Source organism: Dermacentor andersoni, chromosome 7, assembly GCF_023375885.2.
Source record: "Dermacentor andersoni chromosome 7, qqDerAnde1_hic_scaffold, whole genome shotgun sequence".
NCBI classification, from domain to species: domain Eukaryota; kingdom Metazoa; phylum Arthropoda; class Arachnida; order Ixodida; family Ixodidae; genus Dermacentor; species Dermacentor andersoni.
The window spans coordinates 96,050,455-96,122,543 of record NC_092820.1 but is presented as its reverse complement, the minus strand read 5'-3'; the positions used below and the strand labels follow the sequence as shown (position 1 = coordinate 96,122,543).

At 43.9% G+C, this 72,089-nt stretch overlaps 1 long non-coding RNA gene across 1 annotated transcript; it reads left to right on the top strand.

Annotated features, from left to right (window-relative positions):
- The first annotated feature begins 17,788 nt into the window (after positions 1-17,788).
- Positions 17,789-66,831, top strand: LOC126534083 (uncharacterized). The gene is made up of 4 exons (XR_007600227.3): positions 17,789-17,984; positions 61,507-61,598; positions 65,494-65,544; positions 66,562-66,831. It is a non-coding gene; the product is annotated as an uncharacterized lncRNA (long non-coding RNA).
- Positions 66,832-72,089: the final 5,258 nt, after the last annotated feature.

The following is a 72,089-nucleotide window of genomic DNA, read 5'->3' as shown; positions in this document are numbered from 1 at the left end:
ACAGACGTCCCCGGTGAACTACGTCACTGGGCCTATTCATCCATCTGCGTACCACCGGCATCGCAGACGCAAAACTGTTGATGTCGACCGACTGAAGCCGTACTAAGACCCACCAATGGTCCCTGTTTCATAGGTCGCGAGGATGGCTTCTTTCACGGCGAGGAGCGATTGTAGTGTTACGTGTGTGTGTGTGTGTGTGTGTGTGTGTGCGTGCGTGCGTGCGTGCGTGCGTGCGTGCGTGCGCGTGCGTGCGTGTGTGTGTGCGTGCGTGCGTGTGCGTGCGTGCGTGCGTGCGTGCGTGCGTGCGTGCGTGTGTGTGTGTGTGTGTGCGTGCGTGCGTGCGTGCGTGCGTGCGTGCGTGCGTGCGTGCGTGCGTGTGTGTGTGTGTGTGTGTGTGTGCGTGTGTGTGTGTGTGTGTGTGTGTGTGTGTGTGTGTGTGTGTGTGTGTGTGTGTGTGTGTGTGTGTGTGTGTGTGTGTGTGTGTGTGTGTGTGTGTGTGTGTGTGTGTGTGTGTGTGTGTGTGTGTGTGTGTGTGTGTGTGTGTGTGTGTGTGTGTGTGTGTGTGTGTGTGTGTGTGTGTGTGTGTGTGTGTGTGTGTGTGTGTGTGTGTGTGTGTGTGTGTGTGTGTGTGTGTGTGTGTGTGTGTGTGTGTGTGTGTGTGTGTGTGTGTGTGTGTGTGTGTGTGTGTGTGTGTGTGTGTGTGTGTGTGTGTGTGTGTGTGTGTGTGTGTGTGTGTGTGTGTGTGTGTGTGTGTGTGTGTGTGTGTGTGTGTGTGTGTGTGTGTGTGTGTGTGTGTGTGTGTGTGTGTGTGTGTGTGTGTGTGTGTGTGTGTGTGTGTGTGTGTGTGTGTGTGTGTGTGTGTGTGTGTGTGTGTGTGTGTGTGTGTGTGTGTGTGTGTGTGTGTGTGTGTGTGTGTGTGTGTGTGTGTGTGTGTGTGTGTGTGTGTGTGTGTGTGTGTGTGTGTGTGTGTGTGTGTGTGTGTGTGTGTGTGTGTGTGTGTGTGTGTGTGTGTGTGTGTGTGTGTGTGTGTGTGTGTGTGTGTGTGTGTGTGTGTGTGTGTGTGTGTGTGTGTGTGTGTGTGTGTGTGTGTGTGTGTGTGTGTGTGTGTGTGTGTGTGTGTGTGTGTGTGTGTGTGTGTGTGTGTGTGTGTGTGTGTGTGTGTGTGTGTGTGTGTGTGTGTGTGTGTGTGTGTGTGTGTGTGTGTGTGTGTGTGTGTGTGTGTGTGTGTGTGTGTGTGTGTGTGTGTGTGTACTGCAACGCGGCCAACGATGTCCGTCGCTGTGGTGAGCACCGGCGTTTTTGTCCTCAAGGATGATGCTCTGATGCCCCTTGGTCCGGACCTCATCAGGTTTTGCTTACACGTTACCCGTCTTTCTTGTTCTTACAGCAAGTGCTATATGGCTAGGATCTGCGAAAGAATGTGTCCGAGATTTTGGCAAAAGCAAATCAAGTGGCCCAATCCTGTTGATATTGCAGAAAGGATCCAAACTCAATGTTATATACTCCTGTAGGGTGGGGGACCTGTAACGCGCCCTTGAACTACTCTTGTCACACATGGGACCCAGGCACAAAGGTAAGAAAAGATGTTTTGAAAAAAGAAATGTTTTGTACAACTTTACCAAAATGAAGTGTTAAACATTTTTTGCGCCAACCACTGCGGGCGCGGTTTTTGTAATTCGTGACGGGCGGAAACTTCAGCGCTTATGAATGAAAAAACAAAGTAATAAAATAAAAAAACGACAGAAGCAAAAGAATAGGAAAGGAATAAAAATAAAAAGACAAACTTTAAAACCAATGAAAACGAAGAGAAAAAATTAGACGAAACAAACAACGAAGTTATGTGTGTTTGTGCCTTTATTCAACCAGTAAGCGTAACCACCATATAGAACGTAATATAGCTATTGAGCAATACAGCTTCGCTGGTCTTCCATCTTCACATAGTGGAAGAGCTCTGAATTTTTTTCTTATACCATTGATTGAAAGTGGTGGTTATCGATAAGGCGATCTTTGTCTCACCTCCGTGCCAGAACGCTGCCCTCTTGTTTGCTTCCATTCCCACCGAGGATCTACCAGTGGAATAGTTTTTTTTTTTTTTCAAATCGAACCGATAACGTTCCTGTGGCTTTGATACCTACCAGTAGAGGAGTTACTCGTATATAGGACGCCAAGGCAACTAAATCAGAGCTTCAGGCAATCTCGTCGCACTTCCAGCAAATAACCAAGGTCCAATAGTTTGGACGTGAGGGGATCCTGTGTTGTTCACTAGACCATGCCTGTGTACAGGACCTGCTGAAATGTACTAACTTTGCCACACAGCCTGTGGGCTCATTCATACCTCTTCATCTGCAAAGTTTTAGTCCGCGGTGGTGACATAAGCTTATGTCCGTCATGAATCCTAGATATATTTTCTGCAGCAGGTGTAGTTTCTGTGTGCCGTTGTACTGAGTTTTGTAGAATATAATGGGGTTCCCTACAGAAACGATCACTGTAACATTTGCATGCCCGGTTCACCCATCAGAGATAAGAGCATGACCATTTTTTGCAGAGTAAAATCCTTAGATCCACGACCACTACAGTGCCTCACGTGCTGGCGGTACGGACACAGCCCTAATGGTTGTCGCTCCAGTGTGGGAAAATGTGTGCGAAATAATCTCTTGATAGTGTATCTATCTCTATCGCTGACGGCGTAACGGACGCATCTGCTTCGTACCAAGACCAAAACTTGCTCTAACAAATAATTATTCCAATAAATTACTTGGTGCTTTTTAATGCGTTCTGGTTCTTTTTTAATTGTTTCTTCAAGCATGTATTGGAACGAACAGCCAAGTCGGAAATGATATGTCAATATTTTTTTTTACCGAGCATAATAAACGCTTCAGTCGTGCTTTCTTTGCTCGTAAGAGTTAGTAAAGCTACAAATGCCACAATGAGCGCCCTTTAGGACTAGTACTACTGTGAGCGATTTTACAGCGATACTCTTTTGCCCAATGCTCTTTCCTTCTTCCTTTGATATAACAGTATGCATCTCTCCTGCGCTTACAAAATTATTCGCACATCAAATATTAAGGGCTCCGTTGTTAGCCATGTGGAGGCATTAGGACGGGGCCACGGGAGAAGTACTTGATCAAAATATAATAGGTATTACAGCTGCAGAAACTTTTTTTATATATATCTCTGCATATGTTGGTTGCTAGCCAGTGAAGGCTCCGAAACATTACCGTAGCCGCCACGTGGCGGCCCTGTTTATAACACACTTTTAAACATAACACACTTTTAAAACAAACACATCGAATATTAAGCAGCAAGCGAGCCACGTCACTGTGATTTATCTTTATAACTTATATGAAACAGTCTTGCGAACGGCACATCATTAGGACTGGAACATTGCAACGTATAAAAATATATGTCAACAGTTCATGGAAGGTAGAGGAGGCCTGGGGGGGAGGGGGGAGAATGAGAGCAATTCACACAATGTGCTCCTGTAAAAATAACTTTCAGTACAATGGTTACATCTACACCAGCGCCTTCATAATATACGTGGCAAGTTTTAGTTGACAGAGAGACCGAAACAAGGCAGGAGCTCAAGCACCACACTACAAGCCTCATTAATGCACGAGAAAGACCCACGCAGTGCGGGTGTCACGCAAACGCCCGAACACGTGGACGGCCGTACCGTCTTAGGAAGGTTTAGCTTGAGGATTCCTATATAAATACATAGGAAAGAAGAAATCGTTTTTCCCGATAACCGCTGAACGTAATTTGACGGAGGTTTGGTACATTGAAAACGAAAAGGTGAAATCTAGTTTCCGCACGAAATGAATTTTGTATTTATCCCGTTGATATTTCTCAAAATTGTTGAATATTTAAATTCAAAACAACATCGAAACCATCGAGTTAACTCTAGCTCAAAAGGCCTAAGAACAATTTCAGAATTCTATAAACTGCACATAGTATATCTAACACTAACAAAACTTATGTAATATGCACCTTTTCGAAGTATATTACTAATTTCCGAATTTAACGTTTGCGGCAGTCTTGTATACATTGTAAACATTCACGTAAGCTGTAAATTATAGAACAAAATATTCCGCTTTAGATGCTCTCACAGATGCACTTTAAAGAAAACTGATATCTGTTTTCGTGCAGAGCTACGAATTTGTAAACTTCGTGCGTCTATACATAAAAAAAACAATTTATACGTTTTGGTAATCGTCCCGTCCTTGATGTCGGTGTATTTTGTGCCCCGCCATCTTAATTCGAACTATGTTCTTGCCTAGAAAGAAGCTTTAATAACTTTTCGGCAATATCTTTAAAAATGTTCAGGCCTTAAATTAGGATTTCGCTTCATACAGTCACGAAAATTTACCTTTCTCTCTCCAAGCAACAAATTTAAATAAGATTAGTTTAGGGAACAATACATTGCTCAATAAATTGGGCCTGAAAAACATTTCTGCATTTTACATATATTTGAATAGGCGGCATGGAAGTTGGGTACGAGCTACCGCCTTCACCTAAGAGACGCCAGCACGAGCCAAAACTGTAGCTTTCGAGCCCGCGTTGGATTTGTTCCTTTAAGGGAAGAGTTATTTAAGCGGAACGTGGTGATTCATAACGTGAAAAAAAATGGCAACCCGTTTAATACGCCAACTCAGTATGGAATAGTATTAGGCCAAAAGCTTGTGACAACTGTTCTTTCTGACAGCTGGCTTGTGAGTGTGTTCTTTCACTCTATCTCACCCGCTTTCAGCTAAAGCTGAAACCGAATAGATAGAGAGAAAGAACACGCAAGACAAGCCACTACTTGTTGTATTTGTATATGTTCGTGGCACTCCAAAAGTAAAGGTTCCCAGCGCGTTTGCTGAACACGATCGGTACATGCAGCGCACGCAATACTTTGATAAGGCTCCTCTTATGAACTTTGTGCTGGTCGTGGACTGTCAACGGCGGCGCGTCTACGAGGCGCTGATAGATCGGTAACCATGGCAGCTTGCACAGCTGCCAGCATCAGCTCTTACCCTTGCTGTTGTTTTCTGCAATAGCCCGTCGTGCGAAGACCGCAAGCACTGTTTTCGTTGGGCACTCAAAGAAAGGGGCCAAATTTAAACCAAAGCAGCCAAAAGTAGACAAGCTTTTTATCTTGAGCCAGATTTATCATCATCATAAAAAACGCTAAGTACTTTAAAAAATGAGTGGGCAATTTTCATAATTGTGCAGGAATGTTGGCGCATTGTGCGTAATTACCAAAAATTTTTTTCATGAGCTCAGTGGGAGCATCGAAGCTTGACGTAGTTCCTCCTTGCAACCGCAGCGCGGAATGTCTTCTGAGCATCCCTGTTGCCAGGTGCAGCTTCATCATGTTTCTAAGCATTGAAACTTTTGAAAACATTTGCAACGCAACCGGTGCACATAAGGCATTCAACATAAGGAGGACGCCGTGCGTGATGCCGGTGACTGCTTAGTAACCAGCGGCCGCGTGCTAAAAGCCTAATAAGCCTGTCTGACCAAACATGCTTACAATCATTAGTAGATGTTCAATGTCCAACTATAACACCAGAGGGGCGCAGTGAAAGAAATTACTGGTAGCGCAATTAGCTAGCGCAGCCTTTTGAGCATCCTATAGTTTCTTAGTTCATACAATTCTTCCGGCGAAGTGCCCATGAAGCATTAGGCAGCCTTAGCTGCAGTTATATCATTTTCTTCAGACAATGGAGACAACGTTCTCGCATGCATTTTTCATCTTCATCAGGAAGACAGATGACGCGCTCGCTGAAGACGTCTCCAATGTCAGCTGCTTTATAGCCTAAGAAGTTTATTACTTCTTGCATTTGCGCCACACGTCGCAGAACCTTCGCTTTAAACTTCAGTATTTCCAATGATTACTGCCGCGCTTAAAATGTGCTACACCAGTCCGCTTGCATTCATGTGGCTCATCACTTCTCTTCGGGATTGTAACGAAGTGATTAACGCTTAACAATACAGTGGCAATGACAAAGTGACGCTTCAGTTTTGTGCTTTATAGTTCTACGTTTTCACAATAGACCAATTAGGCACTGAATACCAATGCCTGTAGCAAGGCAGCATTCACAGCGTAAGGTGGATGAGCGGCTCCATGGGAGCGCCATTTTCGGCAGCACACTATAGAGTGTCTTCGCGCCACTAGAACAATCAGAACTGTCCACTAGGCGTAGACGGTGAGCTGCAGCTTGTGCTGCTCTCTGCACAGCGGTCTTCTGGGCTCGACGTTGTCTAGTTGGGGCCACGCGCACCAGTCTACGATACGCTTTATCAGCACCGGTTTGAACCTTGGGAGGAGGCACCGTAACGCGTAACGAATAATAAACACAGGTATTCAGACTTTCGCGGCGTATATATCGGACCCACTGTGGAATGCGACACAGCTGGTTCGACATATGCAGCAAAAGTGAGCATATTTTTTTTCAATTGGTGCCATGTGCTTTTGGAATAGGTAGCTCATACTCATTATAGTAACTGTGACTACCTTGTTTAGTCAGTTATGACACTAAGTTTACCGTTAACAACTTGCGTTATACTAAAGCAGCAAATGCTGTGACACTCAGTAGCAACTACTACGACCATTTTTTAAAGAGTGCAGTGGCACTGGCGTTGCGCGGTTTAGATGATAGACACTTGCTGAGACCTCTTCCGCGGCGGCCGCATTTCGATGTATTCCGTTGAAATACACTAAGCTTCCAGTTACGTTTGTGCTTCAATGCATAAGACAGTAGTTTCTTTAAACATTTTCTGTACCGCCAATACATTTCGTCGGACAATTTGAAAATTAATATCTCGGAACTGGTGCTGTCGAGATAATTCGTTCCAATTCGATATGCCGTGCGAACTCAATGGCATATAACAGAAATCTATACCGAACAGAGAAGTCAGTTCTTATTTTACAAGAGCGTGAGAAGGTTTTTTTTTTTTGCTTTTTGCATTCTCTTCGTATCAGTATGCGAGAAAGTACATTTTACGAAGAACGAAGAAAACTAACAATCACTTGTTAGACCTTGTGATAACAGAGCACAAGCTTCTGTAAGTGATATTTAGTGAATGTGATTCATGTAGAAAGGAACCCTAACGTTCAGGTTTTTTTTTCGAATTTTCGAAGCGATAAATTAGGCGGTAGAATTGTTCCAGGTTATAGAGCATTCTCACTAATAGAATTAAAGCTTCAACAAGAAATTGCAAGGTGTGATTCTTGCTAATAAAGGTAGCTAAACAAAAGCAGATATTTCGCAATTTGTAACACCGTAAAAAATGAAAACGTAGAATAAAGTCTGTCTGGTTCTTTCAGTACTTCATTTACCGCTTGTTTGTTTGTATAAACTCATGTCTATTTGAAATTATATGCAAGAGTAGTTGAACGAAATATATGTACACACGGTAAACGCGAGAGCCACGTATACTCATGGAAGGTTTTTGAGCGGCCACGTCTGGTATTTTCTCCAAAAGTGGTTGGTAACGTTGATTATCTATTCGGCGGCAAATACGTGCCTCTCTCCTCATGTCGTGGCATATTCCTTGTCACATATCGCAAACCATGCCCATTTTCATGTTAGTTTAGCCTTGCCTATACGATAGTTTCTATGAATTGTGCAGCTGGTCTTAGTCACGTCTGCAATTTGCTGTGATCGACTATGCAGGTACAATGCCTGCAGGAACAATCTGCATCGTGGTGAACCGTACTTTAAATTTTGCCTTCAGTAGCTTTGACGCGGAGGCGCCACTTTCATAGCGTTCGACCCTTATTGTTTTGAGTGCACTGCAGGGCTTCTTACACCACGGGGCTGGATAATTCATCGCCGTCTCTGATGGATGGATCTTGGGAATGTTGCTTGTGGGGAGCAGTGCGACAGTCGTAGGGTCTAGGAACTTGAAAAGACGTTTCATCGAAATGAAGCACTGAAATGAAAAAGGAAGATCACCGAGAGAAAGTGAAATCAAATTTTAGATTTTTTTTTCGGCACCGCTTCCATGAACAGTGTATTTCACTCGATAAAAGATTTATTCTCGCTATTGCAAAAAAAAAAGAAGTCTCCTAGATAGCAGTAACAGCTTTATAATTGAAATTTGTGCAATACTGTGGCGACGAAAGTGCCAAAATTATGAGTGGCCGAACGGCATGCCGTATGTAAAGGGTATTCCAGAATCAACATTGAGAATTGAGATGTGAGAAGCCTGCCTATCATAACACTCAGCCGAATTCCTTCAATATTACATCAAGCCTAGTGCACCAGGTCATTGTTTATTTCGTCGGCCACAGCATCTTTCGCCACGTGATATGCGTTTTGTACCTTATTTTTTGCTTGAACTGCGGCTAATAATATGTATTTTTGAAGCGGCACGGAATTCCTCGGATATTGTTGCATAAGTTATTAGTCTACCATGGAGCACGTAGCTAACAACTCGAATTAAAGACGATAGAAGGAATTCGATGCTTGACGAAATGTTCATACGGTTGCTCAACGATCCCCAATTTCTAAGCATTAAAAGAAATTCCCGAAAGTAGGCAGTTTTTCTGAATGTGATGCTGGGGATGTGGGGCTCTCTCACGAGCCTCTTTTGCGTTGAAATAGGTTACTTATTATGTGTTAATAGTTATATGCGACTCTTCAATGACCCTACTTCACGCCATGTTAGGTCACTTGGTATGTGCCACTGGGTATGTTCTACCACCCAATGACATGAAATCAATATTAGAATATTCTGGTACTGAGCGGAGTCAAACCTGCGTCGCATGTACTCTGACAGTATGACCTAAATATATATTTACATACGCGTCACGTGCGGACTACGTGGCGGCCTGTTCGCAGCGCGTTCAGAGGGAATCGCGAGAGATGAACCTGGCTACATAGAAGCCTGATAAATAACGTGTGTCTGCAGCTGCAACCTGGTCTGCCGCTGCACTGCTTCAATGAAAGTCGCTTTAACGTCAACATTAATTGAGATATGCGATATGTCAAATTTCTATCCACACAAAATAAACAAAATATCTAAAACGAACTCTAAAGCTGGGCTCGAAGCTCTTGGAGACTGATTTGACAAAAGCTCTTGATAAAACAACGTGCAAAAAATTTTCCTCAGCGGAAGCACGACTCCGCATGCGGCCGCCGTAGAGGTCACCCTTCAAAAATGATTAAAAGCTAGCATTATCCAAGCACGACTGTAGGACTGCTGTCTGTCGCAGAGGTCGCCCTCTGAATAACTGCGTAGTTTGATATGCGTCATCGCTGTCACTGTCCAGCTATCGAGAACTTCTTATTCGTCTAAGCTCAATGGAACACTGTATTCACGCTGCACGACGCAGCCGAAGGAAGAGAAAGCAGAGGCATGCGCGAGTAGCTGGCTGCTGCCTTTTGGCCTTGCATGACCTTCCTATCCCTTGCTCTACGCTTACCATCTTTCATCTTGTAAATAAATCCATTCTATCCGTAAGAATGTCATAAATCACAGGCAAAGATCTAGCGAAGCAGAACTGTCGCACGAAACAACTTGACGCATGAGTTGAGTGAGGTGCACTTGTGTGAGTGCTTTCTTTTTCTTCTTTCTTTGTGTTGCCGCTGAATTCCTCTCCATAATTTGTACAACCGTTTGATATATATCAATGTACGGAAAGAATATCCACTGTAGCTTTCTATGGTTTTCAAGAGGGAACAGTGCCAGTGTTTGTGAATGTGCTCTCGTCTTAAGAAAACCTTTAAAGATAGCAACACACTTTTACTAAAAGAGTTCTCTTCCGACCATTGTCACAAGACCTCACGCAAAATGCAAAATATTGCAATAAAAATCAGCCAGTGGTTTCGTTCGACCTATTGGCGATACGTTTCGTCATATGCAGGGCAAGATAAATTAAATTCTGGGGCTTTACGTGCAAAAATGACAACATGATTTTGAAGCCCTCTGTAGTGTGTAACTCCGGAATAATTATGACCGCCCGGGGTTTTTTACTTTACACCTACTGCACCATACGCGGGCGTTTTTGCATATCGAACCCATCGAAGTGCTAGCGCCGCGTCTGGGATTCGATACTGCGCGTTCGGGCTCAGGAGCGAAACGCCGCAGCCAATACGCCATCGTTGCGGGTCTGCTTATGTAGATGAAAGTTACTCTGAATATGTAGGGAAGGCGCTTGTTGCATTTGCGCTCGCTGATAATTTCTTGTTTTGTTGTGATTTGACATACACACAATACGGCTTGCATTACATGAGAAATATTGAAAATCTTAGCTAACGCAGTGCAACTTTGCATTGGAAAGGCAAAGCCAAACTCTTGTTACCAGAATTTTTGAGCTCTAAACATAAAACATTCGTGGCCCAGCGCTACAATTATTTGAATAATGTAGATTACAATTAATAATAAATGGTGGTGCTACAACATTTCTTTGTTTCATAGTAACTGCATAGTGTTTCACTTTTCTGAAAATATTTTACTGATTCTTCTAACCTTCAATATACGTCACTAAAGTATCTTCTTTCATTCTCGAAACTCTGCGTGTAATATACAGCTCCGATAAGAATGAAGCTATTGAACTATGGAATGTAAAGTGTGTTGGTAAATCCCGAATAATAGCTTATATTCCGGGGAAATTTATTTGCTTATATTGTCTTCTTTCGACTCTTGGCGTACCTGCGATGGGGCCTGGCTGTGTCACATGGCATTTACTTTTACGCAAGCTCGGTCGCAGCCTGCGTGTACAGCACTGGACCCTGCTTTTTACCGATGTCATCGAGAGTACACAATGGCAATCGGCGCCACCTTTTGACCAAGCGTTAGCAGTGAAAATAATGAGTGCGTCTTCTAAGTGGATGAAGTAAACCATCAGGGCTCCGAAAACTCACAGCTACGGGTGATGTAAAATTCTGTTGCACCCAGGACATAAGGGTGATCAATTTTTATAATTCTCTCAGAGGGGACGTTCTCATTGCATTGACGAGATTGAAGTGACTGCTCTAGTTCGTATTGCTTAACGCTTACCCAAAAGTTGGAATCTCGCAGACTACCTAAGAATAGTGAAGACACAATAGACTGGGTGGAACATTAGTAGAATGTGTACAGTTTGTGGATATATAATGGACAGTAGGTGCATTAGGGTGCATTGAGCTTTTTGACAAGCCTGCAATATTTCGAAGTTATGAGAAGAATTGCAGCATTTGCAAGTAACGAATATGAACCCCTTCATTGGCCTCTTTCTCCTCACTTGTACTATGAGTCTATATTTTAAATGAGTCCTCTACCACATGATGACATTTTAAGTGAACCCAGGTGAAATTTACCTGAAACACATCACAGGCCGCTTCCATATCGCCTATGAAGCCACGCCGACCACTCTGCTGCAGCTTTGTATTTATAGTCCACTGTGGCAGCTTGTGCAGACCGACTAAGTAGCAAGAAACATCATAGCACTGGCACAGCATACAAGCGCGTCCGAAGCTGCGGTTTAAACGTGGCGGATATGGCATATATACTTTTGCTGACAAATTTCAGAAATGATAGATTACGTGTTACAGGACGTTTCTTTGTTTGTATTAGTCCCCTTCTGATGCAATACTGCCGTTAGAAACACCTCATAGCTTCTTTTGGAGCATGCTGTACAACCGGATTGTGTCCCCGTTACGAGCAGCCCTCCAATGGTGTGTGCCTCATAATACACAGGGCAATATTTTTTTCTTACTTTGCGCACTTAACCTTGTTTGGTTTTTTGAATGTCTGACACCCTTACCTGAAAGGGACACAGTCGCACGCTAAAAGCTAAAAAACATTATGTGAACATTGCTGTAGGCCCTAAACTTCACAACTATTTTTCTTCTGATGAGAAAAGCTTGACACATTATTCGTGCATACAAATGGTGCCACTGTTGTCTAACGCATGGCTCAAGCGCAGTCAAATTTAGCATAACTCTAGGCGTTAAGAGGCACAGCTCGTTAGTATTCTTTTCGATAAAAATGGGAGTTTCTTCTTTTGAGAGAGCACACTGAGTCATATTCGGTGCATTCAATCAAACTGGAATCTCTGTTTAAAAGTAGTTATGGCGACCACACGTGTGCAGTTTCGACGCCGCAATTCCACGCTTGCTCGGGTATGGTGGCCTGGCATTGCACATCCATGGTCCAGAAATCACGTGAAGCAACTCGGGTCAGCGCGACAGAAGGATTTGCACCCGCCACCTTTGAGCTCAGCGGGCTCACTACAAACAAGGAGCCAGTCCAATTGCGAGATGAGATACCTATCTGCATCATAACTTAAGCTTCTGAGCTTTCTCATACATAAATAAATGTGTCACTATGTTTTGGTATTGTTGCGTAGAGTAAAAAAGCCACTACCCAATCATGCATATGCGGCATGCGTAGATGGCACCATTCGCGCCAGCATGACGAAATTCGTGGTAAATGTAGCCCTGTGGATGACATTCAGAAAACCCTATATGACCAGTACGTTTTCCACTGTCGTTTGAGACAGCTCACGATGCAACAGTATTTATAAGTTATCAAACCCCATCTGGTGATTAACAAGCGATAAGGCCTACAAGTCTGCAATTGGTAGCAGGAATTTCACATTTTCTCGGTTCCTCTGCGTTCAAGGCTTATTGTCTATAAATCCATTGAATAGGCTCAGTCAACCACGCAGAAGGATATCCCACCCCCTTGAAGCTTCATTGTGATTGCGAGCGCGGGATCTTGAGCCAAGCGCAGGAGCCCGAAACAAGGAGGAGTGCGGCGCGCCCGAGCTGTGCAGGGCAGTCTCCGGCCTCAGCAGTAGGATATCATGTATTAATTTTAGCGCTGAAACACACTTCGCAAAAGGAACAGGCCGAGAACCTCGAGGACAAACAGCAAAAGGAGCGAGACGATAGAAAATTTAGACTGTCTTCCTATAATAGTGTTCTTTTTTTTTCTGGTGCTTAATTTAAAGCTCCAGCGGATCCACGTATATCTATTACGTAGCATCGGCTAGGTGACATACCGACACAGACTTGCCGTCTTTTTTCTTCATTGCGGATGGTACTTTCAGAAAGACGAGTACACATGCTTTCTTAGAGCTTGTGATATAGTTACCGTTTAGTTTCGGCAACTTCGTGTGGCGGTCTTCCATCCACTGAATAGTTGCTTGTTACGACAAATAAGGAACACCGTAGTTTTTATTTGCGAGATTACAACCTTAATTTTTGTTTTCCTAGCACGTGTGATGTTAAAAACATGTTAAAGCGAGGTTGACAGAAATAAAAGACTACATAAATGGGAAAATGGGCCCTCCTGTTTGGCATGTTTAAACAGAAGGAACGATTTGAGCTTCCTGCTGTGTATAAGTTGCCATCACATTTCACAAACAGGAAAAGCGATTTCTCGTTCGCATATAAACCAATTGAATGCTGAATTTCATGAACTCAAAAAAGTTGACACGACACTTTGGTTACGGCTAATGCTTAACCGAAAGGAATTCGCTGGCCAATTTAACCACTTTAAAGCGTTCAGTGTTCTTTGTCGTGGTCTGACTAGAAAACAAGGGCGAAGCTCGGCATCCGGAAATTTTCGTACGCTCTCTGATATCGAAAACCATGGCGCAACTGCCTGTTACACCAGCACTTATGTCGTATTATCTTGAAACTATAGTGGCAGGCATAGCGTGTGAAGAGAATAAGGGGTTCCTGGTAATAGATCACTATGGTAATGGTTATGACATGTGGGAAGGCTAACGGTCTTTGAGACAATTTCCGGGTACCTTGGGCCCGACATATTTCTACTCTGAGTTTGGCTCTCCTAATCGATTTCTAGGCCAAATTCTGAGGCACTTGCTTTGGCAGATGAATATACTTCACAGAGCATCACGCCGGTAAAATATTAACCTGCTAGCAAACATTTATTTGGGACCATCTTTTTATCCTCTGCATTTTAGTTCATGTGTGGCCTGCTATTTCTAAAAAAAACGACGTTGTGCTGTTTCTTTTTCGGTGGGGGGAGGAGGGGAAGGGTGTTGTTTCTCTTCCAGTGTTTGTTCCAACCTGTGGTAACATAAACACCTTTTACATCGAAAGGGAACTGCTTCGATAGCCCAAATTCTCTGATGAAAATCTAAAGTGAAAACAAATGCTCAATCGCAACAAGAACGAGGACAATGTCCAACACCATGCATCAGCGCTTCGTGACTTAAGGGCCACTTGCTGAGCAGCGCTTATTCCACGACTAGCAAAAGAGGTAGAGGCCGACTCGGCGGATATAAATTTTCTTCAATGTTTATTCGTTTATCACGACATGCCTTGTATTTTGCTACCACGTGTTTTTTGAGTGAATAAAAACAAAAAGCAACCAGCAAATTTTATATTGACTGAAATGTTCAAATCTTTCTCTAGCCTGAGTAAAGTATTTGCATATTTTACGGTGTGTATCAGTAAAGACGCCCTTATTGTAACGCCCCAAATTCACTTAGATTTCTTGAATTCGGGTACTAAATGCGACTTGACGCAACATCCCAAAGGAAGACAAATGAAAATGATATTAGCTTCAGGTGAAAAGGTTACTATTGCACTTTGTTTTCACGGGAACACACCAGATGCATCCAGTCGTCTTTATTTTTTTTTCGACCCTCCTTCTGAAACTCATCGCAGCACAGCAGCAAACCGAAGCTAATTAACTTTCGACTGCTTTAGAAATAAATTTTGCCCTTCGCACACGGCTATGGAATATAGCGAATTTCTTTATATGGATGCATAAAACGCATTTCATTTTCTTTGGGCCTAACCTATTCGCCATAATAAATGCTTAACAGATGTACTTAGGAAATCGCTAAAAGACAGTTACATTCTTTATGCAGTAGACAACCGTGTCAATATTGCACAATGACAAACTTTGGTCTCCAGGATTTATTCTAACATTACATTTACCAAAAAGGACAAACTTTCTAACCAAGCCCCACAGCCCTGTCACGAGAAAAGTGTAATGCCTTGTATGTGCACAAAAATGCATAATTCACAGACATTTAATTTTCATCAAGGTGATCGTAGGCATTGATAGGCAATAATCGATAAGAAAGAATTTAAAGCAAACAGTGAGAACACAACGAATAGAATACCAATATAGATACAAAGGGATCCTCAAAACATGCACGGGAAAGCTTATAGTTCGGGTGCGCCAATTGAAATTTGGGGTGCATAGACTTGAAATTTGGTGTCGGGTCTACTTCAAGTTTGAAGATGGGTCAACTTGAAATTTTGGCGTGGGCTAAATTCAAATTTAGGGGTGGGCCAACTGAATTTTGCATGTGGGCCAACCTAAATAAGGGGGTAAGCCAACTTAAATCAAGGGGGTAAGACAAATTGAAGTTTGTGGGCGGCGCAACCTAAATTTGGGAGCGAAATTATATCGGGGATGAGCCAACTAAAATTTGGGGGTGGGCCAATTTGCAATTTTTGGGTGGGTAAAGGTAAACTTACGCGTGGGCCAACTTGATTTCCGGGTAGAGCCAAGTTAATTTTTGGGGTGGGCAGCTTAAATATTGTGAAGGGCGAAGTTGATATCTGGAGTTGGGCCAAATTATTTTAGGGGTGGGCCTACTCAAATTTGGGGATAACACAACTTGAAATCTTTGTGTACGAAAACTTCAGGTTTCGGGCTGGCGCAAGTCCAATTGAATGCTGCTGAGCGTCCTTTGAGCGATCAACAGTTTGTGGGCAAGCGAACGCATGGAGACGCTTGGCGTGTTTCCAGTGGGCCTTATCGAGGCACAATCCAAGCGAGAGCTTGCATGGACAAAGAACGCGTGTTTAACACAAGCTTGAGGGAGATATGGCGTCGCAGCGATGCCCTCTCCCCTCACACTATGTCTCACGCAATACCGCAGCAGCAGTTCTCTTTAAACCGCTGTGCTCCTTCGACGCGCTCGTGCCTGTCGCTCCTGTTCAATTGGTACGATTGCATTGAAGGGTGGTGAAGTACTTCTATTGCTCTCAATAGAGAAGCACATTGAGGTATGCATGAGTTGGTTCTTATTGGCTTGGGCCTTAACGATGCCCATTTTCATGTTAGTTTAGCCTTGCCTATACGATAGTTTCTACGAATTGTGCAGCTGGTCTTAGTCACGCCTGCAAATTGCTGTGATCGACTATGCAGGTACAATGCCTGCAGGAACAATCTGCATCATGGTGAACCGTACTTTAAATTTTGCCTTCCGTAGCTTTGACGCGGAGGCGCCACTTTCATAGCGTTCGACCCTTATTGTTTTGAGTGCACTGCAGGGCTTCTTACACCACGGGGCTGGATAATTCATCGCCGTCTCTGATGGATGGATCTTGGGAATGTTGCCGGTGGGGAGCAGTGCGACAGTCGTAGGGTCTAGGAACTTGAAAAGACGTTTCATCGAAATGAAGCACTGAAATGAAAAAGAAAGATCACCGAGAGAAAGTGAAATCAAATTTTACATTTTTTTTCGGCACCGCTTCCATGAACAGTGTGTTTCACTCGATAAAAGATGTATTCTCGCTATTGCAAAAATAAAAAAGCAGTCTCCTAGATAACAGTAACAGCTTTATAATTGAAATTTGTGCAATACTGTGGCGACGAAAGTGCCAAAATTATGAGTGGCCGAACGGCATGCCGTATGTAAAGGGTATTCCAGAATCAACATTGAGAATTGAGATGTGAGAAGCCTGCCTATCATAACACTCAGCCGAATTCCTTCAATATTACATCAAGCCTAGTGCGCCAGGTCAATGTTTATTTCGTCGGCCACAGCATCTTTAGCCACGTGATATGCGTTTTGTACCATATGTTTTGCCTAAACTGCAGCTAATAATATGTATTTTTGAAGCGGCACGGAATTCCCTGCATATTGTTGCATAAGTTATTAGTCTACCATGGCGCACGTAGCTAGCAACTCGAATTAAAGACGATAGAAGCAATTCGATGCTTGACGAAATGCTCATACGGTTGTTCAACGAACCCCAATTCCTAAGCATTAAAAGAAATTCCCGAAAATAGGCAGTTTTTCTGAATGTGATGCTGGGGATGTGGAGCTCTCTCATTAACCTTTTTTGCGTTGAAATAGGTTACTTATTATGTGTTAATAGTTATATGCGACTGTTCAATGACCCTGCCTCACGCCATCTTAGGTCACTTGGTATGTGCCACTGGGTATGTTCTACCGCCAAATGACATGAAATCGATACTAGAATATTCTGGTACTGAGCGGAATCAAACCTGCGTCGCATGTACTCTGACAATCTGACCTAAATATTTATTTACATACGCGTCACGTGAGGACTACGTGGCGGCTTGTTCGCAGCGCGTTCAGAGGGAATCGCGAGAGATGAACCTGGCTACATAGAAGCCTGATACATAACGTGTGTCTGCAGCTGCAACAGGGTCTGTCGCTACACTGCTTCGATGAAAGTCGCTTTAACGGCAACATTCATAGAGATATGCGTTCTGTCGCATTTCTATCCACACCAAATAAACAAATGGATCAAAAAGGAACTTTAAAGCTGGGATTGGAGCTCTTGGAGACTGATTTGACAAAAGCTCCTGATAAAACAACGTGCAAAAATTTTCCTGAACGGAAGCACGACTTGGCATCCGGCTGCCGTAGAGGTGACCCTTCAAAATTATTAAAAGCTAGCATTATCCAGGCAAGACTGTAGGACTGCTGTCTGTCGCAGAGGTCGCCCTCTGAATAACTGCGTAGTTTGACATGCGTCATCGCTGTCACTGTCCAGCTATCGAGAGCTTCTTATTCTTTTTTCTAGGCTCAATGAAACAATACATTCACGCTGTACGACACAGCCGAAGGAAGAGAAAGCAGAGGCATGCGCGAGGAGCTGACTGCAACCTGTTGGCCTCGCATGACCGTCCTGTTTCTTGCTCTACGCTAACCATCTATCATCTTGCAAATAAACCCGTCCTATCAGTAACGATATCATAAATCACAGGTAAAGATGTAGCGAAGCAGAACTGTCGCACGAAACACGATGACGCATGAGGTGAGTATGACGCACTTGTGTGAGTGCTTTTTTTCTTCTTTCTTTATGTGCCGCCGAATTCCTCTCCATAATTTGTACAGCCGTTTGATATATATCAATGTACGGAAAGAATATCAACTGTAGCTTTCGATTGTTTTCAAGAGGGAACAGCGCCAGTGTTTCTGAATGTGCTCTCGTCTTAAGAAAACGATTAAAAATAACAAGACACTTGTACTAAAAGAGCTGTCTTCCGAGCATTGTCACAAGATCTCACGCAAAATTCAATATATTGCAATTGAAATGAGCCAGCGGTTTCCTTCGACCTATTGGCGATACGTGTCGTCATATGCAGGGTAAGATAAATTAAATTCTGGGGCTTTACGTGCAAAAATGACTACATGATTTTGAAGCACTCTGTAGTGTGTAACTCCGGAATAATTATGACCACCCGGGGTTTTTTACTTTACACCTACTGCACCGTACACGGGCGTTTTTGCATCTCGAACCCATCGAACTGCTAGCGCCGCGTCTGGGATTCGATTCTGCGCCTTCGCGCTTAAGAGCGCAACGCCGCAGCCAATACGCCATCGTTGCGGGTCTGCTTATACAGATGAAAGTTACTCTTAATATGTAGGAAAGGCGCTTGTTGCATTTGCGCTTGCTGATAATTTCTCGTTTTGTTGTTATTTGACATATACACAATACGGCTTGCAATACATGAGAAATATTGAAAATCTTAGCTAACGCAGTGCAACTTTGCATTGGAAAGGCAAAGCCAAACTCTTCTTACTAGAATTTTTGAGCTTTGAACATAAAACATTCGTGGCTCAGCGCTACAATGTACCTGAATAACGTAGATTACAATTAATAATAAATCGCGGTGCAACAGGATTTCTTTGTTTCATAGTAACTGCATAGCGTTTCACTTTTCTGAAAATATTTTACTGATTCTTCTAGCCTTCAGTAAACGTCACTAAAGCGCCTTCTTTCAGTCTCGAAATTCTGCGAATAATATACAGCCTCTATAAGAATGAAGCTATTGAACTATGGAATGTAAAGTGTGTGGCGAAATCCCGAATAATAGCTTATATTCCGGTGAAATTTATTTGCTTATATTGTCTTCTTTCGACTCTTGGCGTGCCTGCGATGGGGCCTGGTTGTGTCACAGGGCATGTAATTTTACGCAAGCTCGATCGCAGCCTGCGTGTGCTGCACTGCACCCTGCTTTTTACCGATGTCATCGAGAGTACACAATGGCAATCGGCGGCACCTTTTGACCAAGCTTTAGCTGTGAAAATAAGGAGTTTGTCTTCTAAGTGGATGAATAAAGCATCAGGGCTCCGGAAACTCACAGCTACGGGTGATGTAAAATTATGTTGCACTTAAGACGTAAGGGTGAGAAATTTTCAAAATTCTCTCAGAGGTGACATCTTTGCATTGACGAGACTGAAGTGACTGCTCTAGTGCGTATTGCTTAACGCTTATCCAAAAGTTGGAATCTCGCAGACTATCTAAGAATAGTGAAGACACAATAGACTGCGTGGAACATTAGTACAATGTGTACAGCTTGTTGATATATAAGCTAAAGTAGGTGCATTAGGGTGCATTGCGCTTTTTGAAAAGCCTACAATATTTCTATTTTATGAGAAGAATTGCAGCATTTGCAAGTAACCGATATGAACCCCTTCATTGGCCTCATTCTCCTCACTCATACTATGAGTATTTTTTAAAGGAGTCCTCTGTGACGCGTCCTGTTAAAGGAGACTGTGACGCGTCCCTGCCCTCGTGGCAAGCCCGGACTCGCGCATTCGTTAACCTCATGCAAGCCCTGTGTGTGTTCCTTGCCGCAATGTCTGCTTGAGTGTTTAATTTAGGCATGCTTTCTATTTCCTTCTATTTACTTTATGCCTCTTTTTACTTTGATTAAAAGTCTCTGTGTGTGTGTTCAAACCAATGGCTTTGTCCTCAATTGGGTTCTCGGAGGCTCCGCCTAAGAGAACTGTTAAATCATTTGAGTACACGAACCTTTGTCCCCATATTAGGGTCATCACAAATTGGCGTCCGCGACAGGACAAAGCCGTTCGTTTGGACCTGTTTTCTAAAGGCTAGGAACTATGGCTGCTAGCACACGAGATCTGTTAGCCCTAGCCAAACGCATGGGGCTAGAAGGTGCGGAGTTGAGGGCATGGTTGAACAAGGAGGAAGCGCGTGCGCGAGAAGAGCAGGCAGAGGAGCGCAAGGCTAGGAGAGAGGAACTTGCACTGGAGGAGAGAAATTTACAATTACGGCTTAAAGTCGCGGAAGCTGAGGGCGCATATCTGGGCAAGAAACAGCCAGAAATTAGTTTGTTTGACTTAGCCACCGTCGCCCAGCGATTGGGTTTGCATGGGGCAGACTTGCACAGATGCGTTCAAGACAGATGGTTGTTAATATGCGCGAAAGCTCGGAGGGAGTGCGACAGGCGTGTGGCAGAACAGGCACCTGAGAGGGCACGTCTGGAGGAGGTGCTTCGCGGGGTACGCCTTAGTATCCAATGCCTAGATTCATCACTCACGGATGCTTGCCCCGAAGGGACAAGATCCGTGGTTGAGGACGCAGCACAGCAGTGCAGCGGCGACCCGAGGGTTCCCCTCGAGATGGCCTCAGGCCTCGGCGAGCAAAAAGTGTCTCAAGAAGAGACAAATTGTGATCATGCCATTGTAGGCAAACATACTGATGTTAGGTCACAAGACAAGAAGCAGATTGCTTCCGTACCTCAACCCGTGCTGCGTGGGCCCGGCGCAGGCGATGACTGGTTTGTACAAGGTTCAGAGCTACCATTCATAAGCATGCTTGAGAAAACTAACGTTAGAACTGAGAAGCTCCCACAGGCTAAATATAGTACGTCGGAGTGTTTGCGCCAGGATCAAGATGGACCTGAAGATATCAGGGCTCCCGAGGAACCAGGTTTGGTTTCCATAAAAAGTATTGAGTTGTCCTTACTGCGTTCCCTGAATTCAACAAAGACAACTGCGTGTGACCCTATGCGCACCTGGGAGTGCTCGGGCCTGTGTACCCAACCAACACATAGCTTTGAGGATTCAGTACATCCTTTGTCTTCTCATGCACTCGTGTGCGGTTCGACCATTGGCACTGATGCTGCAACCACACATTACAGTGTTGACTACCTTAGAACGCAGACAGTGACTTGGTCGACACCATACAGAGGCATTATTGCCTGGAGCAATATTATCGCGAACTGGCCAGTGCAGTCTGACTGAGAAGATAAAGGTCTAGTTCGCTTGATATGGGAAAGGGTCACCTAAAGGAGCCTATGGTTCGCTTATGGCTTTTCTCGGACTTGTGACCCCGGACATGGTGACCTTGGACTTTATTGGGTTTTTTTCTTCATTAGGGTATTGTGATAGCCTTTGACGCTACCATTTTTTTTCACTTGCTGTGCATTCTTCGAATTGTGCTTTCCTTTAAAGGTTTTATCTGCGTTCTCAGTGAACTATGCGTTGGAACCGTACCGTGCGTTCTGGTGAACGGACCATGACTGTAGAGTTCCGAGAACGCGTGAACTATGTCGCGCACTAAGCGGCAGTTTTTCTTCTGAAAAACTTGTTTAAAAAAGGGGCTTATGTGATGTGTGTTATGCGCCATGGTGCGGTGATCGGGACGGTCAGGAGCAGACGACAATGAGTGCACGCGCGCCGAGGCGGATTCCATGCTTTAAGAAGGAAAACAACGACACCGAAGAGCGTCCGGCACGAGAACGCGCGGCGCATGAAAAACAAAAAGAAGAAAAGCAAACCAATTAGGTAGAACCACGGGGCAACAGGCAGCCAATCGGAGAATGCCTAATCAGCCAGAAAGAAGAAAAAGCGTGGGGCGCTGGCAGGGGAGACGCAGAGGACACGCAAGGAGACGCAGGGGAGACGCCAGAGTTCCAGGAAGCGACGGCAGGGGGAGGTCAACCACCGGAGCGGGCGTTGAAGACGGGCCGTCGGGTTCCGGATCCGAGCCACCAGGACTTCACCCGACCGGGGCCTCCTGCCAACCTGTTCCTGTGCGTCGCCCGTCTACCTGAGCGGGCCGCCAGCTCCTGAAGGCCGGTGAGCTTCTGCGCCCGTGGGCGAGACGAGAACAGTCGGGCTTAGGGCCCAAGTTCTACGCCAGCTGCCCGGCCAGAACGCCACCCCCGTCTGCCGTGCCGCCTGCTGCCCGAGGCCGGCGTTCGAGCTTCTGCGCCCGGGGGCAGGACAAGAGCAGTCTGGCTACGGGCCCGAACTCTACACCCAGCTGCCCAGCCAGAACGCCGACGCCGTCTACTCGCGCCACCAAACCGCCTGCTTTTCCTCGCCTAGCCAGAGCTGGCGCGCTCCGGTCGCCCGGTCGGTCAGCTTACACCGCGACCTATGGTGAGACCGATGCCACTCCTTTCGCCAGCTTTTCGCAGCGCCGCCGCGTCGAGACTGTGACGCGTCCCTGCACTCGTGGCAAGCCCGGACTCGCGCACTCGTTAACCTCATGCAAGCCCTATGTGTGTTCCTTGCCGCAATGTCTGCTTGAGTGTTTATTTTAGACGTGCTTTCTATTTCCTTCTATTTACTCTATGCCTCTTTTTAGTTTGATTAAAAGTCTTTGTGTGTGCGTTCAAACCAACGGCTTTGTCCTCAATTGGGTTCTCGGAGGCTCCGCCTAAGAGAACCGTTAAATCATTTGAGTACACGAACCTTTGTCCCCATATTAGGGTCATCACAACCACATGATGACATTTTACGTGAACCCGGTTGAAATTTACCTGAAACACATCACAGACCGTTTCCATATAGTCTATGAAACCATGCTTACCCCTCTGCTGCAGCTTTGTATTTGTCCACTCTGGCAGCTTGTGAAGAGCGACTAAGTAGCAAGAAACATCATAGCATTGGCACAGCCTAAAAGCACGTCGGAAGCTGAAGTTTAAACATGGCGGATATGGCATACTCTTGCTAACAAATTTCAGAAATGATAGATTATACAATTAATTATTTTTCTTTGTTTATATTAGTCCCCTTCTAATGCAATACTGCCGTTAGAAGCCCCTAATAACATCTTTTCGAGCAAGCTGTGCAACTGGATTGTGTCCCCTTTACGAGCAGCCCTCCAATATTGTGTGCCTCATAATACACAAGGCTATATATATTTTGCCCACTTGAGCTTCTTGAGTTTTTTTAGTGTCTGACACCCTCACCTGAAAGGGACACACTCGCACGCTAAAACTAAAAAAAAAAACATTATATGAACATTGCTGGAGGCCCTAAACTTCACAACTATTTTTGTTCTGATGCGAAAAGGCTGACACATTATTGGTGCATACAGATAGTGCCGCTGTTCTATAACGCATAGCTCAAACGAAGTCAAATTTAGCCTAACTCTCGGCGTTAAGAGGCATAGCTCGACAGTATCCTTTTCTATAAAAATGGGAGTTTCTCCTTTTGAGAGAGCGCAATGAGTCATATTCGGTGCTTTCCATCAAACTGGAATCTCTGTTTCAAAGTAGTCATGACGACCACCCGTATGCAGCTTTGTCGAAGCAACTCCACGCTTGCTCGGTTATGCTGGCCTGGTGTTGGTCATCCATGGTCCAGAAATCACGTCAAGAGACTCGGGTCAACCCGACAGAGGGATTTGCACCCACCACCTTTGAGCACGGCGGGCTCACTACGGACCAGGAGCCAGTCCGATTGCGAGATTAGATACCTATCTGTATCATAACTTAAGCTTGTGAGCTTCCTCATACATAAATAAATGTGTCACTTTGTTTTGGTATTGTTGTGTAAAGTAAAGAAGCCACTACCCAATCATGCGTATGAGGCATGCGCAGATGGCCCCATTCGGACCAGCATGGCGCAATTAGTGGTAAGTTTAGCCTTGTGGTTGACATTCAGAAAACTCTAGCTGAACAGTACGTTTTCCACTTGAGCAGCAATGGCGTCGTATGAGAGAGCTCACGATGCAACAGTGTCTATAATTTATCAAACGCCACCTGGTGATTAACAAGAGATATGAGGCCTACAAGTGTGCAATTGGTTGCAGGAATTTCACATTTGCTCGGTTCATAAATCGACTGAATAGGCTCATCCCACCAGGCAGAAGGATATCCCACCCCCTTGAAGCTTCATTGTGAATGCGACCACGGGATCTTGAGCCAACCGCAGGAGCCAGAAACATGGATGAGTGCGGCGCGCCCGAGCTATGCAGGCATTCTCCGGCCTTAGCAGTAAGATATCCTGTGTTTATTTTAGTGCTCAAACACCGTTCGCAAAAGAAACAGACCGAGAACCTCGAGAACGAACAGGAAGAGAAGAGAGAACGATAGTAAAAATAGGCTGTCTTTCTAGAATACAGTCTTCTATTTTTCTGGTGCTTAATTTTACAGCTCCAGCAGATCCACGTATATCTATTGCGTAGCGTCGGATAGGGGACATACCGACACAGACTTGCCTTCTTTTGTCTTGTTTGCAGATGGTAGTTTCAGAAAGTCGTGTACGCATGCTTTCTTAGAGCTTGTGATACAGTTACAGTTTAGTTTCGGCAACTTCGTCTGGTGGTCTTGCATCTACTGAACAGTTGCTTGTTACAACAAATAAGGAACACTGCCGTTTTTATTGGCGAGATTACTTCCCTACTTCTTGTTTCCCTAGGACGTGTCATATTAAAAACATGTTAGAGCAAGCTTCACAGAAATAAAAGACTACATAAAATGGAAAAAGTAAAGGGCCCTCATGTTTGGCATGTATAAACAGAAGGAAAGATTTCAGTTTCCTGCTGTGTATAAGTTACTTTAATATTTCACACACAGGAAAAGCGATTTTTCTTTCGCATATAAACCAACTGAATGCTGAATTTAATGAAGTCAAAAAAGCTAACACGACACTTCGGGTACGGCTAATGCTTAACCGAAAGGAATTCGCTGGACAATTTAACCACTTTAAAACATTCAGTGTTCTTTGTCGTGGTCTGACTAGAAAAGAAGGACGAAGCTCGGCATCCGGCAACATTCGTATGCTCTCAGATATCAAAAACCATGGCGCAACTGGCTCTAGCACCAGCCGTTGTGTCGTATCATATTGAAATTATATAGCGTGTCATTTATGGCGTGAAAAATGACTATAGCCTGTGAAGAGAATAAGGGGCCCCTGGTAATAGATCCCTATGGTAACGGTTATGACATGTGGAAAGGCTAACGGTCCTTAACACAATTTCTGGGTACCTTGGGCCCGACGTATTTCTACTCACACTTTAGCTCTCCTAATGTAGTTCTAGGCCAAATACTGAGACACTTGCTTTGGCAGGTGAATATACTTTTCAGAGCATCACGCCGGTAGAATATTGACTTGCTAGCAAACATTTATGTAGGACCATCTTTTTGCCCTGTACATTTTAGTTTATGTGCGGCCTGCTATCTCTAAAGGAAACGATGTTGTGCTTTTTCTTTTTCGGTGGGGGGAGGAGGGGATGGGTGTTGTTTCTCTTGCAGTGTTTGTTCCAATCTGTGGTAACATAAACACCTTTTACATCGAAAGAGAAATGCTTCGATATTCCAAATTCTCCGATGAAAACCTAAAGTGAAAACAAATGCTCAATCGCAACAAGAACGAGGACAATGTCCAACACTATGCATCAGCGCTTCGTGACTTAAGGGCCACTTGCTGAGCAGCGCTTATTCCACGACTAGCAAAAGAGGTAGAGGCCGTCTCGACGGATATAAATTTTCTTCAATATTTATTCGTTTATCACGACATGCCGTGTATTTTGCTGCCACGTGCTTTTTGACTGAATAAAAACAAAAAGCAACCAGCAAATTTTAGATTGACTGAAATGTTCAAATCCCTCGCTAGCCTGAGTAAAGTATTGGCATATTTTACGGCGTGTATCGGTAAAGCCGCCATTATTGTCACGCCCAAAATCGATTTAGATTTCTTAAATTCGGGTACTAAATGCGTTTTGACGGACCATCCCAAAGGAAGATCAATGAAAATGATATTAGCTTTAGGTGAAAAGCTTACTTTTGCACTTTGTTTTCACGGGAACACACCAGATGCATCGAGTCATTTTTATTTTTGTTTCGGGCCTCCTTCTGAAACTCAGCACAGCACAGCAGCAAACCAAAGCTAAAGAACTTTCGAGTGCTTTGGCAATAAGGTTTGCCCTTCGCTCACGGCTATGCAATATAGCGAATTTCTTTATATGGATGCATTAAACGCATGTTCATTTTCTTTGGGCCTAACCCATTCGCTATAATAAATGCTTAACAGATGTGCTTACGAAATCACTAGTAGACAGTTACATTCAATAAGCAGTAATCAACAGTGACAATATTGCACAATGACATACTTAGGTCTCCAGAGTTTGTTCTAATATTACATTTACCAAAAAGGACAAACTTTCTAACCGAGCCCCACAGCCCAGTCACGAGAAAAGTGTAATGCCTTTATATGCGCAAAAATTCATAATTTGCAAAGGCAAATAATTTTTTTCAAGGGGATCGTAGCTAATTATAGGCGTTTATCGATAAGAAACAATTTAAAGAAAACGAAGAGAACACAACGAATAGAATACCAATATAGATACAAAGGGATCCTCAGAACATGCACGGGGAAGCTTATAGTTTGGGTGCTCCAATTGAACTTTGGGGTGCGTAAACTAGAAATTTGGGGTCGGGTCACCTTGAAATTTGGAGGTGGGTCAACTTGAAATTGGGGGGTGGGCTAAATTCAAATCTGGGGGTGGGTCAACTGAATTTTGGGTGTGGGCCAACACAAATGGGAGGGTAAGCCAACTTAAATTAGGGGGTAAGACAAATTGAAGTTTGTGGGCGGCGCAACCTGAATTTGTGGGCCAAGTTAAATTGAGGATGAGGCAACTAAAATTTGGTGGTGGGCCAACTTGCAATTATTGGGTGGGTAAAGGTAAACTTAAGCATGGTGCAACTTGAAATCGGGGTTGAGCCAAAATAATTTAGGGTGGGGGGCCAACTTAAATATTATGAAGAGCCAAGTTGATATCTGGGGTTTGGCCAAATTATATTTGGGGGTAGGCCTACTCAAATTTGGGGGTAACACAACTTGAAATCTTCGTGTAGGGCAATGTCAAATTTTGGGCTGGCGCAAGTCCAATTGAATGCTGCTGAGCGACCTTTGAGCGATGGACAGCTTGTGGGCAAGCGAGCGCATGGAGACGCTTGGCGTGTTTTCATTGGGTCTCAACGAGGCACAATCAGGACGCAGGCGAGAGCTTGCATGGACAAGGAACGCGTGCTTAACACAGGCCCACAATTTCCTCTCTCCTGCCCGACTTGCCCTTATTCACCCCGGGGCCTTCTCACCCGAATGCACGCTCTGCAAATACCCACGAGCAGACTATGCTCATATTCTCTATTCGTGCCCGAAACACTCTCCCCCTGCCTCTTGGCAAGTATCTAGTCCGCAGCTGTGGGAGGCTGCTTTGGCCAGCTCGGAGCCGGATGTCCAGCTACGGCTAACGATCTGGGCAGCGGAAGTCGCCGCCAGGCATGATCTGGTGGCCACAACCGGCAGCCTGAAGGCCACCCACGGAACGGCGGCATCTTAATTTTCTTTTCTTTTTTGGCCTTCATTAAATAAAGTTTATACCACCACCACCAGGCTTGAGAGAGCTACGGCGAGGGAGACATGGCGTCGCAGCGATGCACTCTCCCCTCACGCTATGCCTCACGCAATACTGCAGCAGCAGTTCTCTTTAGACAGAAGTGCTCCGTCGAGGCGCGCTCGTGCCCGGCGCTCCTGTTCAATTGGTACGATTGCATTGAAGGGCGGTGAAGAACTTTTATTGCTCTCAATAGAGAAGCACATTGAGGTATTCCTGAGTTGGTCCTCAAGGGCTTGGGCCTCACGAAACTTAGGTGGGAGTGGCGTCGGCCGCTACTCTGGCGCGCTCGACCAATGCCATTTAGGCATGCAGGTCGTACCAGCCGAGCAGAGTCGCCGCCCAGTCCTACCGAGTAGTGTTGGGGTCAGGGGCAATCGCTGTGTTAGATGGGCGGGCCAATATCATGTGGTAGATGCTCGAAAACTTCTCCGCACAGTGCGGACAATTTCCCGTGAAGGAAATATCAAAATGTTTGAGTACTGCCGGGCACAGTAGAGTGTTGGTATAGAGACGGACTAAAAGCCGCTCCTCCGTCTTAAATAGTCATTTACTCGGGCGACAGTAAGGGCTATGGTAAGATTGATTATGAAGGACAATGTTTTTAAAAGAATACGCGGGATTGAATTCGAGACCCTGATTTAGGGGATCGAGAAAGGAAGCCCGAAAATTGAGCGCGCGGGCGGCGGCGTCGGCTGCCTCATTGCCCTCGAGACCCATATGAGCAGGAGCCCATACTATGTTCCCGTGAGCGAGGTTCCTTTGCTTGCACAATGTTCAAGTAGTGGGCAGGCTAAGTATGGATCTCAGCCTTGCTCGAAGTTCGGACAGGCCTCTCGCGAGTTGGAGATTGTTTTAATCATAGTGGGTAGCAGGTAGTGCAATGGCGACCTCTTCCGCATGAGTGATGTCGCCGGCGCGAAATGTAAGCCCGTTAACTTTTTTGGAATGCTTATGCTTTAGGAGACAATTCTCAGAGTTTCCGTTGCTTTTTCGAGCTAGATTTGCTAATGCAGTCGTCATTCCATATAGAAAATGCTCGCTTAAAAAAACTACGTCAACCGTTTTGTCATAATTGGTTTGAGGAAGCTCTTCAACCATGCAGAACACCTTCAGCTTATGAAAAATAGGTGCGGTATATAAAGTTGTATAATTTATCGTAGTTACACTTGTGCTTCATCTGTGTCAGTTTTGGAGAAACGGTTCTTTGCCTGCCAAGTTTTATCCTTCTGGGCTTGGTGGCCAACTTTTTTTCCGATCTTTCACACTTTGAGGACCTTTGGTATTCTATGTATTACTCACATATATGCTTTGTTGCATGTGCCTCTTAAACTGATTAGCCTTCCTACGGTAAATCACTGATATTAAGAGGAGTGGTCTTTGATCTACCTATCTTTCGGTCTGTATATCTACCTATACGAGGGCGAACCAGAAAGTCTTTGTTCCTATTTTTGTTACCCATAATAAGGTGCATACAGTTAAGTACAAAAATAGATGCTATTTCATATAGCTTACGCCATTTTTCCAAATATTCTTCACACTGGTTCCGATATTTGTCTTATTGCAGCACTAAATTTGAGATGCCCCTGTAGTACTCGTATAGATGTCCGCCTTACTGTAGAACCAACGCTTGACTGCTGTCTTGGTATCATCATTGCACATAAATTGCTATTCTGCCAGAAACTTCTTTAGCGAGACACCTTTCCCCATGCGTGGGCGGCAATTCCCTGCGGCTTTCGATGTGCCTTCGTATCTGGCTCCATAGCAAATGCATCGAACTTCCTTACTCGTACGCCGTGGACGTATCAAGCACAACCGCCATCTATGGATGGACGGATGTATTGATGCTTGAGCGTCCCTCTTCAAATAGAGAGGTAAGTAGCGCAACCACGTGCTTGTTATTTTGCCTAATCTCCTACTTACATTTAAAAATAAAGAACACCGAACAAGAGAAAAAGAAAAAAAAACTGAATTCCCAGCATCAAGCTGTCTTAACCACTTTAGGGAACTCCGTTTTACAGGGAAAGCTGTATATGACGAACCTTCCGTAGTTTTTTCGGCGTCCGTAAACAGAAAAAATTGTCATCTGCGCCAATCCTGGTGATAATGCAGAAAGGGTCCAAAATCAATGTCACGTACCCCTGTGGGCTCGGGAACCTGTAACGCGCCCTTGAATTTCATACGTGGGCCGATTTCGAAGATATTGCAATATTGAGCCGACCCGCAGCTAAGGAGAAGCCGGCGTTAAGCACTCACCATACGTGGGTCGACCACAATGATAATGCAATGCCGAAAGACCCGTGGCAAAGGTGACGCAGGCGTTAATCCCTCCCTATGCGTGGACCGATCCTGAAGATAGTGCTATGCCGGTCCGACCCGCTGCAAAGGTGAAGCAGGTGTTAAGCACTCCCCATACGTGTGCCGATACGGAAGGTAGTGCAAAGCCAGGCCGACCCACGGCGAAGGGGAAGCAAGCATTAACCGCTCCCCATACGTGGGCCGATCCCGAAAATCGATTCCGAAAAGTCATGCGAACACATGATTATCCGCTGCTCAGAGTCGACGACGCTCTCGGCTGCTTGGAAGGAGAAGAGTTATTTTCCTCTTTGTACCTTCGATTTGGGTACTGGGAGGTCCCTATGAATAAAGCTAGCCCTCCCAAGAGTGCGCTTGTAACCCCAGACGGTCAGTATAAGTTTAACGTGATGCCGTTCAGCCTTTGTAATGTGCCTGCCGCATTCCAACGACTCACTGACAACATTTTAGAGGCCTCAAAGGGAACACGTGCCTTGACTACCTGGATGACGACGTAATCCTTTCGAAATTATTTCACTCCCATCTCACCAGCCTCGCATGCGTCCAGATTTGCCTTTCAGACGCTAGAGTGCAGCTTAACTTGAAACAGTGCCACTTTTCCGCCCATCTGCGCACCATCTTAGGTCATGTTGTCAGCAAGGACTGTGTCCTTCGAAGCCCTTCAAAGCTTGGCGCCGTCGCCGTCTACGCTGAAAGAGCTCCCTAGCTTTACAGGCTCGTACTTTACAGGTTCGTACTTTCACCGATTCGTGCGTACTTTCGCGTCTATAATCGTCCCCTCAACGCAGCTGCTTGCGAAGAGCCAAGGCGCCTCGGCAAGGTCTACCACTTGCGAAGACATTTTCGCTACAATACTCCATCTTCTTATATCACCACCTTTTCTACGCCACTTCGACCCGGACGCTCCAATAGAAACCCACACGGACGCTAGTGGAGTAGGCCTCGGCGCTATTCTTGTCTGGCTTCGAAGAGTACGTCGTTTCTTACGCCAGCCGCACTCTCAGCAAAGCTGAAACGAACTATTTGTTCACTGAAAAAGAATGACTTGCAATTGTTTGGGCAGTCACCAAATTTCGACCTTACGTATACGGCCATCCATTCGACATCATGACTAATCACCACGCCCTGTGCTGGTAGTCGTCATTAAAAGACCCATCTGGCCGCCTAAGTCGTTGGGCGCTTCATCTACAGGACTATAAAATTTGTGTTGTCTACCGGTCAGCCCGTAAGAATTCGGGTGCCGACGCTCTTTCGTGCTCATAACTACCCGACGAGTATGTTTCTCCGTTTGTCTCCAGCTACGATCCTTCCTCTCTTACATTCGCCGACATGCCAGAAGAGCAACGCCGGGATCCTTGGATGGCCTCTCTTGTAGAGCATTTGTCTCAACTGTTACCCCGTACCACCCGACCACTCGGTTCGGCGCACTGCTCGCCCCATTGCCATCCGCGAAGGGCTCCTCTGTACCTCCTCAACTACCTACGTGATGGTCGTAAATGGTTGCTATTGATTTCTCGCGATCTACGTTCTGACATCCGTGCCACTTTTATGCGAAGCATGTTACTAGAGCTCAACCCAGCTCCTCAAGCACGGCGGTGTCGCCTTCAATGACCTTTGACCCCATGCCATACCACGTGACACCGTGACGTCACGACAGAGGAGAAACGGGGCTCCAACTCGCGCCGTCGCTCGCGGCGTCGCCTTCAAGGCTGACCACGTGACACCGAGACGTCACGACAGAGGAGAAACGGGGCTCCAACTCGCGCCGTCGCTCGCGGCGTCGCGGCGGTATATAAGCAGCTGCGCTTGTTACTAGGTGGCTTTGGCTCAACTCTTGCAAGATGGGCTGGGTGGGAATCGAACCAGGGTCTCCGGAGTGTGAGACGGAGACGCTACCACTGAGCCACGAGTACGATGCTTCAAAGCGGTACAAAAGCGCCTCTAGTGAATGCGGTGTTGCCTTAGAAACGAGCTCTTTCTAAGGCTCAGGCGTGCGTCGCTTGCTCAGGCGCACATTTCGTTGCCGCGCCGAACACTGCGTTGCTTGACGCTCACCGCGTCCAATGCAGGGCGCGTAGTCGCTGCGCCGTAGCCCATTGTCTTACACCCCTTGGCGGGTCGACGGGAACGCTGTCGCGTTCCACTCTTGAAGGCGAAGCAGAGTAACACATGAGTTGTTTCTTCGTCTAGCCGACCAAATATAGCCAAGCAACAGCAGTTCACCAGGCTAAACAGTGGTTCAACAACTAAAACAAAGGCTAGTATGCTTCGCATCCTGGGCTTAACCTTAGCTAAGCCACAGCCAATTTTTTTTTGGTATCATTGAAAGCTTTTAACTTACTCTCGGCGACATGCTCGCCATGTGCGCTTCCGCTTACCGCCCTAACTGGAACCGCATCCTTCCTTTTGTTACGTATGCTTACGATAGCGCCACTCACTCTACCACGGGATTCTCTCCCTTCTTTCTTCTTTATAGTCGCGAACCTTCCTTGTTTATGAACGCGATTTTTTTGCATCGCCTCCACGCTTCCGAATCTACGACTCTATTCGAAGCCGTCACTTACGCCTCACAGTGTCGTCAGATCGCACGCTCGCTTATCGCGCAAGACCAGGCCAGCCAAAACTTGGTCGTGACGCAAGCTTGACTTTTCCGCCATATTCACCTGGAACCCTGGTATAACACCGCCTTCCCTCCTCTACTCCCTGCTTTTCTTCAAAGTTCAGCTCAAAGTATGACGGCCCATACCGGATTCTACAACAGACGTCCCCAGTGAACTACCTCACTGGGCCTATTCATCCATATACGTGCCAGCGGCGTCGCAGACGCGAAATTGTTGATGTTGACCGATTGAAGCCGTACTACGACCCACCAGTGCTCACTGTTTCATAGGTCGCTAGGATGGCTTCTTTTTAGGCGGCGATTATAGTGTTACGGGTGCGAGCAGAAGACAAAGAAGACGGTGGTTGTTGGTGCTCGCGCTCTCTTCTCCGCTCGGCCGCTGCCTGTTTCTGTGTATTCGTATAAAACGGCGCGCGCACCTAACCCTAAACGCGTACTATATATATATATATATATATATATATATATATATATATATATATATATATATACTGCAACGCGGCCAACGACGTCCGTCCCTGTGGTGAGCACCAGCGTTTTTGTCGTCAAGGATGACGCTCTGGTGCACCCTGGTCTGGACCTCATCAGGGTTTGCTGACGTGTTGCCGGCGGTTACCCTACTTTCTTGGTTTTACAGCCAAGTGTTCTACGACTAGGATCTGCGAAAAAATGTCCGACATTTTCACAAAAACAAATTAAGTGGGCCAATCCTGTTGATACTGCACAAAGGGTCCAAACTCAATGCTGCATACTCCTGTAGGCTCGGTTACCTGTAACGCGCCCTTGAACTACTCTTGTAACACATGGGGCCCACAGAGGTCCCAGGCACAAAGGTAAGAAAATATTTTTTTAAAGAATGTTTTGTACAGCTTTTCCAAAATGAACTGTTAAATTTTTTTCGCCAACTACTGCTCGCGCGGTCGTCGTAATTCGTGACGTGGCGAAACTTCAGTGCATATGAATAAAAAAATAAAGTAATAAAATAAGAAACGACAGAAGTAAAAAATAGGAAAGGAATAAAAATAAAAGGACAAACTTTAAAACTAATAAAAATAAAGAGAAATAATTATAATAAGACGAAAAATACAACGAAGCTGTGTGTGTTCGTGCCATTATTCAACCAGTGAACGTAACCACCATACAGAACGTAATATAGCCATTGAGCAATACAGATTCGCTGGTCTTCCATCTTCACATAGTGGAAGAGCTCTGAATTTGTTTTATACCTTTGATTGAAAGTGGTGGCTATTGACAAGGTGATCTTTGTCTCACCTGCGCGCCAGAAGGCTACCCTCTTCTATGCTTCCATTCCCATGGAGGATGTACCAGTGGAATTGTTTTCCAAATGGAACCAATAACGTTCCTGTAGCTTTGATACTTACCAGTAGTGGAGTTACTCGTATATAGGACCCCAAGGCAACTAAATCAGAACTTCAGGGAATCTCGTCGCACTTCCAGCAAATAACCAAGGTCCAATAGTTTGGACGTGAGGGGATCCTGTGTTGTTCACTAGACCATGCCTGTGTACAGGATCTACTGAAATGTACTGACTTTGCCACACAGCCGGTGAGCTCCTTCATCCCTCCTCACCTGCAAAGTTCTAGTCCGCGGTGGTGACATAAGCTTATGTCCGTCACAAATCCTAGATATATTTTCTGCAGCAGGTGCAGTTTCTGTGTACCACTGTACTCAGTTTTGTAGAAAATAATGGGGTTCCCTACAGAAACTAACACTGCAACATTTGCATGCACGGTTCACCCATCAGAGATAAGAGCATGACCATTTTTTACAGAGTTGAACCCTTAGCTCCGCGACCACAACAGTACCTCAAGTGCTGGCGGTAGGGACACAGCCCTAATAGTTGTCGGTCCAGTGTGGGAAAACGTGTGCGAAATAATCTCTTGCCAAGACTGAGTTTCTGAAAGACAGTATTCTGGACGAAGCAGCTGTGGCAGCTTGGTCCAGAACCAAGCAGCCACACCTGTACAGAACATTCTGTGCCTAAGGATACTGCAGTGGAACTGACAATCAATACTTCCTGCAGTTAAGATTTATTATGCTTAATCTCCTAACAATATTTGGACGTTATGTTGTTACAAGAAACTGTTTTGTCTGCTGATGAAAGCTTTCATTTAAAGATCTGCATGATTTTCGATTCGATTAGACTTACCCGCGGTGGCGGATTAGCTTTCTGCGTTTTGTCTAAATTCAGTCATAAAGCAAAAACTTCACATCATACTCTATCATCCGAATCTTAAATCATAATATCAGATATAGCTATTCCGGGTTGCGCTCCGCATTCTATAATTAACTCCTACTTTCCCCCTGTCGTACAAGAAGTACGCTCACTTGATGTCGCAGCGGCCTAGTGCGAAAAGGACAAATTATTTGCGGATGACTTCAAATCACATCATGTGTCAGGGGATTGCGCAATCACTCATCTAGAAAACATTTATGGAATTGAACTAACGTTAACTATTTTACATGTTTAAAGGCAAAAGTTGAAACTTTCGTGCATTGCCAGTCGCGATCTGTTCTAGATTTGACATTTGCTACCTCAGGTTCTTCTATCTCTTTTTGCCAGAGGTCGATGCCGCCAATAGTAGTGACCACTGTCCGACTGTCATTGATATTAACAACCCCTTGAGTTCTTTAACTAAGCATGAGCACACTTTTGTGGAATATTCAAAATTCAAGAATATTTTCAGTCAACATTGTCTTCTAAGTCAGGTATTGAAAGATATACTAAAGCGAGAAGCTTCTGTGCAATATTTAAAGGTACCACTATAGAATCTGAATTTCTAGTAGAACCAACAAAAGGGAGTACTGCAAGTCCATGGTGGTATAGTGATTGCGCACGACATTATAGTCGCCGAAATGCTGCATGGAGGAAACTTATTCTTAATCAGTGCTCTACCAACAGTAGTAAATATAAGTATGCTGCTGCTTTGTTTGAAGAAGAATTTAATTGGCGAAGGAAAATTATGATGAAAAACGCTATAATTTTTTCTCCGAAAGTGGTAATAAAAGAGCACTGTTTAGGTTTCTCTGCTCTCGCAAGGCCGTTCCAGTGCCCATAAGGACTGACACAGTTGTTCTGTCACAAAATTAATTGTTACAATCATTGGATAAAATTTGTAAAGCTTTAAAGCAGCGCTTTCCAACTCAGCTGCAGGTAAACTTCGTAGGGACTCTGCCCGTGCAAGATTTCATAGACGTAACAATGGAAGAACTTCAGAACACTGTTCGGCTGCTCCCTAGCAGAGTTGCTAGTCCACATGGCATTACATTAGGCATGTTGAAAATTTTATTTACCTTTCCCCGCAAGACATGTCCAATATAGTTAATTGCTCCCTCAAGAATGCAGGTATATCTTCTGTCTGGAAACTGGAAAAAATAATCTCCTGCTTAAAATGCAAGGAGCGCGAATAGATATAGATAATATAAGGTCAATCGCACTAACTTCGTATGTTATGAAATTAATAGAAAGGGGATTGCACATTGGTATTAGGAAATTTTTAACGGATAAGAAATTATTGAGCCCATGTCAGATTGGATTTAGATGCGGTTGCTCGATATCGAGTGCACTCGTCGGGCCCATGTGTGTATCTTCATGAGATACACGATACATTTTTTTCATGTATTTGAAATACAGATACTGACACGTGTTGACAGACGTATCACGATACAGCTGCAAGATACAGAAATAGTATCCAAGATAGTATAAAAGATAACTACTATCTTCACGGCTGAGGCTATGCAGTAGTGTCCGCTCTCAAACACATCAAGAAAACAAATAGAGAACTTTTATGATCACTGACTCGTTAAATGTCGTAGGATCATAAAGTTCGTTAGCCAATATAAAATTCGCATGCTTAATGATCTTTACTTACTTTGGTAAAGAACGTGTATCTTCATCACCATCATAATCACCAGAGTATTTTATGTCCACTGAAGGAGGAATAATTCAGAGACCTGGATTGGGAAGAATTGAGGCTAAGAGTTATAGGAGTATACCTTAGTAACTTGCGATTCGCTCATGATATTGGCTTGCTTAGTAACTCAGGGGACCAATTGCAATGCATGCTCAGTGACCTGGAGAGGCAAAGCAGAAGGGTGGGTCTAAAAATTGATCTGCAGAAGACTAAAGTAATGTCTAGCAGTCTCGGAAGAGAACAGCAGTTTACGATAGGTAGCGAGGCACTGGAAGTGGTAAGGGAATACATCTAGTCAGGGCGGGTAGTGACCGCGGATCCGATCATGAGACTGAAATAATCAGAAGAATAAGAATGTGCTGGGATGCGTTTGACAGGCATTCTCAGATCATGAACAGCAGGTTGCCATTATCCCTCAAGAGAAAAGTGTAAAACAGCTGTGTCTTAGATATACTCACGTACGGGGCAGAAACCTGGTGGCTTACGAAAAGGGTTCTACTTAAATTGAGGACGACGCAACGAGCTATGGAAAGAAGAATGATGGGTGCAACGTTAAGGGATAAGAAAAGAGCATATTCCGTGAGGAAACAAACGAGAGGTAATGACATCTTAGTTGAAATAGGAAAAACAAATGGGCATGGGCAGGACATGTAATGAGGAGGGAAGATATCCCATGGTCATTAAGGGTTACGGACTGGATTCTAAGGGAAGGGAAGCGTAGCACGGGGCGGCAGAAAGTTAGGTGGGCGGATGAGATTAAGAAGTTTGCAGGGACAACATGGCCACAATTAGTACATGAACGGGGTAGTTGGAGAAGTATGCGAGGCATTTGCCCTGCAGTGGGCGTAACCAGGCTGATGACGATGATGATGATGATAATGGAGGAGGAAGGTCTCTCCCTACGATCTCCAATTACACCTGTGCTGCGCCAAAGGATTCCAACTAGCGCCTGCAAATTTGTTTATTTCACCTAGTCTTCTGCCACCCTCGACTGCACTTCCCTTCTATTGGCAACCATTTTGTAGCCCTAAAGCTCCACCGGTTGTCTAGCCTACGCTTTACATGAGCTGCCCAACTACCTTTCTTTTCTTTGAATGTGAATCATAATATCGGCTATATATGTTTGCTCTCGTACTCACACCGCTTTCTTTGTCTCTTAACGTTACGCCTAAGATTTCTCATCCCATCGCTCTTTGCGCGGTCCTTAACTTGTTCTCGAGCTTCTTTGTAAATCTACAAGTTTCTGCCCCATGTTTTAGCTCCGGTAGAATGCACTGATTGTACACCTTTCGTTTTAATGATTATGGCTTTCAAATTTCCCGCACCCGTTTGGCGATGTCCGATTGGTTGCCTGGAACCAGAGCACTTGAAAATGGCTCTGACGAGGGTGTTAGCTCGTCTACTATTGTCGTGTTCTCCGTGATCGATTGGTATGCCTCACCACAACACCACAAAGATAGCGCGTCGGAAGAGAAATGTTGATTTCCTCGGTGGCCGCTTGCGTAGTGTCGTATATGTTTTTTTTAGTTTTGATTTTTCAGAAATAGAAGCAGCACACTTACGGTACCTCGAATTTACATTTAGCTGTCCTCAACTGTTGCCCTGTAGAGTAGTAGCTATTCTTTATTGAACAAATCCCAAGAGACGCACGTTTTCTAACGTCACATTCCCCTTTCCTGTGCCATGTAGGCTGGTTGCCACGTGCGAAGAATTGCAACGTTGTGGTTAGCTAGTTTTGTAAATTCGTCTGTGACTGAATGGGTAGGGGATCCGATTAAACCCGCAATCTGCCTCCTATTTCTACTTCCTCGCAGGATTGTTGCACGTAAGCAAAAAGGCACGGTCTGCAACTTCTGTTATGAGCTCGCGGGGCGAGGGCATTGTGGCGATTCTCACGCAGCTCAAAAGGAAATCTTGGTCACGCTCCTCGCTAACGAGTCATTTGTTTCATATCCCCTAACTCCTCTTCCACATACCTACCGATTTCTTCAAACCACCTTTCTACTCAGCGTGCAAGACACTGCCAGCAGCAGCAGAAGCAGAAGCATAGGAAATGTCGAAGGAATGGGCAAGAAAACGCTCACTTAAAAATTCCGGCAGAGACCATCTGGCGGTGGATGTCAACATTATTGGGAATAACATTGACTCAACTAAGAAGCACACCGTATTTCCGAAAGGAAAGCATGTGTGAAGCCGGGCAACTCTGTCGCGCTTCTTATGGCACACGCTGCACTATCTACAGACGCCGCCGTAAGGGCTATGCGAAGCGGGCATTCAATTCCCCCGAGCATCTTATCAATTTGAATAATTATTTCTGTAAATATGGTGTTGCACATGTCCAGTAGCACATACCTAGTTACCCAAATTTGCGTCAACGAGGTTCATTGAAGGGCGCGAGACACCTTCTCGTAATAACCAGTGACCCAAGTTGGTACCCTTGAAGTTCATTGGACAGCTGCACGGAGCGAGAAGATACGAAATACATACGCAGTGCTTCACGCCAGCTTTTAAGCACTTCCGTTGGCGAGAACGTTGTCAGCACACATCGGTCCGTCATTGAAATCGGAAAATAGAGCCTCACAATTACTGACCCCATTTGGTCGATTGGATCATTAGAATCTTACTTTAGTCCTGCCATCCTGACTTCGCTCTGCTGAGGTGCGTATGACGCGACATAGCACAGCCGCACGAGCCCTGTCTTGAAAGCTTTCTGCGATGAGTAGAGCCAGCTACGTAAGAGGGCCCTATCTTGAAAGCTATTGGTGATGAGTACAGCTAGGGCTCATGGAAGGCTCCAAGGTTTGTTTGTGCTGTTTTCTCGCCGCTTAGTTCACGTTGAAGTGAGAGGCAGCACGAAAGTCAATTCGTCACTGGTACTTCCGATTTTTCTCACGACAGCGTTTCGATAGTGAGTGTCTGCACTCATCGAGTGACATGTGTTTCTTGTTTGCCTGAGCTCAGGACGCAATTCTTGTGGTTTTAGTTAGTAAGCGAATCTTTAGGACTTGATACGACTGATAAACCTACTATCCTTAGTTCGTATAATTGTATACCAATTTTTTAGCACATTCGATGTTTCGCCTTTTAGCCGAACCTGCCCATTTTCTCTGTATGAATATTTGCATCAAGCTGCTTTCCCGCCTGGCTGAGTGCGTTGTCTGTGGTTGAATGGGTGGTGCCTCGGGCTGCTGTGCTGTGGTAACAGGGTTCGAGAGCAAATATCGGACCAGCTTCGGTCAGGTATGCTGCTGTTTGTACGTGCGTAGTGATCTTCAATACACCACTTTCAAGCCGACATGGGTCACTGCTTGTGTGGGACTGGGTAGGCACCGCTCTTCAATTAAACTTTTCTACGCTGTCTTCGAGTACTGAGTATGTGCCGCTTGGTTTGTGCTTGTCTTCAATGACCCTCTTTGAAGCCAACTTCTGTCATCGGGTGCGTGCCAGTGAGTTGTGTGCCACTTTCAAGAAACATCTCTGACGCCCACTTGGGTAACTAGGTATGTACCATTCGTAGTGTGCCACTCTACATTGAAGAAAAAGATCTTTTAAATTTATCCGATGCTGCGCGTAATTGAAGTCGCGTCACAAGGGTTCTTGAAGAACAGCAGCCGTACGCTTTAGCGAGTTGTCCTCTATCCGGAATGGGTACGTGCCGCTCTTCGATGAAACTCTCGCCAACGTTTGCCTGCCGGTGTGTGTTACAGGGTGTCGGTCAAGAGACTGAATCACCGTTCGCCTGCACCGGTTCAACACGCTTCTTGTCTCGGGGGCCACGCGGGGACTTTATGGCAGCATCGATAGATGGCGCAGCATGTCACGAAAGAAGCAGATGAGAGGAGCTGGGTTGTCGCACTTGCGTTTGTTAGGGCTCTCACGCAAACGCACGCCAAGAATTTCTGATGCTACACGCCAGCTTTGCCGCGGTGGAGCTGCTAAATTTTGCCACGTGTTTTTAGGAAAGCGGTAAAAAGGAGTCCAGCTGAAGGAAAGGCACCACACATACATCGTTTCGACGGTGGTAATACGTTCGATCAGTGTGTTAAGTACTATACTTGTTACCGCAGGCCCTCATCGCGAGGTGGGTTCTACTGAATGGTCTTATCATTGTAGAGCCGAAGATACGCACTGCGCACATAAAGTTACCCATGTTGAAAGAAAGGAGTTGGAATAAAAGTGGTTCATGGAACCGCGGCACTTAAGCTATCATCCAAGTTAGTCTGATGGTAGGTTTTGAATTCTGGTCTCTCAGCAGAACATCCATTAGACCAGAGACCCAAGTTAGCAGGCAAAAATTTGGAGACGCGGATAGGTAGATAGATAGATAGATAGATAGATAGATAGATAGATAGATAGATAGATAGATAGATAGATAGATAGATAGATAGATAGATAGATAGATAGATAGATAGATAGATAGATAGATAGATAGATAGATAGATAGAAGGAAAAGAAGAAAGCCGAGGAGATAGAATCCGCCACGGAGTGTGTGTCAAATACCCTAAGAAGTATAATCGATTTATTTATTTATTTATTTATTTATTTATTTTTTTATTTATTTATTTATTTATTTATTTATTTCCTACTGCAGACCCATAATCGGTCCAAGCAAGACAGGTATAGTAAGCAAGATGAAAGCGCAAACATAAAAAATAATATAGGAAAACATTACGCAAATTCGAAACATAGCAGCAATTACCAGTAGGTATCGCCCATAAACAGTACGCACCGTGGGAAAATATTACGCAAAATTGAAAAATAACACCAATAAACAGTACGTATTCAGGCTCTAGGCCACGGAAGGTCGGCTAAGATCAGTTAAATGGTTCCATTCTAATAAAGTACGCGGGAAATATGAAAACTGAAAAGCATTAATTTTAGCAAAATACTGGTTTAAAGAAAGAGCGTGATAATGTCGTGTATGTATAGTGGACAGAGGAGATAAATATGCGTGCGGATCAAGGGCTAACTTATGATTAAGAAGTAGATAAAGAAAGGCGAAGCGGTTCTTTTTTCGACGTAGTTCAATTTTTTCAGTGTTGTTAGCAGCCAAGAGTTCAGACGGTGAGTCTTTATATTGAAATTTAGAATAAACATACCTAACGGCCTTTCTTTGTACAGCTTCAAGTTTTTTTATGTTCGCTTTAGTGAAGAGGTCCCATACAACAAGAGTATTCTAGTTTAGGTCTTATGTACATAACCTAACTGAGTAGTTTAATGTTAGAAGAAGAATTTCTAAGCATATGTTTTAGAAAACGCAACTTACTGAAGGCGGCAAAACATGTGCTGTCTATGTGTAGGTTCTAAGACAAGTCATTAGTTATCGTTACACCGAGATATTTGCAGTTGGTTACCTGCTGCATTGATTTTGAGCCAAGTTATACGTAAACCCAAGAGGTGTTCTTGTACCAGTTACGCAAAGGTAAAAAGCTTTTTCTGCGTTTAGAGCCATACCGTGTTTATCACACCAGTTTAATATGTTTCAAAACTTATATTCAAATTCTGCTGATCATTAGTACAAGTAAATTCACGAAAAAGCACACAGTCATCCGCGAACAGTCTGATTTGAGTTCCTGGTAGTACGACGTTAAGGATGTCATCATACGCCGCACCTCCACCAAATATATTACGTAGGAAGACGCAGACAAAAAGCTATATACAAGTATATTTACATGGGAATACGCTGCACTTGGCCTATAGGCAACAGCCCGCGCTAGCCTCTAATCGTCGTCGTCGTCTCCTCACTGCTCGCTTCTTCGTCATTGTAAAAACTGTTCCGTAGCAATATAAAGCAAAAACAACAATGGCCCCAGAAAACTTTCCTGGGGCACGCCTGATGTCACAGGAAGAAAGCTCGAATTGTTCCCATCAACTGAAACAAATTGGGCGCGATCGGCCAAGTAGTCTTCAATACATGTAATAAGTATATCTGGCATATTTATGCCCTTATGTTTCGTAATTATATTTTGATGAAAAACTTTGTCAAATGACTTCCTAAATTAAGGAATATGACGTCCATTTGACCATTCTTATCGATAGTTTCTGCAAATGAATGAACCACTCTGACTAACTGAGTTACGGTTCAATAACCCTTTCTAAAGCCATGCTGAAAATTAGTATAGAGTTTGGTTCAAGAAATTCCGCAATGCGTTTAGCTATTATATGGTCAAGCATTTTAGAAATTGGGGATGTTAATGAGATAGGATGGTAATTTTCTAACAGTAAATTGTTGCTTTTCGTAAAGATGGGAACAACACCAGGCCTCGTCCAATCACAAGGTACTTTTGCAGTTAACAGTGGACATCAAAAGAGCACAATGACAAAATGGGCGATAATTTCGCATAACGGCGAAGAACTACATTAGGTATGTTGTCTTGGCCACAAGATGATTTTGTGTTCAAGTGGAAAATCATTGAAATACACTAGACTAGAGTATAATATTTAGTGAACGTCAGTGGGTTGAACCACTCTTTGATGAGGTGTAGTAAGACTTCTCTTAGCAAAGACGCTAGGAAAAAAAGTAGTCGTACTGCTCCGCAATGACTTTTACATCTGTCACTGTTTTTCCATTAATATTTGCGATACCTGCCTCTTGGAGTTGCATAGGAAGTTCCAGAGCTTAATAGGATCATTTTTAAAAAAAAAGTTTGGTAGGGTTCTTTTGAAGTAAAGATCCTTTGATTCATGTAAACCGCCTGTCAAATTTATTTTAGGTTAATGAATAACAACGGATCGTGGATTAGTCTTCTTCAATAGCTTTAATTTGCGTTTTAAATGAGTAATCTTACGTGTAAACCAAGGTGTGCTTTCATAAGTTTTTTCGCGTTTGGTCGGTACGAAAATGTTTATGCAGTGATGGCACATTTTAGTAGATCGGTTCAATAGCGCATCAACATCTCCGTCTGCTTCAATAACTTTAGTGTAACAACTTTCAATGTACTCTACAATATAGGCATCATTAGATCTTGAATAATCCTTGAAGCTTCGTACGGTCGTGCGTTTGTGAGTCACACAGTGGATTAGAGGAATAGTTACATTTAAAAGATGATGATCAGACAGGCCCTTTTCGATTAAAGCGGTATATTAATAAAACTCGCGGTTTAGAAATACTAGGTCCAATATTGCTCGAGAGGAACCTTGTACACGAGCAGGCTGCCTGACCACTTGAACTAGGTCATGAATAAGCATGAGGTTAAAGATGGAGTTAGCATTTTTGTTCGTTGTGCGGCTTGCCTGAACAAACTCGCAATGAACATATGCTAAGTTAAAATCACTCATAAGAATTTTTTTTATTCTGTAAGTGTACCACATGTTCTTGCAGCTTTAGCAAATATTCAGGTGCAGCGTCCGGTGGTATATAGCACGCCTGCAGCACAAAGCTGTGTTCCCAATAAGTTATTTTAATGCACAAACACTCGAGCTCAGTGATATCCGCTAAAACAATCCCTTGTATTGACGGCTTGACAAGAATAGCAACACCTCCACCCTTGCATGTCCGGTCGTTACGAAAGACACTGAAACTCGGAGGAAAAACTAATACATTACTTATTTCATTTCGTAACCACGTATCAATGAGTACTGTAATGTGTGGGTCCTATTCGAGTAGTATAGCCTCAATGGAATCATTTTTATTTAGAATCCTTCGCGCGCTTATATTTAAGATCAAAGGCATAACTTCAATGCTAGAGCTTTTCATGTAGTTAGCATTCTTTGGCAACTCCACGCAATGCAAGGGAACAATCTTTTGTCTAACCACTTGAGCGACACCTTGGGTTACTAGGTAGTCGATGTCTTAATGGGTGCAGCATCACACTGCCAAACACTGATCAAACTTGCTTCAAAACCAACCATGAGAAAAAGTTGATCACTGGGTGACATTCTTATCTAAACACGAGCTTTACAATTCGTAAAAGGCCATGGAATACGAAGGCAAAGGTGGAGGAAAGGGCGAAGATAGCAGACTTTTTTTACAACTTGTGCTAAACAAAATTACTTTCAGTAGTACATACGCACACGAGTAACAAGAACTTAGCTTTAGGCACGGTGCACCGAGCAGCAGTAAACTTGGAACAGCAAACACTGACAAGCAAGAAACGGTTTTTAACTGACAGTGACTTTTCCAGAGAATTAGGGGTTGCCGGTTTCAGCTACTTGGAATCCTTATTTGGATTGACCTCCTCGAGAAAAGTAGCTCGCTTGCATCCTTTCACCATCAGCAAGAAAACGCGCAGAAACCAACCTGCGATATATATTTCCAAACAGAATTTTTATTCTTTGTAGAACTTGACGTAATACTTGTAAGATTATACAATGGTCCCAAATTTGTAAACATTCAGAGAATTTCCGGAGAGCAGGTATTTTTTTCTGAATGGGTCCCTGGGGATGTGCGGCTCTTTCATGAACCTCTTTTGACGCTGAAATAAGTTACTGGGTATGTGGTAATAGTTATATGCCACTCTTCAATCAACCTGTTTGACGCCATCTTGGGTTACATGGTATTTGTTTGTGGGTATGTGCCGCTTTCCGATGAACCTTTTTGATGCCCAATTGCATCACTATATATGTGTTGCCGCACAGTGACACCTAATAAACATAGTTTTCTAGTACTGGGCGGAATCAAGCCCGCGTCGCATGTACTCAGACAGTCCATTCTAAATATATATTTACATATGCGTCACATGCGGACTGCGTGGCGGCTTGTTCGGAGCGCGTTCAGCGGGAATCACGAGAGATGAACCCGGCCAGATAGAAGACAGATACATAACGTATGTCTGAAGCTGCAACATGGTGTGTCGCTGCACTGCCTCAATGGCAGTCGCTTTAACGTCAACATTCAATGTGAGATGCGTTCTGTTGGATTTCTTAATTCAAAAATTAAAGAAATAGCATCAGGTGCGTATCACGCTATCGTGTGAGCGATTTTTTTCTTTCTTTCTTTATGTTGCCGCCAAATTCAGCTTCATAATTTATACAACAGTTTGATGTATATTGACGTGCGAAAGCAATATCAACTGTCGTTTTCGATGGTTTTCAAAAAGATCTGGAGGTGGTCTCCATCTTAAGAACATGTTTAAAACTAACAAGAAACTTGTTCTAAAAGACCTGTCTTCCCAGCATTGTCCCAAGAGCTCACGCGAAATTCGAAATATTGCAATACAGTTGAGCCAATGCATTCGTTCGACGTATAGTCGATACGTTTCGTCTTATACAGGATAAAATAATAAAACTCTGGGGTTTTATGTATCAAAAGGAAAACATAATTATGAGGTACTCCGGGATAATTTCGACCACCCGGGATTAAGTAGCTTGCACTCACTGCACGGTACACGGGCGTTTTTGCATTTCGTACCCATCGGAATGTGGGATCCGCGCCTGGGATTCGATCCCCCACCTTGGGCTTAGCAGCGCAACGCCGCCGCCGCTACGCCATCGTTTCGGGTCATCATATGCAGGTGAAAGTTGCTCTCAACATGCACGAAAGGCATTTGTTGCATTTCCGCTCTCCGATAACTTGTTTTGTTGCGCTTTGACATACACACTTTACGGCTTGCATTACTTAAGCAATATTGAAGATTTTAGCTAACGCAGTGCAGATTTGGATTGGAACGGCAAAGCTAAAGCTCTTCTTAGAACAATTTTTGAGCTTTAAACATACAACATTCGTGGGTCAGTGCTATTGCGTATCTGAATAATAGAGATTACAATTAATAATAAAATCGTGGTGCTACAAGTTTGTTTGTTTCACAATATCTGCATGGTGTTTCACTTCTCTGAAGATATTTTACTGAGTTTTCTGGGCTTCAGTAAACGTCACTAAACCACCTTCCTTGTGATTCAAAATAATGCGAATGATATGCATCTTCACGAAGAAGCGAAATATTGAACGATGCAATGTAAATTGTTTTGTGAAATACTCAACAATAGCTTATATTTTGGTGAAATTTATTTGCGCATATTTCCTTGTTTTGACGCTTGGTTTGCCCTTGATGTGGCCGGGGCGTGTGAGCCGCTATGTAATTTTACGAAAACTCCATTCCAGTCTGCGTGTACAACACCGAACCATGGTTTGTATCGTTGTCGTCGAGGGTACACGATGACAATTGGCGGCACCTTTCACCAAGCCTGTAACAGTGAAAATAATGAGTTTTTCTTCTAGGTGGACGGATTAAAGCATCAGGGCCCCACTAACTCACAGCTAGATAACATTTAAGACTTAGTTGCACTCAGGACAAAATGGCGAGCAATTCAGATAATTCTGCCAGTGTCGGCATTATTTTTGCAATGACGACATAGAAGTGACTTCTCTGTTGCCTACTTAACACTTTTCAGAAAGTTGGAATCTAACAGGCTGACTAAGAATACTCAAGACACAATAGACTGGTTTGAGTGTTAGTAAAATGTTTACCATTTGTTGATATATAAGATAAATGTGAAGACCCACGCACTAAAGTGCATTGAACTTTTTGAAACCCGTAGAAAATTTTGAAGTTATGAGTAGAATTCAAACGTTTGCAAGCAACGAATAATAACCCCTTGATTGGCCTGATTCTCCTCACTCACATAACGAACGTATTCCTTATCGGAGTCCTTTGCCACACGATGAGATGTTGCGTGAACCAATGTGAAATTTTCTTGCTAGACATCAGAGGTCAATCCTATATCGCACAAGAAACCGCGTCTGTCACTCTGCTACAGCTTCGTATTTGTCAACTCTGACAGTTTGTGCAGAGTGAATATGTAGCACGAAACATTATAGCATTGGAGCTGCAGAAAAGCGCGTCCGAAGCTGCGGTTTAAACATGACAGATATGGCATACTCTTGCTGACAAATTTCAGACAGGATAGGTGACTTCTTAAAGAATGTTTCTTTGTTTATATCCTCCCCATATTTGCAATTTTGCCATTAGAAACACCTAATAACTTCTTTTCTAGCAAGCTGTACAACTCGATTCTTGCACCTCTACAAGCAACCCTGCAATAGGGCGTGCCTCATGATATACAGGGCAATATTTTTTCCCCAATTGAGGGTGTTTGATTTTGTGAATACCTAAGGTGGCGAGCGTGTCCCGTACGGGACACGCTCGCCACCTGAAAACTAGAAGAATAAAGAATACATGAACATTTCTAAAGGCGTTTTTCTTTAAAAAAAAGCTAATTTTTCGTTTTTATGTGAATAGCTTGACAGATTATTTGAGAATACCGACGGCGCCGCTGTTGTATCATGAATGGTCTGTGTATTCTACGAAACTGGAAGCTGTGTTCATTAGTACTTATGACGACCACACGCGTGCATGTTTTGTCGCAACAATTCTACGCTTGCTCGGGCATGGTGCCCCGCAGTTGGACATCCAAGCTCCGGAAATAGCCTAAAGACAATGGGGCAGCGCGACAGAAGGATCCTTATTTACACCCACCACCATTGAGCGCGGCGGGCTCACTACCAAGCAAGAGCAAGGGCGATTGCCTCCCCCGCAGGGGCGTCTGCGTCAGCAGGCGTTTGGTGCGTTGCGACACCGCGTACCCGGGCACACGAGGGTTGGACCCTCCCGCGTGTAGCCGTGCGCGGCTTAGCCGTGTCTGGGGAAAAGGGGATCCTGGGGGTTGAGCCGATGCTGGGTGTCTGGACCTTTAAGGCCCCCCGGCGGAGGCAACACACCTCTTCGGCCTCGGCTTCACATAGACGGCACCTCCAGGCTGACCCACCTGGAGGACATCGGCAGTCGCCTTTTCCTGTCTCTCCCTCCTGGAATCTTCGTCTATATCTCTCACTTTTTGACCTTTCCTGTCTCCTTCTCTCTTCTTTTTACTTCCTTTCTCCTGGCGGCAAGGGTTAACCCTGTGTGGCTATCCAACCTTGGGTACACCATATTCGGTTATAGTGACGGCGTACGACTGGCGTCGTGCAGACTTGTACGCAAGCTCTGCCGCGTCCCCTCGTTGGGCTCCGTGGTGGGCGGTCGGCGCTGTTGCCGAATGCATACATTTGTTCATGGAAACTTCTTTCCCCTCCCTTACAGATCGCCCTCAGAAACGTGGGCGCACCGAAGATGTCTTCAAGTTTTTTGGACGCCAAACCCAGAACTTTCCCCGCTTCCATGTTATTCATTCCGAAAAGCCAAACAAAGCAGTGCGAAACATCTCACCATTCCTTGTTTCAAAGTCCCTAACTGATATTTTTGGTCCAGGTTACAAAGTGTCGAGGATGGCAAGCGGCAACCTCCTCTTGGAGCTCCGCGATGTAAAACAGTATGAGAAACTGCCGCAACTAGTGTCATTTGGAGAGACCCCCATAACAGTAACGCCGCACCGTACAATGAACACCACCCGTGGTGTTGTGTCAGATGATGATTTGCTTGAGCTGACTGAAGCGGAACTACTGGAGGGCTTCAGCGAACAAAATGTGACCAATGTCAGAAGAATTAAGATGAGGCGGGATGGAAAAGAGATTCAGACGAAGCACCTAATAATTACTTTTGGATCAAGTATCCTGCCCGAATCAATCGAGGCCGGGTACATCAAGCTCCGTGTCAGGCCGTACGTGCCAAACCCACTCCGATGTTTCAAATGCCAGCGCTTCGGCCACAGCTCGCAGAGCTGCCGAGGCCGCCAAGCATGTGCAAAATGCAGTGCCCACGAACACACATCTGAAGCTTGTGAGAATGCTCTCCACTGTGTAAACTGTGATGGGGAGCACGCCGCGTACTCGGGGGCGTGCCCATCCTGGAAAAAAGAAAAGGAAATTGTAACAGTTAAAGTAAAGGAAAATATAAGTTTCAAGGAGGCACGCAGACGGGTATCGTACCTGCCCAAGAAAACCTTTGCCGATGTGGCGCGTCAGGGGGCAGCGTCACAACGGCCTCCGGCGGCTGTCCGACCCACAGGCAGTGAGTCGGCAGTTACGCCATCTGCCCCCGCGGCGGTTGCAGCTAGCGCTGCTCCGTCGACCCAGAATGAGGGACCATCGACCCCGAAGGTGGCCGCCGCCGAGGCTGTCCCAACCTCCCCGGCCCCTTCCAGCGCTGGCAACAGCCGGCGCAGCCAAATCCCGCAGGGTGCCCCATCGACCTCCGGGCTGGTGGGCGCAGGGGTCTTGCCCTCCAAGGCAGGACTCTCTCTTGTAACTTCTCGCTCGCAAGAGCACGTGTCCGGCGCCTCACAAGAGGCAATGGACACTACTCCGGTCCTCAAGGTGCACCAAACGCCTAAGGAGCGGCGAGGCTCCCTCGAACGCTCCAGAAAGGCCAGAACCCCCGTTACAGGGCCTCGAAAGAGCTCTGTATCCTAAATCATCACCTCCCGTTCCGTACACACAGCACTTATTTACTTTCAACATGGATACACAAATCATTCAATGGAATGTCAGAGGTCTTCTTAGGAACCTTGATGATGTGCAAGAGATTATACACAAACACAATCCAAAAGTGCTGTGTCTACAGGAAACACACCTAAAAACACAACACACAAACTTTCTCCGACAGCATGTTACTGTTCGCAAAGATCGCGATGATGCAATCGCATCATCGGGAGGTGTTGCAATTGTAATCCAAAAGAGCATAGCATGTCAACATTTACAGCTACGAACGGCCCTTGAAGCAGTGGCGGTTCGAATAGTTTTGCTAAACAAACTTATCCCTATTTGCTCGATTTATATACCCCCACACTACAAACTAAGCAAACATGAATTTCAGTCCTTCATAGATGAATTGCCAGAACCCTATGTTGTTCTTGGCAATTTCAATGCACACAGCACCTTGTGGGGAGACTCTCGTATCGATGCGCGAGGGCGTCTCGTTGAACAGTTCCTTTACTCTTCTAGAGCGTGCCTTCTAAATAAGAAAGAACCCACATATTACTCTCTTGCGAACAGAACCTTTTCGTCAATAGATCTTAGTATAGTTTCCGCCTCTTTACTGCTCGAACTCGAGTGGGAAGTTACGAGCAATCCTTACGGAAGCGATCACTTCCCCGTATTGCTAAGAACATCTAAAGAAAATGAATTTCCTCCACAAGCTCCTAGGTGAAAGATTGATACAGCTGACTGGGAGAAATTCCGAACTTTAAGTAGTATTTCATGGGATGACGTGTCCTCGTTAGGAATTGATGCTGCCGTGGAATATTTTACAGCCTTCGTAATAGATGCCGCAGCTAAATGTATATCACAAGTAAATGGATTGGCATGCAAACGGCGTGTCCCGTGGTGGAACGACGATTGTAGGATCGCTCATAAGAAACAAAACAGAGCGTGGGGGTTGCTGCGCGCCTCCCCCACTGCGGAGAATCTTATCAGTTTTAAAAAAGTAAAATCCCAAGGCAGGCGAATCCGCCGACAGGCCAGAAGAGAGAGTTGGCAGAAGTTTTTATCCGGTATCAACTCCTATACAGATGAGGCCAAAGCCTGGAACAGGGTTAATAGGATAAAAGGGCGACAAACATATTCACTTCCTTTGGTGAACACACAAGGTGAAACACTGAAAGATCAGGCAGACTCACTTGGAGAACACTTTGAGAGCGTGTCGAGTTCAAACCATTATTCGCAATCCTTCTTGAAATACAAACAAATAGAAGAATGCAAGCCAATAATACGAAAATCCAGACAGAATGAACCTTATAACCGGCCGTTCAGTATTGCTGAGTTGAGAGCTGCCTTGACCACATGCAAAAGCTCTGCACCGGGACCTGATAGAGTCATGTACGATATGATCAGAAACTTACACACTGACACCAAACTTACACTACTCACGCTCTTCAACGCTATTTGGGCTACGGGATACCTCCCATCCACTTGGAAAGATGCGATTGTGGTCCCTGTTCTTAAGCAGGGTAAGGACCCTTCCTTGGCTGCAAGTTACCGTCCGATAGCTCTTACAAATTGTCTTTGTAAGCTTTTTGAAAAAATGGTTAACCGCAGACTTGTGCATTTCCTTGAACTCAACAATATCCTCGATCCCTTTCAGTGTGGCTTCAGAGAAGGGCGGTCCACAACCGATCAGCTTGTGCGCATTGAGGGAAACATTCGCGACGCCTTTCTACATAAACAATATTTCCTATCCGTATTCCTCGATATGGAGAAGGCGTACGACACTACGTGGCGCTATGGAATCTTGAGAGACTTGTCGGGAATTGGCATCTGTGGCAATATGCTCGTCCTAATAGAAAGCTATTTGTCCAACCGTACATTCCGCGTGAAAGTCGGCAATGCATTGTCGCGACCTTTTATACAGGAAACTGGTGTACCTCAAGGTGGTGTACTTAGCTGCACGCTCTTCATCGTGAAAATGAACACCCTTCGTGCTTCGTTACTGCCAGCCATTTTTTATTCTGTTTACGTAGACGACATACAGATAGGCTTCAAATCCTGCAACCTTACTGTATGTGAGAGGCAAGTTCAACAGGGCTTGAACAAAGTGTCCAAATTGGCAGAAGAAAACGGATCTAAAGTTAACCCCAACAAAAGTTCTTGTGTGCTTTTCACAAGAAAGAGAGGGCTCATTGCAGAACCCAGTATCGAAATGAATGGTCAGCGAATTCCTGTGAACAAAGAACACAAGTTCTTAGGCATCATACTTGATTCGAAATTAACTTTTATTCCACACATAAAGTACCTCAAGGTCAAATGCTTAAAAATAATGAACTTACTCAAAGTGTTATCCCACACAACATGGGGCAGCGACAGGAAATGTTTAATGGATCTTTACAAGAGCCTCATCCGATCACGGATGGACTACGGTGCCGTGATCTATCATTCTGCAGCCCCGAGCGCGCTAAAGATGCTAGATCCGGTCCACCATCTAGGAATCCGACTGGCCACTGGAGCTTTCAGAACAAGTCCTATTGAAAGCTTATATGCAGAATCGAATGAGTGGTCACTTCATATCCAGTGAACATACATCAGCCAAACATATTTTTTGAAAGTCCACTCTAATCCTGAACATCCCTGTTTTAACACCATTAATGATATGACATATGCTACACTGTTTCGTAATCGTCCTTCCGTAAGACAGCCTTTCTCGCACCGCGTGAGGGAGCTTAGTCATGAAATGCGTGTTCCACTCCTCGAACATCGCCTAATGCATCCAGCCAAGCTGCTACCTCCTTGGGAGTGGCAGCTCATACAATGCGATATATCTTTCATGCAAGTTACGAAACACGCTTCAGACATTGAAATCCAAATGCATTTCCGGGAACTCCAGCAAAAACACTCCTGCACGGAGTTCTACACAGACGCATCGAAGTCACACGACGGGGTGTCCTACGCAGCCGTCGGGCCATCCTTCTCGGAAACCGATGTACTACATGCGGAAACTAGCATCTTTACGGCTGAGGTATACGCACTATTGTCGGCTGTGAAGCAGATCAGAAAATCAAAACTCCAGAATGCAGTCTTATATACGGATTCCCTTAGTGTTGTGAAGGCCTTGATGGCATTCTCTAACCACAAAAATCCGGTAATTAGCGAACTCTATTCTGCTCTGTGTAAAGCGTATATAGGTAATCAGCATGTCATCATATGCTGGGTGCCAGGTCATAGGGGCATCGAAGGTAACGTTGTGGCGGACCAGATGGCCACGGCAGTTGCATCACATTCTGCTAATCACACCGCTGCAGTTCCTGTCACAGACCTGAAGCCCTTCTTACGGAGGAAACTACGGAACCAGTGGCAACGCCTATGGGACGCGGAAACAAATAATAAGCTCCACGTGATAAAGCCACAGTTAGGATTCTGGCCTTCCGTAACAAAATCCCGCCGGACAGATGTCCTATTCTGTCGTCTAAGAATAGGACACACATTTGGCACACATAACTTTTTACTCACCGGAAACGAGCCTCCAACCCGCGGTAGATGCGGGGAGAGGCTCACCGTCCTCCACGTCCTTCTGGAGTGTCAGAAAGCCGAATATGAAAGTAAGAAACATTTTCCCATAGCATACCGGCAGCAGATCTCCCTTCATCCAGTAATGCTACTCGGCCCAGAACCGCTATTTGACACCAACGCAGTCCTAAGTTATCTGAAAGATGTTGTGTTTCATATTTTTAGCCCCACATGTTCGTAGCGTCTCCTCTCTTCAGAGAATGGCGCTGTGATAATTATTTTGAATAGCACATGCCTCTAGGCCCTTGTGGTTCAAGGGCTCTGGCGAGGCAGCAGTGCTCCAAGTAATTTTACCATCTTATATATTTATATTTTGCATCATCCTTCTACGATGGATTTTAATGTTCATAGTACTCGTCATTAATCATCGCCATAATATTATAGCACATAGATTTTACGCACTTTACAGCGACTATTTTTAGGCCACTTTACAGCCAAGTCACATCTTCGTCACAGAACTCATCATTCCACCGCGAAATCACTAACACTGTCTTGGCGCTCTTTGGCCATATCTGGCCCTTGCGCCACTAAACCACATACATTCATTCATTCATTCAGCGATTGCCTGATTTGATACCTCACTAGCTGTATCATAGGTTAAGCTTGTGAGCTTTCTCATACGTGAATAAATGTGATTCACTTTGCTTTGGTATCGTTGTTTAGAGAAAAGAAGCCACCACCCGATCATGCATATGCTGCATGCGCAGATGGCACCGTTCGCGCCAGCATGACGCAACTGGCGGTAAATTTAGCCTCGTACATGCCATTAAAAAATCCTAACTGACCAGTACGTTTATCTATTTCATCAGAAATGGTGTTGTTTGATAGGGCTTACGATGCAACATTAGGTATAACACTCTTACAAGGCCTATAAGAGTGTAATTGGTTGCAAGAATTTCACATTTGCTCAGTTCCCCTGGGTTCCACGCGTAGGTTCCAGAAATCATTTAAATAGACTCAGCCAACGAGGCAGTGGGATATCCCACCCCCATGGCGATGGCGGAATATGTCCATCGTAATTGGGAGTTCGAGCGCGGGATCTTGAGCCAAGCGCTGGAGCCCGGACCATCGACGAGTGCGGAGCGCTCGAGCTGTGCGGAGCATTCTCGGGACCCACCAATAGGATATCATGTCCATGGTGCCCAAAAACCCACCGAGAAACAAAGAGGCCTACAATAAGCGAGAATGATAGGAAAAAAAAAACAGTTGCTTCCAAGAAAACAGTATTCTTCTTGCGCGTAACTTAGCAGATTCAGCACTTCAACACACATCTCCTAATTTGCATCGGATAGGTGACATACCAGGCAGATTGGCCTTCTTTTTCCCTTTTTGCACATGGTAGTTTCAAGACGAGTACGCATGGTGTCTAAGAGCTCGTGATAGAGTTACAGTTTCGCTTCGGTAACATTGTTTGGCGGTTTTGTATCTACTTAACAGTTACTTGTAACAACGCATAAGCAACACTGCTACTTTACTTCTTTACGCCTTGTTTCCCTACGACGTGTTATATTAAAAACATGTTATAGCCAGGATAACAGAATAAAAACATTAAATAAAGTGTGACAATTTATTTGCCCGCATGCTTGGTCTCTATAAAGAGAAGATAACATTTCAGCTTCCTGTCATGTATAAGTTACCATTAATTTCATGCACAAGAGAATCGATTTCTCTTTCGCATATAAACCAATTGAATGCAGAATTAAAGTAAAGAAGTTGACACGACACATTTAGCGTGGCTGATGACTAACTGAAAGGTATTCACTGATCAATTTAAAACAATCAGTGTTCTTAGTCATGGTCTGACTTTAGAAAACGAGCGCGAAGCTCTGCATCTGCAAACTTTCCTTTGCTCTCAGATATCGAACACCATGGCGCAACTGGCTCTAGCACTAACAGTTGTGTCCTAATACACTGAAATTATAGTGGTAGGCGCAGCCTGTGGAGATAAAAATGAGGTACTAGCTCACTACGGTAAGCGTGATGATGTGTGGGAAGGTAGGACTATTGATCATTGAGACATGGGGCCCTGGTACTAGCTCACTACGGTAACGGTGAGGATGTGTGGGAAGGCAGCACTATTGGTCGTTGAGACAATTCCTAAATATCTGGGGCCAACATATTCCTTGCCAAGTTTAGCCCTCCTAATCGAATTCTCGACCAAATTCTGAGACACTTTGTTTGGCAGGTCTATATGCGTCTCAGAAAAACACGTAGGTATATTATTGGCTTGGCAGCAAGCATTTATTTTAAAATCATCTGTTCACCCTTTCTATTTTAGTTCATGTGTGGCCTGCTCTTTCTCAAAAACGGCATTGTGTTTTTGTTGTTGATATTGGGTGGGGGGGGGGGGAATACTGTTGCTTCTCTTCCACTGTTTACTCCAACCTATGGTAATATAAAACCTTTTACATCGAAAGAAAAATGCTTCGACAGCTGAAGTTCTCCGATGAAAATCTAAAGTGAAAACAAACGCTCAATCGGAATAAGAACGAGGACAATGTCCAAAACCATGGATCAGCGCTTCGTGACTAAGCGCTATCTGCTGAGCAGCGCTTGTTCCATGATAGAGGCCGACATGGCGGATATAAATTTTCTTCAATGTTTATTCGTTTATCACAACATGCGGTATATCTTCTAGCCTTGTGCCTTTTGAGTGACTAATAGGAAAAAGCAATCAGCAAATTTGATATTGACCCAAGTGTTCAATCCTTCCTACAGCATTAGTACAGTTTTGGTATATTTCACGGCGAGTATCGGTAAAGCCGCCACTTTGCCGTAGTAAATGCGACTTTAAGGATAATCCCAAACGAAGAGCGATAAAAAAGATTGCTTCAGATGAAAAGTTCACTTTTGCACCTTGTTTTCCCGTGAATACATCAGACGCATCCGGTGGTGTTTTTCTTTTGGTTCTGGGTATGAAACTCAGCACACCACACCACAAAAGAAAGCTCAAGAACTTTCGAATGCTGTGCTACTAAATCTTCCCCTTCGCACACTGCCGCGTGGTACAGCGAATTTCCTAATATAAATGAATAAAGCGCATCTTCGTTTTCTTTGGGCTTAGCAAATTCGCAATAATATATGCCCAATAGAGGTAATAACGGAAGGACAAGTAGACACTAAACAATAAATAAACAGTACAAAGCATTGACAATATTGCGTAATGACATATGTAGGTGACAGGGATGTATAGTGATCGAAAATTGACCAAAAAAATAAACTTTTATGCATCACCAATCTTTGGTCACTTCCCCTACCCTGTCACGCGAAAAGTCTAAGAATTTGTATCGGCACACAAAGCGTAACTTGCAAAGTTAGGACATGGAGTTTTTATGACAGTATAAATGTAGATGATTTCTAGCCTTGAAACGGTAAGAAAGCACTTAAAGCACAGAAAAGTACAAAAAAGAATATCCAAGGCAATAGCCATGCCCAAGAGAAGAAATATACGGAATCATACATCATACACAAGTTAAATTACCTACACCAGACAGGAATCAATTTCGCACGTGGCAGCTGAGTTACTAAAAGCTGTAACCAAAAGCTGAAATTCTCGTGTCAACAACAAAGGCACAGAACTCGTTTGACAACCTGGGCTATTATGTTAACCTATTTTCTCCGTTTCCAGTTCTTCCTTGTCTCTCCCGTACCATTCAATTTATTATTGTCTTCCACTCTTTAACGCATGTGTCAACCATACGAGCCCTCTTCCGATGTACACCCTGCCCACTTCCGTGTTTTTTCTGCTGACAACCTCCTCTTTGTTCTTTCGTTTTGTTTTCTGACACACATTTTGTGCGAGCTCCTGAGAAGACTTTCCGCAAATGGGAATGCCCAGAAAAATGGAACCCTCCATTTTCTTTATTATCACTTGCATATTCGTAGCGAAAGGAACCTCTCCCCATCGCCTCATTTGAAATACCTTTATTCAGCAGGCGGGTATCTTGAAGCTTCATAAGACCAAACGCTCTAGCTGCTGCTTATTTATCAGTATTTCGTACAGTAGCTCTTGGACATGTTGATTGCCAGGTTAAAGAAGGCGTAGTAATATTGCTTCAATTTTAGGATTTACTCAATTTCCTTCAGAGGGCTTGGTAGTAGTATCGTACGTGCCTCTAGACTTACTACGTGATAAAAACTATTATTTTCATTTTTACATCAACCGTATGTGCAGCGCGTGAGACCTGAAAACAGACTGCAAAAATGGCACCCTGCAGAAATCTATGCCACATTTTCAATGGAGCGCAAAGCGGCAACTACACTCTGAAAGCTATCTACATACTTTTCGCAAGCACACTAGCCTATTTATTATACATGAAGTCTTAAAAGTTCATCTCACTCTTAACATAAATAACGGAGCGTGGTGTTATGTCACCCTAGAATAAACCTATGTTTATCAAAAAACAAACACCCGTCTAAAAGACAGCTCGGATATTGATGTGATGTGCCCTACATTTAAAGCAGAGCGCAGCGCCTTCACGTCTGCCGCATCCAATGCTACCCTATTTCGTGACTGAAGAGTAAGTTCCTTTATTTTTTTTATTCTCGTTGCATCACTGAACGCGGTGCGGTGGGAGTCGCTCATGTATACAGTGATGACAAGTGCATATTCTGCTCAACTGAACCAGAAACACTTGCGTTATAAAAAAGCCATGCACAAAGCGCGAGTTGAGCGAATAGGGCTTAAGTTATAGTGGGTCAGATTGAAAGTCCCCCTGGCCACTTTCTGGAGAGTTTCTGCGTTTTCACTTCTTCAGGCGCAGTTTTAATACTAGCGAAGTCGCTTCCAGCTTCTTGGCCGTGTATAGGTAGTCGCGTTGAGCGTTCAGTCATAGGTGAAAGCGAATCCAGGAATTGTCTTTGTGCCACCTCTCACCGCACGGCCCTTGCTGATACAGTGGCAAGCACCATCCGGACGCATGGGGCCACTTTTGTGTTTTTCTTCCACCATGGGTGAGTAAACCTCGTCAATCATGACACCTGGCAGGAGACCGCCCTAAAGGGCAAGCTCGCTGAGCGTTTTATTCTCTCTGCACATATAGTTATGTATATAGGACAAATAAAAACATTAGAGCACTTCTGGTTTCCTGTGTTGACAATCGTGTATAAAATATTCCATCATAAAGACAATTTTTGGAGCTTTAGAGCTGGCGTCCAATTTCAATCTTTTATGCTGCTTGTGAAACACGGATTAGCAAAAAAGGCGAATCAACAGCAGTCGATATCAAAGCAATACAAGGTCTTCCGGCGCGCATAAGTGTAACTCCCTATTCCATGTTTTAATTCCAATAGCATTATTTGCCTACTCCAGCCATTGCCAGCCTATCTATCTATCTATCTATCTATCTATCTATCTATCTATCTATCTATCTATCTATCTATCTATCTATCTATCTATCTATCTATCTATCTATCTATCTATCTATCTATCTGTCTGTCTGTCTGTCTGTCTGTCTGTCTGTCTGTCTGTCTGTCTGTCTGTCTGTCTGTCTGTCTGTCTGTCTGTCTGTCTGTCTGTCTGTCTGTCTGTCTGTCTGACTATCTATCTATCATCTATCTATCTATCTATCTATCTATCTATCTATCTATCTATCTATCTATCTATCTATCTATCTATCTATCTATCTATCTATCCATCTATCCACTTCCGCCAACCCATTGGGCCAAATTATTCAACTGCTTGGCTCACCAGGTATCTGTTCCTGGTTATGATGTCATCGCGGTTATTCCCATGTCGTCGTCGCATCTTCGCGATCTTACTCACGCGATGCCTTCGTCGTCACGCCTACTACACTGACCAAGTGGCACAAGTGGTCGGATAGCTTGAGCCATTATATATCAGCTCATGGAAGTCGGAAGGCAGACTAATGTCGATGTAGAATGCCCGGACCGCGCCTGGCGGAGTGCGTCAGACCACGGCACTCGCCTTTGTAGAATCGGTGCGCTGACGCCGGCATGGCTGTACTCGGTCATTTCGTGTCGCCAATTTGTTGTAAGCGGCGTGAAGAGGTGGCCGCCGTAGCCATGATTTGTTTAGGCCAGCCAGGCATGTTACCACGGGACATCAGGAGCGGCCGATACCGCAGACATTCAGGTCGACCACGCTAGCGTTTTTTATGGTTTTGTTCTCACGCTACGTGCTCGTGAGCTGTTTTCTTCTTCGCTGGCTTTGGAGATAATGATCGCATAACTACACCTAGCACCGATAGAATGCACTCCTTTTAAAACGATAAAATGCGTATAAACACCTCGATATATTATAAAATGAACTTATACAAGAACAAATATAAAAACGTACCCACGTAAAGACTGTTAGCTATACCAGTTCATGGATGTCTAGAATGTTAGAAGAAAAAAGAAACAGGCGCCACATGTTTTCAGCTTTGCGAAATAAGTCATATATGCCTTCCTAAACATCGAGTAACGTTCGCAGGAAAAACAGGGGTGTTCAAACAGACTTGGCCAATCCGGTCTTTTTGACCCCGTGGACTGTTGCTTTCAGCTGTGATTCTTCTGAACTACAGCTGACTTTATTCGAAAGTAGTTTCAAATGCCGCCTCTTTGTTTATTTTGCGGTCGGCTCTATAGAAGTCCTGTCCACATGATACTGATGACGTCGTCACGCGACAGGTGAATAAGTTTCATGATGAAGAGTGTCCAGAACAGGTGTTACGAGGAAATATGAGGCGTGGTTAGATTGCGGCAAATCGGAGAAACAAAAGAGGTATTGAAGAAAGGTGAGAATAGACACATAGTTGTCATGCTTTACGCGCATAAATTTTCACACGGCCATAAAAAGGACGCTGGTTTGTATGCCGTATAGATCTGTACTTTTCCGACTACTGGCTAATCCCGAGCCATCCAGCATTTTTCCTCAGCTGCGAAGTGTTCTCTCTGAGAAACCGGTATGATTTTCCTTTGTAGCTTCGTGCTAGATTTGGGTGCTTGCAAATTTTTGCCCATTCACTGGCAAATTAAGCGCAATTTGTTCTGCCTCTGGAAGAAAAGTGAATGGTATATATATATAAATATATACATATATATATAAGCATTTTTAGGTAGTATCTATACAAATCTGATGCGTGTGCCTTTCTACTTTCTTGTTGCCGTATATACATAAGCCTGGAGGGTCGATGTATCAATGGCGGTCATAGCAGCGTGTCGTGTAGCTTAAAAAAAATGATTAGCTGCATGTGTCCAAGCAACGCGCGGTTTGCAAGTGCTCGCCTTTGTCCGCGAAAACTTGTGTCCTGTTTAATCGTAGGTGTCCACACAGGAGGCTAGTAGTTGAAACTGCACAGCTGAAACGCAAAGGTGCTGACTGCGTTAGCCACTTTTTCATTACAGTGTCACAAAAAGAAATGGGGTACCTTAATGTCTCATTGTACGAAGGGCACTCCTGAGATCTGTGATTCCGTTTTTCAGCATTTTGAGTTGATTTTGTTTGTGTAATAGCTTGATCGGTTTGACTAAAGCGTAGTTGAGCGGTCACGCTCGTCACGCTTGCATCTTGCGCTTTGCACGGTGTCTGATTGTGATGTTACTGTATGCCGCTCAAAGAAAGCCCTCACAGAAACGTATTGGTATCATAGTAGGGGCTGATGTTAAGCACGCAGTGAGGGGCGCATGCAGTTCAATAAGTAGAGAAAATCTCATGCTTAGTGAGTGCCTTGCAGTGAGGAAATATGTTAATAATTTTGCTGTCCCATTCAGAAACTAAAGCAGAGTAGAAAATCCTTATAGGAAAGATGAAAGCGTCAGGCTGATCTGTTGTGCTTCAGCCGTCCACTGCAAAGGCTACAAGAACAAAACGAGAGAAAATAATAAAGAATGGTCAGAATACGAATGAATCCGTATATAATATCGATGAGTAATTTTGTCTACGGTCACAGTTTAGTAGATTCACTAAAGTGTCGATTGCAGTCCACTGCTCCTGCAACTGGCCAGTAACAAAAATACTGCATTGTAGCTAACCAAAGCACCTCATTCTATACATCTCTTAAAAATGTCTCTTTGTATTTCTAAAATTCCCTCGTAGTGTCGTCAGCTGAAAAAGAAGCTCCTAAAGTGCTTGCACAACTATTTACTATTCAACGGTTAGTCAAAGTTGCTTGAAAATATCAGATGTATTTTTTTCTGTTTTGTCAGTTCTCGTGGCACTGATCATCCAGTCTGACGACGCACAAGGAGAACTGGCTTCGGATGTAGCCCTCCGCCCCAAAGCTACTCAAAAATCTCAGGTGAATAGTAAAGTTTGCCGTTCCATGTATTACTTTCCTGACAAAACACGTGTGGGCCTAGACTTCGGTATAGAAACCACGCTCGGATTAGGCCGGTGTATTGCACAAGCGATTGAATGCAGGGAGTAAATGGTACACCGTGTAATTTGCCTGTGCTACGCAGGTTTCAATATCACAATACAATCTTCGGGAGTTTATGAAAAATTTGTTGAAATTTGCTGTAATACAGCTCGTTATAGTGAGACTCCTATAGATTTGCCCGCTGTGATGGTAGGTTCATTTTCTTTTATTTTTTGAAACACAATCTAATAACTGTTTTTTGTAAATTTGGAAACATAAATGCCTACCTCTCATTCATAAGCAAGCAAATAAAAAAACAATTGTAGTTTGAATATATGATAAGTAAATAGCCCCACTTTTTTTATGGCACTTATGTGGGAGAAACATAAGGCTACCAAAGTCTACTATCATTTGAAGTATTTACTTCTCATGAAGCTATTTCGACCACAGTTGGTAAAAATTATGGTGCCCGGCTGCTAAAAGACAGCATTTAGCGGAGGGCAATCTTTAAGAAAGTGCTATGTAAACCAGGCGGAAATATTTCCAGAACATCATTAGCTTTTATAAAAGAACTAGTCAATAGCAGTGCAAAGGAGGTTCTGATCAAACGCGTTTTCTGTGCATGACAAAGCAAAGCGTGATTATGTTTTATTACTCCGTGTTTCCGTTAATATCAACCCTTTAGATGGCAGCTGGACAACATTGTCGACACAAAAAATCATCTATAAAAACAAGGCAAATAAAAAGATAAGCCTGTGCCCTTAAGTTTACATGTAATTAGTTACCTGCTGAATATTGCCATTCCTAAAATTGTAGAGCGTGAGCCCTAAAAATATTATGCTGCCTAGACCAGCCCACCCTGTAGTTTTCTTTTTGGCGCATGTGCTGGTCATATTCTCGCCGCTGAAAAAGAATTGTTCATTCTGTTTGGGCAGGCTCTTATGTATTATTCGCTTTCAGTGGCCTTTCAGAAACACACATTCCCTTGTGCAAGGTTCTTTTGCAATTAGTCATGCTGTAGGTGGTACACGATGACACTCAAAAAAATTGTTGTGCTGCCAGTAAATGTTTTTATGGTAGACTTTTCGTGTGGTGCACCAGATGTACAGTCTTCCATGGCCAGTATGAATTCGGGGCTAATATTAAGTAGTAAATATTGTACTTACACGAAATAGGAAATGTCAGTCGCACATATCAACTGTCGCTTAGTGCGAAATAAAATATATGTCTTTCGCAGCGGACACATACTTTTCCCAAAAGACGCTGGTTTCCGAGCTTCTAGTAACTCCAATATGGTTGCGTCTATCTCGATGAGACAAAATGCTATTCTGCAGCGTATGAAGAGGGCAGTGAGACAGTTGGAAAACGGAAATCTTTCTCAGCTATTAGAGCTTTATTCAAGGGGCGAAAATGGAATAATCAAAATATGGATTATTCTATTTTCGCCCCTTGACGTCAAAGTAATCAGCTGGCAGCCAAAATGCTTCTCCGCTGACTTTTAGGGCAGATCTACTCCATCGCGCAATAATCAATATTGTAGGCCTTTTTTTTTGACAGCGCCGAAGAGCTAACATTTTGTAATGATTCCCTTAACTGGTGATGAGCCGAAAAGTGCTACGAAGAAAACAGGCAGTTCTAAATTACACAATCTAGAAAACGAAAGAAAGAAAGAGTTTCTAAATCAAGATGCTTCAACATGCCCAAAAACAAACTTGAAAAGGTTGTGGAAGGATTCCTAGCTGTGGCGAGAAAGTAATCTTTCAGATTCCTTCTAGTCGGACCGGTATTTACCAGAAAGGCTACTGTTGTATTTGACACAGAGGTGTTTCTGGTTCCAAGTTTTATCGATGCGATGTGTTTAGGTGTTTTAACACTACAAGCGAACCGTTTACCTGCATTTTACCATTAGAACAACTCTAAAAAGGATGCACTTCTTCCTTTTATAAGCGAGTACCTCCCCATACCTCAGTTTTGAATAATACTTTTACTTTTGAATAGCAGCTCAATTTTATTGCCGACCTACTGCATCTCTCTTAGTTGCTTGCAATTATTCATAAATTATTTGGTATATATTGGTCCGATATGAAGAATAACAACGCCCAATAAAAATTCTGGATAATATCTTACGCATGTTGCAAGTTAAATAAGAATTTGACCTGTGCAGATTACGGCGTTTTTCATGTTATTTTTTGAATATGTATAGAATCATGAATATTTAGCTCCGGCTTCTAGTCGCCGTTGCTCCGTCTTGCGCACTTTAGTTTGTTCGGCACCAATTTCTTCGCATGCAGTACTCAGCACATTATTGCGTCAGTGTAGAACAATTTCCATTTGCTGCATGCGTCAAACCTTTATCCCTTTAACACTCAGGCTGTAAATTTATCTCATGACAAACAAATCATACACTATAGTCAGTTTATCACAGCACTGCGATTGAAACATGGTCAGAAATGACAGAAAAACAACAAAAATACATTATTTTTGCCACTTCATCATTTGTCTGTCTTTTTTTGCTGGAAAGTCACACAAGCTCAAATGATATTGCGCAACAAAAGACGACACGGACGTGAGAGGGCGACACACCAAGCGCAAACTTTCAACTAAGTTTATTGTACCACTGAAACATATTTTATACATTTGAAGCAGGCAGTTCTTGTAACTGACTCGTAACTATGTTACATGAATGCGCAGTTTATTTTCATGTAAGTGCATGCACGGTCTACACTGCTTCAAATGTATAAAAACGGTTTCTGCGGTACAATAAACTAAGTTGCAAGTTTGCGCTTCGTGTGCCGTCCTCTCACGTCCGTGTCGTTTTTTGTTGCGCAATATCATTTGAGTAATGGATTACCAACTTGCCCCGAATGCTGCTCTCACACAAGCTCATTCGGATTTATGTCATTATAAGTAAAACATACTGCTAAGAGTTGGGGAATCTGTAATTTAGCAGTTTCTATTCAGATTTGCTGACCTGTCTTTTCTCGTACAACCCAAATACCGTGCACCAAGCAGATAAGGCTCGACAGTTCCTGAGCACCTGTCCTTCACACGTTCTATATCAAGTTGCCTGAAAGCACCGACTCTAGTGTCGGCAATTAAAGGCTAATTATAGTGCTGCCCAACAGAACCTTTTAATCTATTTTAACTTCTTTAACCCTGGTAATGAAAGAATAACCTGCCTTGCAGCCGTTCATGTGAATTTACACATTTATAAAAAAATATTAAGTATTTTATCAATGTTGGTTTAATCAGAAGAAGCAATTTCTTGATCTCATTAGAAATCGGAATCTTTGAATGCACCTACGTTTAAGAGCTGCGTTTACGATGAGCCTAGTCGTTGTGCAGCGATTCAACAAACAAAACTAAAGCAAATGGTAGCGAAGTTGCTGAAGATGCCATAGTTTGCTGTTATACCGCGAATAGTGGCGTCGAAACAAGTGTATCTGACCTACTAGGCACACCACACTCAGTTTTGTCTAGCTTTAGTGAGCTCCTTCGGAAAATTCAATTTCCGGAAGCCAATTAGACAACAGCTGGATTTTTTAAATACCACCATGTGAAGTAAGGATACATCTTTATGAAAAAAATGAAATGCGCATCACGGTAAAAGGTGCTCAATCATCATAGATGTAAAAAAGCTTCACTTGTGTAACTTTTCTCACAATATGATGTCAAGGAAATCTAGTGTCGCTGTTAGAGAGCTACAATATGTTGGTAAAACTTCAACGAGCATGCCTTGTGAAGCATGCAGGCTTGATAATATGGTAATTTATCTTAGAATTTCTTACAATACATTGTCCGTTCTTAACACTGCGTTTTTGTGCTCCTGTTACAGCGAATTCTTGGATGTGGGCACATGCACTACCAACATGGTCACTTCTGCAAGGTGAGAACCAAAAGGGAAGGGAACGTGATCGTAATCTAAATTCATAGGCAGCAGCGAGAACACTCGAGCTTGATAGTTAAAATGAAGTGCATAGGGAGTGTTGTTTCTCAGGTCACGCGTGTAGGAAAAAATGTATAATTGATCCCATTGACAAACGAGGCGTTTTATGAGATTTTCTTTGAAGATAGGCAAGCCTGGATAATAGAAGAGATCACACAGCAGCAACCTTGAGCTAGCGAGAGCTGGTGGGTTGCGGTGAACAAAGAATAGCGGCCCCCACCCATCAATTATATAGCCTCTGTGCCTATTGGTCAATAAAGTGGAAGCTATTTATTTAAACGTGAGAACATACGTCCACTGAGCCCTTACACATATTTTGGGTGCACACGCGGTGTCATTATCGTTCTAGGTTACCGTGGCAGAACTAAGGTTATAAAGCTTTTCGTCAAAGCCGATGTTGACCTGCGGAAATCTCCAAGGCAGGCAAAGTTTCATGAGAAAAAATTCACCTCCACCCGGCAATAGCTAGGACATAGTTGACGAATTCTTCTTCAACTCCGTAATTTATTTTTTTTCGTACCTGCGTGCTACAAGTATAACAAGCACGCAAAGAAGAATGATAAACAGTGTAATATATTCCGCTGTGTCTAGGCATACATCGCAGAATTAAAACGTGCATATGGTTTCGGACGTCTGTGACTGGGATATAAGTGATACAAAGGAACGGAATTTACTTCATGAGTTTATTTTGGGTGAACTCGAATAAAGTGTAAATCCTAATAAGTGTTTGTGAGTTCATGTTACGTTATCACAATGTTTGCGGAAAAAAAGATGGTTGTTTAGACCAATAACATTATATACTCCATTCACAGCAGCGTTTCTCGCTTACGCTAAGTAGTGCCTCTGCAGAAGGAGATGCCGCAAAGATAATAAGGAATATTTACTGGTACTATTGGTAAAAGTGTCCACCCGTGCTCTATGAGGTAGCACTAGTTGCGTGCCTTATTTTCCTCGCAGAAGGACACCTGCCCAAACAAGAACCTCGGAAAATGCGTAAAAGGGGAATGTGTGTGCCTCCACGCGGTTACAACGAAGACGACCGCAACTACAACAACCAAGAAAATGCGGAAGCGTGCACTGAAGAAGATATTACTGTGACAGATGATTCCTAAAAAATAACCAGATGCCCGCCTTGAAAGACCATTTCTAAAGCTGTTCCTTCTTGTATATTGCTACAGACTACTGTTAGCGATGCATGCCTGTAATAAACTCTTTCCTTCTGTTCTACGCACAGTCTATAGTGACTGGAAATCACGGGCAAAACCATCGCTCTCGCGCCATGGAGAGGCCAAGTGGACAACCCTATACTTGGTGCTAAAGATGCTGTTGGTTAATGCTGTGTACGGCATGGGTAGAATGATGATTTTCGTAATACTTTTTCATCAAGAGTGCCAAAAATAGAGCAGAGTGCCAAAATAGAGCATAAAGAAACTATAAATTATTGGAAAAAAGAGTGGATGAAAAAATTATTTCATTAATTAGGCACAAGTAATTTCCCCTATGTTGTCCTTCGTGTCAGTGTTTGTTGGCCTCTTATGATATGACTAATAAAAATCGGGCCCTCTTTCTTCCCGTTTATTACATAACGAGTGTCTCGAATCAGGCTACATTGATGCCCTGAGGTAGCATATGTGGGTTTATTGACCAGTTGCCTTCACCCAAAAAGACCGCGTTCTCGTGACGCCTGCGGCAAAAACGACGTTCCACGTCCGCCACCAAGGTTTGTGAGTGGTGGCGCTGGCTAACACTCCGAGGGTTCTACTAGGACACATAAATACCCAAGAAAGTGGATGGGGAAACAGCGCCGCGGTAGCTCAATTGGTAGAGCATCGCACGCGAAATGCGAAGGTTGTGGGATTGGTTCCCACCTGTGGCAAGCTGTTTTTTCATCCACTTTAATTTCCATTTATTTATCGGCTTCTTATTTCATTGATTAAGCGCAAGTAATTTCCCTTATGTTGCCCTTGGTGTCAGTGTTTGTTGGCTTCTTATTATATGACATGCTTATTATAAGTTGCTCGTGTCTGAAGAATCAAAAACATGCAGACTTTTATGCCGATATTTCTGCAAGACTTTTTCAGGCTGGACGGATGTGCAGGTCTTTTCAACAAAACTTGTTGCTGAATTAGTTGCTTCATGACCTAAAAGCAAAGGTTACTGCACTACGCCGATGAGGACGAAGTGAGACGCAAATGACATATATGGGCCCGTATAAATCGTTTGTGTCTCACTTCGTCCTCATCTGCTTAGCACCGTAACCTTCATTCTGTAAGTGTTTTAACATCATTCAATGGACATATCTCATATATTTTTTGTACAACAGCAACGGAGAAGGCGTTTCATAGTGTTGCGGTTACGTCTGCAGCATTACTTTCAATATAGAGAGGAAAGATTATTGTTGGTCACAAGAAAACAGTGACTTTTCTTGTTTCAGGTAAATACCGCCGAAACAAGACGTGACTTTTGCAGCGCTGAGAACTGCAGTGCCAAAAACAGAAACAAAAAGCACGAAGGGTAAGGAAAAAAAAAAGGACAAATACAACGTTCTTTTCTTTTTTCCGCATTTCAGTGCATCGCGCTGCAAAAATCACACTATTTATTATTCAGTATTTTTTCTACTAATTAAAATGCTGTCAGGCTTTGGAACCATCCGTTATAATTTTTATATAGCTTTTCCCACAATATCTGTGAGCACTTGTGTGCAGCCTTATGCATCACTAATTTGTATACATCCTCTACCTTATTCGAAGAATTTGAGAGAAATACCTATTTCGTATGCTACATCAGCTTCCATTTTTAATCAACCTTATGCGATACGTGGTATCAAGTGCCAGTCCATCAATTATTTACTAAATTTTGATATTAAGCTACTCCAGTGCGAGTGTATTCGCCTAATTCAAGGCAAATGTATGCAGTCTGCAGGCCAAGTTTGCCTTCGTGAAGCTACTGTATGTACATCTTTTGTGATCGTATCTGTGCTTATCTGCAAGCACTTTCATTTGTATCTGAATGCAATAGGGTTAAAGGCCCCGTGTCGAAAAAAATCCGGCTCCATCGTCACACGTCCAGCTTGCATCGTCACACGTCCTTTTGGCAAAAAGGACTTCCAACCACACATACCCAGGCACTCCATGTGGCGCGAGGAAACTACTGAACTAATGGAATTTATCAGGCTATACTACGCAGAAAAACGTGGGGATTGTAATTTGAATATTCGCGAAAACAGGTCGCGCCTACTAAAGAATGTTGAAATTAAAGAAATCGTGTCTGAAGTCCCGTAACGAGAAACCAGAAATAGGCTATATGCGTGATACTAAGTTAGTTACCTTTAGAAAAGCCAGAAGAGGGCGATGCGCCTGATCACGTCGGGATGCACAGTCACTGGAGCGCGCTGCACAATGAAGGTAATGATGAAAGTTTACCTTTTCCTTTTACGATAGAAACGGGAGCAAGATCAAACATCTACAAAGGCTTGACATAGGGCTCACGCTCCTGTTGGCATTCAGCCCATGTACAGACATTAAATAAAATACAGTGATCACAACATAAATCAATGTTCCGTGTGCATTATGGAGGTAAACAGTTTACCCAAATTAAATTGAACAGATGAGTAGCATGATATACCAAAGAAATATATACACTACACAATAATAATAGCGATTGACTACTAATCTGCATATGCAATTTCCTGAGTGAGGGAAATAAAGAACAAGGTAAATGAAAATGAATTGTATTATGTGATTCCAAAATAACCGTAACATTTTGTTACAAAATAAAATGATAAAATATGTATATTTATTATGCATTTCATGTTATGTAATGCACATATTCATGTATTTCTTAGATAACTTACTCTAATAAGATAAATTTCGGGGTTATGATAACTTTAGAATCGCGAAATTGAAATGCTGTCTGCCATAAATTACTCTAGACTTTGGAATTTCCCTAGTTTTGTTGCGTAGACAATAGTGAGATTTTGATTGAGATGGTTGAGATGCATACCATTTGTTAGTTTTTACATTTTGCAAAAAGCTATAATAGTATATCTGGTTGGCTTTGAGCATAGTGTGTTGAACGAATAGAGTATGCGTTTTCAAATCTTGATGCCTACCTTTCTAGTTTCCGAAGTATCTAAGGGCTCCTTTCTTGTAGGAATATGAGTTGGCGATCAATTTTTGAATAAGTTGTACGTCATACAAGCACAAAACAATATGTAACTTGTGAATGAAACATGGAGTAGGAACAAACTTTGCGGGTTTCCGCAGAACTATTACGTCAGACTATTGCCTTTACTTCTAGTACCTGACAAATTCGGATTCTCCCTACCATCCACTAGCCGCCTGGTTAGCTCAGATGGTAGAGCAGCTACCCAGGAAAGGCAGTGGACCCGGGTTCGAGTCCCGGACCGGGACGAATTTTTCTTCAACTGCGACGCTTTTCTTTCGAGGAACCCGTATGGGTTTTCTTTGTGGCAATTGCTACGAAGGGGTATATGTCTGATTTTTCCTTCATAAATGGAGTAATTTGAATTTTGAGTAATTTGAAGTTGAATCGCACCCCTAATTCTGGTAAAACATCCCGTAATCTTCGGCAGACAATTTTCGCAAGCGTGTCTTCCAGGAGATATCACCTCTGAACCGGATACCCAGAAAGTTATTAGCTTTTAGTAGTTCTATGTGCACATCCCGACACCAAATTGTAACCTTAAAATTCATCCATTTGTTAATTAGTGTAAATAGTACATATTTAGTTTTTTCACCCTTTGTTGCAGTTTGTTGCTGTGTAACCAGGATAACAGCAGATTTAAGTATTTCTTTCTAGAAACCTGCAACGTTTTCAATGACTTGCATGCGAAAAACCTATTTTTGCCATCAGCATGATTAAACTTTGAGAACATCGCATGTAGGAAAGATCGTTGATGCATAGTTTAAATAACAAAGGTCCAAGTATAGAGCTTTGTGGGGCACCTAGTAATATCTTTAATTTCTGAGATTTCCAGTTGGTAATTGATACGCACTGATACCAGTCTTGTAAATGACTGCGAATTAGGTCATATCCTGTCCCTCTTATCCAATAATCATAAATCTTAGTCAACAAAGTGGCATGGTTTCTAGAATCTAAAATTCCAGATCTAAAAAGTGAGGAATGGTGTGTAATTTTACCACGAAAACACTACAATATTGTTACAGGGTTAAAAACAGTCAGACGTGTATTTATAGAATATTTACAATAATTATAGCAGCTGACCAGATGGTAGACAGCGCGCGAAGACCAGAACATCGTCTTTTACCGACGATGATTAAAGCATCTTCTTCGTCAGCGTGTCACATGACCCCCGGCGTCTTAAGCACCAGCTCGGTGCTGGTGAGGAGGCGGGCGAGTAATACAACTTAAGACGCGCGACGTGGACCACGTCGGAGCGCTGCTGATCCACGGTTGGCTCAAGAGGGGCGATTTCGTACGTGACGTCAGTTACTCGACGCAAGACACGGTAAGGGCCGGAGTAGCGTGAAAGTAACTTCTCCGAGAGGCCAACGCGACGCGACGGCGACCAACGGAGAACCTGTGTGTAATGGACGTCACGATGGCGGGCGTCATATAAGCGCCGCTGATTGTCCTGCGACTCCACAAGTCGACGTCGGGCAATATGGCGTGCTTCTTGAGCTTTGAGTATGGCTTCACGGGCGTACTCGGACGTGGAATTCAGGCTAGCAGGCAGAATGGTGTCGAAAGGTAGCGTAGCGTCTCGGCCAAACAAGAGGAAGAATGGAGAGAAGCCGGCGGTATCATGGCGAGACGAATTATAGGCGAAAGTAACGAACGGCAGCGTAACGTCCCAGTCGCGATGGTCATCGGAGACCTACACCGACAGCATGTCAGTAAGGGTGCGGTTGAGGCGCTCGGTTAGACCGTTCGTTTGTGGATGGTAAGCAGTAGCAAGTTTATCTTTAGTCGCGCATGAATGTAGAATGTCATTGACAACTTTAGAAAGAAAGTAGCGGCCTCGGTCGCTGAGGAGCTGTCAAGGGGCGCCTTGGTGAAGGATGACGTTTTCTAGGAGCAAGTCGGCGACATCGGTTGCACAGCTTGTCGGAAGAGCCCGTATGATTGCATATCGGGTGGCGCAGTCTGTTGCTACAGCAATCCACTTGCTTCCCGAAGCAGACGTAGGAAAAGGGCCACCCGCAGTGGTTGCTCAGTGGCTATGGTGTTGGGCTGCTGAGCACGAGGTCATGGGATCGAATCCCGGCCACGGCGGCCGCATTTAGATGGGGGCGAAATGCGAAAACACATGTGTGTTTAGATTTAGGTGCACGTTAAAGAACCCCAGGTGGTCGAAATTTCCGGAGTCCTCCACTACGGCGTGCCTCATTATCAGAAAGTGGTTTTGGCACGTAAAACCCCATAATTTATATAGGAAAAGGGCCTAAACAATCAACACCTACACGGAATATTGATTCTGATGGTACGTCAAACGGTTGAAG